General features: G+C 39.8%; 1 protein-coding gene across 1 annotated transcript; it reads right to left on the bottom strand.

The window, feature by feature from the left end:
• Nucleotides 1-31,450: 31,450 nt before the first annotated feature.
• TSPAN8 (tetraspanin 8) lies at nt 31,451-66,493 on the bottom strand. The gene is made up of 8 exons (XM_040233888.1): nt 66,434-66,493; nt 57,079-57,141; nt 49,670-49,807; nt 45,213-45,287; nt 45,006-45,113; nt 38,195-38,329; nt 34,777-34,860; nt 31,451-31,699 (listed from the first exon to the last, which is right to left on the bottom strand). Exons 1-8 carry the CDS (start codon nt 66,491-66,493, stop codon nt 31,646-31,648), a joined length of 717 nt encoding a protein of 238 aa, XP_040089822.1. The 3' UTR covers nt 31,451-31,645.
• Nucleotides 66,494-72,089: the final 5,596 nt, after the last annotated feature.

Genomic DNA, 72,089 nt, shown 5'->3' with positions numbered 1-72,089 from the left:
GGAAAAACTAATGTTGAATTTATAAAGCTTATCCACAGGCTCAAGAGCAGAAAATATTTAGAAGTTACTGAGCACATTTCAAGGTGACATTTAGAAGTTACTGAGCACATTTCAAGGCGACATTTAGGAGTTACTAGGCATATTGTAGGTGCATGCAGGTGCTCTGGTGGGAATGTGCTTGACAAAATTTTTGAAATTCAACAACACACAGAAAAGATACTGAGCAACTAACACTTTCTTTCACTTTCCTTCGTGGTCCAGTGGTTAAGAATTCACCTTCCAATGCAGGGGACACAGTTTGCTCTCTGGTCAGGGAACTAAGATCTCCACAGGCCACGGAGCAACTGAGCCCACCTTCTAGAGCCTGCAGTCCACGACCCAAAAAGCCCCTGTCCTTCACTGAAGAGCCCTTGTGCCTCAACTAAGACCTGATGCAGCTAATATATAAATAAATAAAATTTTTTTAAAAGAGAGTACTAGGAGCAGAAACTGGTTCTCACTGAATTCCCCTAAGGACATGGTTCTCAAATGCACTGCACATCAATTAATTCAAAATCTCGAGGGATCGGAGCCAGGCATTGGTACTGAGATATCAACTTGGAATAAAGCATGCAAAGTGCCTAGCCTTGAACCTGACAAACAGCTGGTGTCTACTAGACAGGCGAGGGTGCCTGTCCCAGTTTCCACCTCTGCACGGTGTGGTCTTTCCTTTTCCTAGGATGATTGGATAAGTTTCCCAAAGAATTTTAATTATTTTACCAACATTTTCTTCACAACAGGTAATTCCACACTTCAGTTTAATCCAACCATCTCAGAAAAGCTTATTTGAATAACTATTTTTCTTTGGAGACTTAGCAGTCTTGTAATCCCAGCACCATTCTTTCTTTTTCCCCTTTCTCAGTTGTTTAACCAGGACACACATTACTACCATTTAACCATAAAGATATAGGATAATTATATATAAGAGTAATCTGAGCATAAGGAAATAGCATGTCTGCTTTATGTGTCTTGAATATTTCTATTTCCAAGATATTCTTAGACTTTATATGGCTGGATGCTGCCCAGGAAAGTTGGTTATTCCATCAGAAATTTGCTCTTTCTATCTAAGTATTTTTAGATCTTTAGATCTTTGGAAACTACTTTCCAAAATCCAGAGTTTTAACCACTGGGGGATAATTAATGAGGATAAAAATGGTATTGGGATTTTAGCCAACATCACACAAAGCCAGGCCCACAGCCTGACAGCTCCAGCTTCCAGACCCATGAGACTGTGCTTTTCCCAGGTCACCTAGTCTTCACATCTTAATGCTCTTTACACACATTTGACACTCATTTTAAGTCTTAGTACTTATTGGGCTTAGTTTTCTTTGACTTGCCTGTCTGTAGATAAGGCTTTCTCTTTCGGTTATGAAAAAAAATATGTTCAATTGCCAATTATTATAGCTTCCAGGTATGAACTTATTAATGATTTCTTGCATGTTTATGACATTCCTGACCATTTGCATTTGCTATGACCCTAACCTGTTTTCCAAAATTGCAGTTGCTTCGGAGAACAACATGTTTTGTTGGACTCACTTGAAATAATGTCACAAATACTCTTGGAGGTATCCTGAGCCAGGTGCAATGTCACGTTCGCCTCAGTTTGTTATTGCTCTTGGCTTTGCCACAACTGAGGCTCAGATTGTATTAAACAGACACAACTTATTCAGGTCTCACCTTACTGGCAAAGCTAACTGATGTTTCTCTCCATTTGATGCATGCTGTTTAACATCATGATGAGCTCTGAATTACATCCCTTTTCATTTACTATCTGTCATTCCATGCAGCTTGATTCCTGGCCTATTATTCCTTCCTTGTTTTCTTGGTTTTGTAACTTAACATGGTCACTGGATAGCAGTCTTGGAAAAGATTTTGAGCAAACTTATCATTCTGTGGAGGAGCTGGTGTCACAATCCATTTCAAAAATTCAGATCTTTGAAGATGAATTCCATGATGGCTCCAAACTTTCTTTGAAGTGTAAAGAAGCTTCATAATCAAAACCAAAACTTGGTAGTGAGTATTTAATGATAATGCTAGGTCTACTTATTCTTATAATGATGATATTATAGCTACTAACACTTATTGAGTAGTAACTGTAGAATACGTTCTAAATATTTTGTATGCATTGATTGCCTCATTTAATCTCACAATAGCCATCTCCTTGGTTTTCAGATGAGGCACAGAGAAAGTAAGTAACATGTTCAAAATAACACAATGACTAGACATTGAAGCCATGATTGGAACTTGGACATACCTGATTCCAGATGCTATAGTTCTTAATCACCACCCATTGTTATAAGAAAGAGGAGATCAAAGTGATCAAATAAACAAACTCTTCTCAGGAAAGAGGACAAGATATTTTAATCTCCAGGTATCTTTTGGAATCAAGTTCAGTTCAGTTCCGTTCAGTCACTCAGTCGTGTCCGACTCTTTGCAACCCCATGAATTGCAGCACGCCAGGCCTCCCTGTCCATCACCAGCTCCTGGAGTTCACTCAAATTCACGTCCATTGAGTTGGCGATACCATCCAGCCATCTTACCCTCTGTCGTCCCCTTTTCCTCCTACCCCCAATCCCTCCCAGCATCAGAGTCTTTTCCAATGAGTCAACTCTCGCATGAGGTGGCCAAAGTACTGGAGTTTCAGCTTTAGCATCATTCCCTCCAAAGAAATCCCAGGGCTGATCTCCTTCAGAATGGACTGGCTGGATCTCCTTGCAGTCCAAGGGACTCTCAAGAGTCTTCTCCAACTCCACAGTTCAAAAGCATCAATTCTTTGGCACTCAGCTTTCTTCACAGTCCAACTCTCACATCCATACATGACCACAGGAAAAACCATAGCCTTGACTAGACGGACCTTTGTTGGCAAAGCAATGTCTCTGCTTTTCAATATGCTATTTAGGTGGGTCATAACCTTTCTTCCAAGGAGTAAGTGTCTTTTAATTTCATGGCTGCAGTCACCATCTGCAGTGATTTGGGAGCCCCCCAAAATAAAGTCTGACACTGTTTCCACTGTTTCCCCGTCTATTTCCAATGAAGTGATGGGACCAGATGCCATGATCTTCATTTTCTGAAAAAAATGTTGAGCTTTAAGTCAACTTTTTCATTCTCCTCTTTCACTTCCATCAAGAGTTAATTGGTTATAAGTCATAGGATCTGTCAACTTTCATTTATGTATGTGGCAACTTTAATGTTTTTAAAAATGCAAACACTGTATCTTCTTCTTTCATTTAATAAAGATTAGTTGGGTAAGCTTCTGTCAGGAGGTACCATGCTATGTGTGGGTAAGGCATAAAGTTAAAAGACACGTTCATTGCCTCAGTTTCTCCCTATAAAATAAAAGTAGCAGGCATGGAAACAAAACCTTGAAATACAAAGTGATAAATGTTATGATGGAGGTGTTCACAAAGCATAAGGCTGAAGGAAAAGAGACCACCCCATTTGGGTTTATGGTAATATGTCAACATACTCTGATGTTTGGTTGTTACCCTCAACAATGTAAATATTCTGGAAAGAATCTAAAACTCTGTTTCTTAAATAAATCAGTTTTCCACGAGATATACTATAGTGTTGTAATTTAATAATGTACATTGTGGAGCCACGGTAGCTGGATTTGAATCCTGGTTCCATTAATTTTAAGCAACTTACTAAACCTCCCTGTGGTTCAGTTTCCTTATCTATAACATAAGGATAACAATTTTAATAATGGAATTGTTGTAAGAAATGAATGAGTTTTTAATAATATATGTGAATTCTTTAGAGCAGCAGACCCCAATCTTTCTGGCACAAGGGACTGGTTTCATGGGAGACACTTTCTCTAGGGACCAGGTTGGGGGTTCCAGGGATCGTGGTTTCAGGATGATTCAAGTGCATTACATTTATTGTGCACTTTATTTCTATTATTATTATTACATTAGCTCCACCTCAGGTGATCAAGCATTAGATCCCAGAGACTGGGGACACTTGCCTTAGAGCATTACCTAACATATAATAAGCACTATATTATTAACTATTTTTATTAGAATTATAAATAAAATTGATAAATATAAAAATCTTTATAAAGTAAAAATGGATAATTTTCTTCAAATGGATAGGTGCTATTAGTGACAATATATACTTCAGTTGAGTTCAGCTCAGTCATGTCCGACTCTTTGCAACCTCATGGACTGTAGCACACCAGGCCTCCCTGTCCATCACCAACTCCCGGAGTTTACTCAAACTCATGTCCATTGAGTCAATGATGCCATCCAACCATCTCATCTTCTGTCATCCCCATCTCCTCTTACCTTCAATCTTTCCCAGCATCAGGGTCTTTTCAAATGATTCAGTTCTTTGCATCAGGTGGCCAAAGTATTGGAGTTTCAGCTTCAACATCAGTCCTTCCAATGAATATTCAGGACTGATTTCCTTTAGGATGGACTGGTAGGATCTCCTTGCAGTCCAAGGGACTCTCAAGAGTCTTCTCCAACACCACAGTCCAAAAGCATCAATTCCTTGGCACTCAGCTTTTTTATAGTCCAACTCTCACATCCATACATGACTACTGGAAAACCATAGCTTTGACTAGACAAAACTTTGATGGTAAAATAATGTCTCTGCTTTTTAATATTGAGCCTCTAATATATTCTAGGTACTTTGCCAGGGTCAGGGGGACAAATTCAACTCTGTAACTTGGGAGTACTCAATAAGCTTATAATAAAAAGAAAGCAAAAAAACTAGGTAAGTGATATATAAATATAATGTGCAATCGGAAAATGCAGATGAATGGAAAAATTAAGTCAGTCCTGATAGATCCAGAAATGCTTTGCTGACATTTGAGCCAGAACTTGGAAGGAATCCGTGGGCTTCCCTGATAGCTCAGTGGTAAAGAATCTGCCTGCAATACAGAAGACCCCTGTCCAATTCCTGGGTCAGGAAGATGTGCTCGAGAAGGGAAAGGCTACCCACTCCAGCATTCTTGGACTTCCCTTGTGGCTCAGCTGGTAGAGAATCTGCCTGCAATGTGGGAGACCTGGGTTCAATCCATGGGTTGTGACAATCCCCTAGAGAAGGGACAGGCTACCCACTCCAGTATTCTGACTTGGAGAATTCCATGGACTGTGTAGTCCATGGGGTTGCAAAGAGTTGGACATGACTGAGCCACTTTCACTTCACTTCACTTTGGAAGGAATCCAACCAAAAAGTACTGAGGTCATTCCAGGATTAGGGAGCAGCGTGGCAAAGAAATGAAAGGGTAACAGGAGAACAAAGTTGAAGGCTTATGGCTTGCTAATGAAGCAGTGTCCGGACATGAGCAGGGAAAAGGGGAATTCGTTTTTAACCAAAAGACTTGCAGTCATGTCCAAACTAGGAATAGCACAATGAAACATGATAACATCTGCATTTTAGAAATATTATTCCTGTGGTACAATGGGGAATGTATTTGAAGACAGTAAAAGGTAGATAAAGTCAGCAAGAGATTACTGCAATGATCTTAGTGAGAAATGATGATGACTTTAACCAGGTCCATGACTAAGGAAAGAGGAAGAGAGAAGATAGAATAAAAGTATCAACAAGGCAGAGGGACCGATTAGACATGGTAGATAAAGAGATGCACTGTAGGATGTCTAGAAGCATTCCTGTCTTCTGCCCACTTCAGTTCAGTTCAGTTCAGTCGCTCAGTCATGTCCGACTCTTTGTGACCCCATGAATCACAGCACACCAGGCCTCCCTGTCCATCACCAACTCCCGGAGTTCACTCAGACTCATGTCTATCGAGCCCGTGATTCCATCCAGCCACCTCATCCTAGGTTATCTCTTTTCCTCCTGCCCTCAATCCCTCCCAGCATCAGAGTCTTTTCCAATGAGTCAACTCTTCGCATGAGGTGGCAAAAGTACTGGAGTTTCAGCTTTAGCATCAGTACTTCCAAAGAAATCCTAGGGTTGATCTCCTTCAGAATGGCCTGGTTGGATCTCCTTGCAGTCCAAGGGACTCTCAAGAGTCTTCTCCAACACCACAGTTCAAAAGCAACAATTCCTCGGCACTCAGCCTTCTTCACAGTCCAACTCTCACATCCATACATGACCACAGGAAAAAACGTAGCATTGACTAGATGGACCTTTGTTGGCAAAGTAATGTCTCTGCTTTTGAATATGCTATCTAGGTTGGTCATAATTTTTCTTCCAAGGAGTAAGTGTCTTTTAATTTCATGGCTGCAGTCACCATCTGCAGTGATTTTGGAGCCCCCCAAAATAAATTCTGACACTGTTTCCACTGTTTACCCATCTCTTTCCCATGAAGTAATGAGACCGGATGCCATGATCTTCGTTTTCTGAATGTTGAGCTTTAAGCCAACTTTTCCGCTCCCCTCTTTCACTTTCATCAAGAGGTTTTTTAGTTCCTCTTCACTTTCTGCCATAAGGGTGGTGTCATCTGCATATCTGAAGTTATTGATATTTCTCCCGGCAATCTTGATTCCAGCTTGTGTTTCTTCCAGTCCAGCGTTTCTCATGATGTACTCTGCATAGAAGTTAAATAAGCAGGGTGACAATATACAGCCTTGATGTACTCCTTTTCCTATTTGGAACCACTCTGTTGTTCCATGTCCAGTTCTAACTGTTGCTTCCTGACCTGCATACAGATTTCTCAAGAGGCAGGTTAGGTGGTCTGCTATTCCCATCTCTTGAAGAATTTTCCACAGTTTATTGTGATCCATACAGTCAAAGGCTTTGGCATAGTCAATAAAGCAGAAATAGATGTTTTTCTGGCACTCTCTTGCTTTTTCCATGATCCAGTGGATGTTGGCAATTTGATCTCTGGTTCCTCTGCCTTTTCTAAAACCAGCTTGAACATCAGGGAGTTCGCGGTTCATGTATTGCTGAAGCCTGGGCTTGGAGAATTTTGAGCATTACTTTACTAGCATGTGAGATGATTGCAATTTTGCAGTAGTTTGACCATTCTTCGGCATTTCCTTTCTTTGGGATTGGAATGAAAACTGACCTTTTCCAGTCCTGAAGCCACTGCTGAGTTTTCCAAATTTGCTGGCATATTGAATTTAACACTTTCACAGCATCATTCCTCAGGACTTGAAACAGCTCAACTGGAATTCCATCACCTCCACTAGCTTTGTTCGTACTGATGCTTTCTAAGGCCCACTTCACTTCACATTCCAAGATGTCTGGCTCTAGATTTTAGTGATCACATCATCATGATTATCCAGGTCGTGAAGATCTTTTCTGTATAGTTCTTTTGTGTATTCTTGCCACCTCTTCTTAATATCTTCTGCTTCTGTTAGGTCCATACAATTTCTGTCCTTGATCGAGCCCATCTTTGCATGAAATGTTCCCTTGGTATCTCTGATTTTCTTGAAGAGATCTCTAGTCTTTCCCATTCTGTTGTTTTCCTCTATTTCTTTGCATTGATCGCTGAAGAAGGCTTTCTTATCTCTTCTTGCTATTCTTTGGAACTCTGCATTCAGATGCTTATATCTTTCCTTTTCTCCTTTGCTTTTTGCCTCTCTCCTTTTCACAGCTATTTGTAAGGCCTCCCCAGACAGCCATTTTGCTTTTTTGCATTTCTTTTCTATGGGGATGGTCTTGATCCCTGTCTCCTGTACAATGTCACAAACCTCATTCCATAGTTCATCAGGCACTCTATCAGATCTAGGTTCTTAAATCTATTTCTCACTTCCACTGTATAATCATAAGGGATTTGATTTAGGTCATAGCTGAATGGTCTAGCGATTTTCCCTACTTTCTTCAATTTGAGTCTGAATTTGGTAATAAGGAGTTCATGATCTGAGCCACAGTCAGCTCCTGGTCTTGTTTTTGTTGATTGTATACAGCTTCTCCATCTTTGGCTGCAAAGAATATAGTCAATCTGATTTCGGTGTTGACCATCTGGTGATGTCCACATGTAGAGTCTTCTCTTGTGTTGTTGGAAGAGGGTGTTTGCTATGACCAGTGCATTTTCTTGGCAAAACTCTATTAGTCTTTGCCCTGCTTCATTCTGCATTCCAAGGCCAAATTTGCCTGTTACTCCAGGTGTTTCTTGACTTCCTATTTTTGCATTCCAGTCCCCTATAATGCAAAGGACATCTTTTTTGGGTGTTAGTTCTAAAAGGTCTTGTAGGTCTTCATAAAACCGTTCAACTTCAGCTTCTTCAGCATTACTGGTTGGGGCATAGCCTTGGATTACTGTGATATTGAATGGTTTGCCTTGGAGATGAACAGAGATCATTCTGTCGTTTTTGAGATTGCATCCAAGTACTGCATTTCAGACTCTTTTGTTGACCATGATGGCTACCCATTTCTTCTGAGGGATTCCTGCCTGCAGTAGTAGATATAATGGTCACCTGAGTTAAATTCACCCATTCCAGTCCATTTTAGTTCGCTGATTCCTAGGATGTCAACGTTCACCCTTGCCATCTCTTGTTTGACCACTTCCAATTTGCCTTGATTCATGGACCTGACATTCCAGGTTCCTATGCAATATTGCTCTTTACAGCATCGGATCTTGCTTCTATAACCAGTCACATGCACAACTGGGTATTGTTTTTGTTTTGGCTCCATCCCTTCATTCTTTCTGGAGTTACTTCTCCACTGATCTCCAGTAGCATATTGGGCACCTAATGACCTGGGGAGTTCCTCTTTTGGTATCCTATCATTTTGCCTTTTCATACTGTTCATGGGGTTCTCAAGGCAAGAATACTGAAGTGCCCACTAGATGCCAGCAACACTCCCCTTCCACTCCAGTTGGGACAGCCAAAAAGTGTCTTCAGGCATTTATGCCCTGAGGGGCACATGGCCTCCAGTTAAGAACAACTGCTAGTTAAGAACAACTGCTTTAAAGTCTTCTCTGTCTCTAAAACACAATGAATATTTATCAAAAGAGAAAGAAACCAGGAAACTTTGTGTAATTTCACATGAAAATTTTAAATCTTACTTATACTTTCCCCAATTCTCATACCCTTTATCAAAAAGTTCAGCACCCATGTGCTTGCTTTTTAAATCTCCTATTGCTATGGCAGTCTTCTCAATCCAATCCTTGCCTTGCAAAGACTAGGTTTGTATCAGCAGAAACTACAATCCCCAAGCTCCCTTGCTTTCTGGCTTCACAGTAAGGTCAGCCAATGGAAGGCACTGGCAGAAGGCTAGAGAGAGGAAGAGGAAAGAAACCAGGGCACTTCCCTCTTTCTGTGTTCTGACAGCAGCTGCTGAGTCACCTTCATGTTTCCTACCAGACAGTTTTTTTCTATGTCCCTGCCATGGTTCCATCTTCCACCAGGTGGCCCAAGATTCTGGCTTCTGGTTACAATTTCTCCATCCCTCTAGGTCTACAAGTGGTAGCAATATCCTACTGTTCTGAATCTCTGGTTTGCCTTACCATCCCATTTGACTTCTTACTTCTTCTATAGCCCAGTTGTACAAGCAGTTGCTATGCACTAAATTGGATGTCCCTCCAACCCCAAATTCATATGTTTGTACCCTCACCCTCAGTGTGGCTCTATTTGTAACAACAAAGTAATTAAGGTTAAATCAGGGATTCCCAGGTGGCACTCGTGGTAAAGAACCTGCCTGCCAATGCAGGAGATATAAGAAACAGTTCCAAACCCTGGATTGGGAAGACCCCTTGGAGTAGGAAAGGGCAACCCATTCCAGAATGCTTTCTGGAGAATCCCATGGACAGAGGAGCCTTGCAAGATACAGCCCATGGGGTTGCCAAGAGTCGGACGTGACTGGAGCACCTTAGCATGCATGCACAATGTTAAATGAGATCATAAGGGTGAAGCCCAAATCTGATAGGATTAGTGCCCTTTGGCATCTGGTCCCATCACTTCATGGGAAATAGACGGGGAAACAGTGGAAAAAGTGTCAGACTTTATTTTGGGGGGCTCCAAAATCACTGCAGATAGTGACTGCAGCCATGAAATTAAAAGAGGCTTACTCCTTGGAAGAAAAGTTATGACCAACCTAGATAGCATATTCAAAAGCAGGGACATTACTTTGCCGACTAAGGTCCGTCTAGTCAAGGCTATGGTTTTTCCAGTGGTCATGTATGGATGTGAGAGTTGGACTGTGAGGAAGGCTGAGTGCCAAAGAATTGATGCTTTTGAACTGTGGTGTTGGAGAAGACTCTTAAGAGTCCCTTGGACTGCAAGGAGATTGAACCAGTCCATTCTGAAGGAGATCAACCCTGGGATTTCTTTGGAGGGAATGATGCTAAAGCTGAAACTCCAGTACTTTGGCCACCTCATGCGAAGAGTTGACTCATTGGAAAAGACTCTGATGCTGGGAGGGATTGGGGGCAGTAGGAGAAGGGGACAACCGAGGATGGGATGGCTGGATGGCATCACAGACTCGATGGACATGAGTCTGAGTGAACTCCGGGAGCTGGTGATGGACAGGGAGGCCTGGCGTGCTGCAATTCATGGGGTCGCAAAGAGTGGGACACGACTGAATGACTGAACTGAACTGAACTGAACTGAAACTGATGATGAAACACTAGAGAGCTCATTCTCTCTTGCTGTCATGTGAGAAAAAGTAATCAGGTGGCCAACTGCAAGGTAGAAAAGAGCTCTCACCAGGAACAGCATCTGCCAAGAATTTGATCTTGAGCTTCCAGAATCGTGAGACTATTAATTTCTGCTGTTTAAGTCACTCAGTCTATGGTATTTTGTTGTGGCAGCCTGAGTTAACTAAAACAGCAGTCCCATATTATGTGACTATTTCCATTCTTTGAAATAGCTGTGCCTACCCTGACTTATTATACAGCAGAAGAGAGAAATAGATTTAAGGAACTAGATCTGATAGAGTGCCTGATGAACTATGGACAGAGGTTCGTGACATTGTACAGGAGACAGGGATCAATACCAGCTCACAAAAAAAGAAATGCAAAAAGGCAAAATGGCTATCTGTGGCTGTCTGTGAAATATTTCTATTTCAAAAATAGCTGTGAAAAGAAGGGATGCAAAAAGCAAAGGAGAAAAGGAAAGATATACCCATTTGGACGCAGAGTTCCAAAGAATAGCAAGGAGAGATAAGAAAGCCTTCCTCAGCGATCAGTGCAAAGAAATCGAGGAAAACAATAGAATGGGAAAGACTAGAGATCTCTTCAAGAAAATTAGAGACACCAAGGGAACATTTCATGCAAAGATGGGCTCAATAAAGGACAGAAATGGTATGGACCTAACAGAAGCAGAAGATATTAAGAAGAGGTGGCAAGAATACACAGAAGAACTATATAAAAAAGATCTTCACTACCCAGATAATCACAATGGTGTGATCACTCATCTAGAGCCAGACATCCTGGAATGTGAAGTGAAGTGGGCCTTAGGAAGTATCACTATGAACAAAGCTAGTGGAGATGATGGAATTTCAGCTGAGCTATTTCAAATCCTAAAAGATGATGCTGTGAAAGTGCTACACTCAATATGCCAGCGAATTTGGAAAACTCAGCAGTGGCCACAGGACTAGAAAAGGTCAGTTTTCATTCCAATCCCAAAGAAAGGCAATGCCAGAGAATGCTCAAACTACCGCACAATTGCACTCATCTCACATGCTAGTAAAGTAATGCTCAAAATTCTCCAAGCCAGGCTTCAGCAATACGTGAACTGTGAACTTCCAGATGTTCAAGCTGGATTTAGAAAAGACAAAGGAACCAGAAATCAAATTGCCAACATCTGCTGGATCATGGGAAAAGCAAGAGAGTTCCAGAAAAAAATCTATTTCTGCTTTATCAACTATGTCAAAGCCTTTGACTGTGTGGATCACAATGAACTGTGGAAAATTCTGAAAGAGATGGGAATACCAGACCACCTGACCTGCCTCTTGAGAAATCTGTATGCGGGTGAGGAAGTAACAGTTAGAACTGGATATGGAACAACAGACTAGTCCAAATAGGAAAAGGAGTATGTCAAGGCTGTATATTGTCACCCTGCTTATTTAACTCATATGCAGAGTACATCATGAGAGATGCTGGGCTGGAGCACAAGCTAGAATCAAGATTGCCAGGAGAAATATCAATAACCTCAGATATGCAGATGACACCACCATTATGGCAGAAAGTGAAGAAGAACTAAAGAGCCTCTTGATGAAAGTGAAAGAGGAGATTGAAAAAGTTGGCTTAAAGTTCAACATTCAGAAAACTAAGATCATGGCATCTGGTCCCATCACTTCATGGCACATAGATGGAGAAACAGTGGAAACAGTGGCTGACTTTATTTTATGAGGCTCCAAAATCACTGCAGATGGTGACTGCAGCCATGAAATTAAAAGACCCTTACTCCTTGGAAGGAAAGTTATGACCAACCTAGATAGCATATTAAAAAGCAGAGACATTACTTTGTCAACAAAGGTCCATCTAGTCAAGACTATAGTTTTTCCAGTAGTCGTGTATCAATGTGAGAGTTGGACTATGAAGAAAGCTGAGTGCTGAAGAATTGATGCTTTTGAACTGTGGTGTTGGAGTAGACTCTTGAGTGTACCTTGGACTGCAAGGAGATTCAACCAGTCCATCCTAAAGGAGATCAGTGCTGGGTGTTCATTGGAAGGACTGATGCTGAAGCTGAAACTCCAATATTTTGGCCACCTGATGCGAAGAGCTGACTCATTTGAAAAGACCCTGATGTTAGGAAAGGTTGAGGGCAGGAGGAAAAGGGGACGACAGAGGATGAGAAGGTTAGATGGCAACACCGACTCAATGGACATGAGTTTGGGTAGACTTCGGGAGTTGGTGATGGCACAGTGGGGTTCATGGGTCGCAAAGAGTTGGACACGACTGAGCGACTGAACTGAACTGAACTGATCCTAACTGACACTATTCCTTGTGTTGTTGATACCATAAAATATTTACCATGAACTATCTTAATATGTGCCTAACTATGCAAAAGGTATATTCATTTCCTAATCTATTTCTTCCAAAAACATTGTGAGGTAGGGCAAAATGATACAACATGAGGAGCACAAGCTCTGAGACACTTAGACTGAATCACTGCTCCTCCATTTATCAGCTGCATGACCCAAGAAAAAGTAGTTAATCTCATTAGGCCCTGGTATCCTCCTCTGTAAAATGGATCTGATAGTAATATTGTTACTGAAAGTGGCATCTGGCTGCTCACCATTCAAGAGCCGATAAAAAGGCCAGGTTGGTAGAAAGGAAAGTTTACTTATTTTGGATGACAGCAACTGGAATAAGGGGAGGTCAGAGGTCTGTCCAAAGGCCAACTCCCTCCCACCAACTAGGAAAGGGTAAGAATTTTTATATGCAGAAGGAGGGAACTACATTCAGAAATACCACAGTCAGCTCTGACAGTCATCTTTAAGTTGGTCATCAGTGATCTGACCAGCATCATCTTGATTGTTTTAGATACAGTTAATCTTTAGTTCTAGCATCTGTTTTGTTTTTGTTTTTGTTTTTGTTTGCATTTCTTGAGACCAGTTCTTGGAATTGTGGAGGCTTATGTCATGGCTGGGGTTTCCCCAGTGGCTCAGTGGTAAAGAATTTAGGAGCCACAGGAGACACAGGTTCAATCCCTGGTTCAGGAAGATCCCCTGGAGGAGGGCATGACAACCCACTCTAATAGTCTTGCCTGGAGAATCCTATGAACAGAGGAGCCTTTAGGCAGGCTACAGTCCATAAGGTCTCAAAGAGTTGGATGCAAATGAAGTACTTAGCACAGAGCGCATGTCATGGCTATAGACTAGTCACCACGTAGTTAGCTTCTTCCACCTGGTGGCGGTTTCAGTATACAAAGACAGTTCACAGGATATGGCTTAGAATATTATCTATAGCCCTTGAAAAGGACCTAAAGTTCCTTGACTTTGCTTCATGACTACATTATTATTATTATTATTATTTGGTCTCCTTTGACTGTTTTCCTTTGTTTCACGTGATTAAACTTATTCTTTGACTAAAGTTTTCCACAGACAAATGGTAGGCAAAAGAGATGGGGGTCTTCATCCATTTCAGTACTAACCTAAGTAAGTTGTTCTCAAATTATATGTTACTCTATGCTAAGTACTTAAAATATTTTTAGGTGTATAATAAGTTCTCATTAAAGCTATGTATTATTTTTAGGGGCTTCCTAGGTGGCACTAGTGGTAAAGAACTCTCCTGCCAATGCAGGAGACATAAGACATGTGAATTTGACCCCTGGGTTGGGAAGGTTGTTTTTAGCTACAATTTATTGAGTGCCTACTATGTGCTAAGCACTGGGATAGGTACTAGGGACATAAAGACAAGTAAGAAACAATCAATGCCTTCAAGGAGCTGCAGTATATTCACAAAGGCAAACACATGAACAGGTAATCATAATAAAATCTGACACATTTTTTAGTAGAAATACAATAGGAAAGCCAAATAGGGCATGGTCTACCAACAGGGTTTGAGAGGCAATTGTCAAGGTTTGAATCCCAGTTCTGCCAGTTCCTAATGGTCTGGCTCTGGGAAAATCACCTAACGCTGGACTGGAAGAAACACAAGCTGGAATCAAGATTGCTGGGAGAAATATCAATAACCTCAGATATGCAGATGACACCACCCTTCTGGCAGAAAGTGAAGAGGAACTAAAACTCCTCTTGATGAAAGTAAAAGAGGAGAGTGAAAAAGTTGGCTTAAAGCTCAACATTTCGAAAACGAAGATCATGGCATCTATGGGAAATAGATGGGGAAACAGTGGAAATAGTGGCTGACTTTATTTGGGGGGGCTCCAAAATCACTGCAGATGGTGACTGCAGCCATGAAATTAAAAGACGCTTACTCCTTGGAAGAAAAGTTATGACCAACTTAGATAGCATATTCAAAAGCAGAGACATTACTTTGCCAACTAAGGTCCGTCTAGTCAAGGCTATGGTTTTTCCAGTAGTCATGTATGGATGTGAGAGTTGGACTGTGAAGAAGGCTGAGCGCCAAAGAATTGATGCGTTTGAACTGTGGTGTTGGAGAAGACTCTTGAGAGTCCCTTGGACTTCAAGGAGATCCAACCAGTCCATTCTGAAGGAGATCAGCCCTGGGATTTCTTTGGCAGGAATGATGCTAAAGCTGAAACTCCAGTACTTTGGCCACCTCATGTGAAGAGTTGACTCATTGGAAAAGACTCTGATGCTGGGAGGGGTTGGGGGCAGGAGGAGAAGGGGACGACAGAGGATGAGATGGCTGGATGGCATCACTGACTCGATGGGCATGAGTCTGAGTGAACTCCGGGAGTTGGTAATGGACAGGGAGGCCTGGCATGCTGCGATTCATGGGGACGCAAAGAGTCAGACACGACTGAGAGACTAAACTGAACTGATTGTAAGAATATTTTCTTACCTACAAAATAAGGATGGTAATAGTATCTACTTCATATGGATGTGGTGAGAAGAAACAGATAATAAAAGTAGTTTTTGGTATATGTATTTTTCCTGGGAAATGGCCTGCTGAGAGGAGAGTTACAATTGTCATCAATAGGGAGGCAAACAATTGGGCTGCCAAATCCAGGCCAGGGCTCTGCCAAGACTCTACACCTTGCTGGCTGCTCTGATCTACTTCATCTACTTCCTATTCCTCTTCCTCAGAAGAAGAGACTAAATCTATCATATTTTCCCACTATGAATATACATTTGCATAGCCACTTATAAAATATCTTGACAGACTCTATGAAATCTAATTACAGTATTTGTATGCAAAGCAATTCCACTCCTGCATGTCTACCTAGAAATGAATAAAGACTCTGATGCTGGGAGGGATTGGGGGCAGGAGGAGAAGGGGATGACCGAGGATGAGATGGCTGGATGGCATCACGGACTCAATGGACGTGAGTCTGAGTGAACTCTGGGAGATGGTGATGGACAGGGAGGCTTGGCGTGCTGTGATTCATGGGGTCAAAAGAGTCGGACACAACTAAGTGACTGAACTGAACTGAACTGAACTGAACTGATGTACCAAAAGATGTAAAAGAATGTTTATGCTGTGCTTAGTCACTCAGTTGTGTTTGACTCTTTGAAACCTCATGGACTGTAGCCCGCCAGGCTCCCTCTGTCTATGGGGATTCTCTAGGCAAGAATACTGGAGTGGGTCACCATGCCCTCTTCCAGGGGATCTTCCCAACCCAGGGATCAAACCCAGGTCTGCATTGCAGACAGATTCTTTATGGTCTGAGTCACCAGGGAAGCCTAAGAATACTGGTGTGGGTATCCTATCCCTTCTCCAAGGGAACTTCCCAACCCAGGGATTGAACTGGGGTCTCCTGCATCACAGGTGGTTTCTTTACCAGCTGAGCTACCAGGGAAGCCCCAAAGAAATGTTTATAGCACCTTATATGAATATATCACAGTGTATTTATCCATCCTCACGTCCACAGTGTATGGGCATCAAATTTGCTTCAGATTTGGGGAATAGGACCTTTACTCACAATAGCACCAAACTGGAAGCAAACACAATGCCCATCAACAAGAGGACAGATAAATACATTGTGATATATTCATATACCATGGGAAACTACATTGCAATGAAAAGTTGTTGCTGAACCACAAAAGACGCTGGGATTCTTGGCCTCAGGAGGAGAAGAATTCAATCAGGAGCCAGTGATGAGGCTTGATTGCTCAGAACTTTTGTGTAATAAAGTTTTATTAAAGTATAAAAGAGATAGAGAAAGCTTCTGACATCAGAAGACGGCAGAAAGAGTGCCCCCTGCTAGTCTTTAGCCAGATGTTATATAGATACTAGCAAGTTGTTAATTACAGAAAGGAGATGTCTCAAAACTCAGAGTGGCACCAAGCCCCTCACCCACAACATGAATTCTGCGATAACATTGGTGTCTGGTGAGTCATCCTGGTCCATTAAACAATTGACATGAATCTTGAAGAAAGGCAGGTTTCCAAGTAAATATAGTTTCATTAACATAGATTAGGAGAACAATGTATGAGTAAAACATACTGGTTTGTTAAGTAGTCTTAGGAGGAACCGACTTGAAGACAGGGTTTAGGGTAAATACATAGTTCATTAACATAAGTGAAGTCACTCAGTCATGCCCGACTCTTTGGGGCCCCATGGATAGTAGCCTGCACCAAGCTCCTCCATCCATGGGATTTTCAAGGCAAGAGTACTGGAGTGGGTTGCAATTTCCTTCTCCAGGGAAACTTCCCAACCCAGGGATCGAACCCAGGTCTCTCACATTGTAGACAGACGCTTTACCATCTGAGCCACCAGGGAAGTCCTCATTAATATAGCTTATTAAGACAAACATTTCAATAAGAAAAACTGTTAGCTCAAGGTTTGAGAAAAGTTAAGTTCAGGTGGAGCCAGCTGTCGTCATGGCAACAGATTTTAAGAGAACCCTCTTTTTGAATTTGTATAGAGAAGGGGAAAAATTCTTAACACTTGTCATTTGTTTCCCCCTGCCACTTAGTTCAGTTCAGTGCACTGCAGTCGCTCAGTCGTGTCCAATTCTTTGCAACCTCATGAATCGCAGCATGCCAGGCCTCCCTGTCCATCACCAACTCCCAGAGTTCACTTAAACTCATGCCCATCGAGTCGGTGATGCCATCCAGCCATCTCATCCTCTTTCCCTCCGGCCCCCAATCCCTCCCAGCATCAGAGTCTTTTCCAATGAGTCAATTCTTCACATGAGGTGGCCAAAGTACTGGGTTTCACCTTTAGCATCAGTCCTTCCAATGAACACCCAGAACTGATCTCCTTTAAAATGGACTGGTTGGATCTCTTTTCAGTCCAAGGGACTCGCAAGAGTCTTCTCCAACACCACAGTTCAAAAGCATCAATTCTTCGGTGCTCAGCTTTCTTCACAGTCCAACTCTCACATCCATACATGACCACTGGAAAAACCATAGCCTTGACTAGATGGACCTTTGTTGACAAAGCACTGTCTCTGCTTTTTAATATGCTATCTAGGTTGGTCATAACTTTCCTTCCAAGGAGTAAGCGTCTTTTAATTTCGTGGCTGCAATCACCATCTGCAGTGATTTTGGAGCCCCCCAAAAATAAAGTCTGACACTGTTTCCACTGTTTCTCCATCTATTTCCCATGAAGTGATGGGACCAGATGCCATGATCTTCATTTTCTGGATGTTGAGCTTTAAGCCAACTTTTTCACTCTCCTCTTTCACTCTCATCAAGAGGCTCTTTAGTTCTTCTTCAATTTCTGCCATAAGGGTGGTGTCATCTGCATATCTGAGGTTATTGAGATTTCCCCCAGCAATCCTGATTTCAGCCTGTGCTTCACCTAGGGCCAGACATCATTGAATGTGAAGTGAAGTGGGCCTTAAAAAGCATCACTATGAACAAAACTAGTGGAGGTGATGGAATTCCAGTTGAGCTATTTCAAACCCTAAAAGATGATGCTGTGAAAGTGCTAAACTCAATATGCCAGCAAATTTGGAAACTCAGCAGTGGCCACAGGACTGGAAAGTCAGTTTTCTTTCCAATCCCAAAGAAAGGCAATGCCAAAGACTACCCAAACTACCTCACAATTGCACTCATCTCACGCACTAGTAAAGTAATGCTCAAAATTCTCCAAGCCAGGCTTCAGCAATACATGAAACATGAACTTCCAGATGTTCAAGCTGGTTTTAGAAAAGGCAGAGGAACCAGAGATCAAATTGCCAACATCCGCTGGATCATGGAAAAAGCAAGAGAGTTCCAGAAAAAAAAGTATCTATTTCTGCTTTATTGACTATGCCAAAGCCTTTGACTGTGTGGATCATAAGAAACTGAAAAATTCTGAAAGAGATGAGAATACAAGACCACCTGACCTGCCTCTTGAGAAATCTATATGCAGGTCAGGAAGTAATAGTTAACCGGGCATGGAACAACAGACTGGTTCCAAATAGGAAAAGGAGTGCATCAAGGCTGTATATTGTCACCCTGCTTATTTAAATTATATGCAGAGTACATCATGAAAAACACTGGGCTAGAGGAAGCACAAGCTGGAATCAAGATTGCCGGAAGAACTATCAATAAGCTCAGATATGCAGATGACACCTGCAACTTATGAAAGAGATAAAAAATGCCTGACACTCATAGCCTGTTTCCTCTGGAGACCCCTGGCCTTCCTGCCTGTTACCCTCTCAGCAATGAGAATAAACTAAAGTGACATGAAACAATACACATGAATCTCACAAAATGTTGAGCAAAAGAAGCTAGAATACAGATTTTACTTTCTATTTGTAGAAAGTTCAAGAAGGAGCAAAATAAATCAATGGTCATAGAAATTAGAAGAATGGTTACCTTTAGGGAGGTATTTGCTGAAGGGTAGTGGTGTATTGATAAATGTTTAACAACCAGTTCTCCAAAAGAATGCCCTGATCTTACAGAATTTCTGTGATGTAAATACTTAAATACTCCCACAACAGTGGATTTCAAGGTGCTAATGTCTTGTCACTGAGCACGAAGATGGGAAGAGATGTATATGTACATGTATAGATTTTGCTCTGACAAGTGAGTTGTCAACTACAAACTGGCACATACCAAGAGCATTGCCAATGACTGAACAACAAAGGCCTTTGCCATCTGCCTCTATGGAGATTGAACCCCGTGCTGCTATAGCTGTTGACTTTCAACAACCCCTGAGCGAGTTCAGGGTGGAGTGAAGCACTCTGTGCTCCAGGGAATCTGGTGGGACAGCTCTTTAGATGGTTGGATGTTTTTAGGGACAGATTTTACGATCTCAATCCTTGCATCTCCTCATATCTAGAGAAGCACTAAATCCCTTCCTGGCGATACAAAAAGCCTTTAGTAAAATGAATGCTTCATGGTATTGAACTCTCCCTTCACCAAAACCTTATATATTGTCTTTCCCCCACTGCCGACTTGGAGCAGTCTCTCAGAGCTACCTGAGATGCTGCCTCGCAGGCTGCAGTCCTCATTTTGCCCCTAATAAAACTTAACTCACAACTCTCAAGTTGTACATCTTTTTTTAGCCGACAGTTATGGTGACCACAAAGGGACCCAGAGTGGACTTCCTTCTATCAGCTGGACTCGACGAGGAACCAGAGCTTTGGTACCAACAGCAGCACCTTGCGCCCATCCGCCTCCATGGGGAGTGAAGACGAATTTGGGTAAGTCTCTCCTGGTTCTTGAATCTCCCGTACCGGTTGAGATTCTGAGTTTTATTTGGCAGTGGAGCAGGTTACCTGCCCCCTCCTAGTAGGAAAGATAGTGGGGAGGGGGTGCAGGTGAAACATCCAGGGCATACCCACTCATGGTCCAGACACTGAGTGGGGTTCGATTGGAAGATACCAAGGAATTCCCACCTAGTCCAAAGAGACTGCGTGAGGGGCTGCCTGAAAGATGCCAGGAGAATTGCCCACCCAGTGGAAAGGTACTGAGTAGTGGGGCTTGACTGAGAAAAAATCGAGGAATACCTGGGGCTCTGCTGAAAGATGCCGAGGTCGCTCTGTTGTAGGGGACTGAATGGTCTTGGCTGAGTGGTTAAGTAAGAGGCTGATCTGACACTTTTCCTCAATTTGACTGCCTTTATAGAATCTTTCAGGATAAAAGTGAGGAAAATACATGAGAGCTTTGCTCTGAAGAAAAGGGACAAGACTCCTGGCTGGTTTCGGTTTTCTCAGGTGACTGAGAAATTTACTGGAGTGGTGGAGGCCTAGTCCTCATACCATGCAGTGGGAAAACCATTCATTAATTAAAATACTTGCTCGTCCAGGGGTCACACATAAGAACTGGCCATTCAGCAACCTGAGCAGCCACAGTGGTCTTAGATTGCCAGAGGCAGAATCTGAGACACGTAAGACAAGCTGAAACGACTCTGGCATGACTCCTGGAGGAGTTATGCTCACAAGAGGCACATGGGCCCACTACACAAGTTCACTAGTGATTTGCATCCCTGACAAATTCAGCTTAAAATAGGAAACAGAATCTCTCAACAGAAACAAAGGGGTGTCAGAAAGCCAGTCTCTGATTAACACTCTAGCCAGATTCATGTACAATACATACAGAGCTCATACCTGCAAGTACCTAATTAATTGGAGAAACTATACTAAAAGAGATCTCAACCTAAAATGGCCAGATTGGGGTTCTTTTGATATTCTAAAATTGATAGTTTTGCATGCACAATTAGAAAAGGCCGGCCGTGCTTTGACTGGTATCTAGAAGTTTGTTTCTAAAACAGGAAACTTCTTCACAGAAAATCAACAAGAAATTGCTTAAAACTATCAAAACTAAAGAAGGCTGCTAGCACTGACTTTGCCAGGTCACAGGTCTAGTGGAACTGAGAAGTCACATTTGGCGTTTATGTCATTTGGCTTTTGATTTCTGGGCATCACTGTACCATCTTCTGGGGGCACTCTTGCCATTTGGCTTTTGATCTCTGGGCATCACTGTACCATCTTCTGGGGGCACTCTTGCCATTTGGCTTTCGATTTCTGGGCAACTCTTTGCCTCCTGTTTCATTCGGAGTGTGACTTCTGGCTGGTGAAGTTCTGGTTTGGTTTGGATTGTTGGTTTGGTTTGAGTGCAGACATCTGGTACAAACTGTTCGAGCTAATATGTGAATTGCTCACTCTAAGGTTCCACACCCAACCTGGGAACCCCTTGGGAAAATTTTTTAAATGACTGGTCAATCTATAGCTATGATCCAATGACAAGAAAAATGGCCTAAAAATATTAGATTTTTATTGACATAGGAATGAAAAATGGACTGAAGTTCCCTTACGTCCAGGACTTCCTCTTGTAATCAACAGCCAGGGGCTCATCAAACTGAGACCCTTACTTCCCCAGAGGAACAATCCCTGCTGGGACCAATCTGCCCTTAGTATCAGGGCCAAGTTGAGCACTATCTGGTCTAAATTTCAGCTATAAAACTGTGGTCACAAAAAAAGTACAATTTTTGACAATGTGGTCACAATATTCTTTAGACTCCAGAGGAAGTTTGAAGAAAAAATTCTCTCTTTAAGAATTCTTGCCATGAGGAAATAACTCCTCTTATACCTTTAGACCAGAGCTCTCTGCATCACTTATCTAGATCATATCTAATTTCTGAAACCAAAAGGAACAAAAAAGGGGAACAAAGCCTTTTAAAATCCTACTCCAACCATTTTTTATTCATAACTAAGTTTGGGAAACAAAGCTATAGGATCTCTTGTGTCTATTTGGATGCATGTATGTCTCAGTGTGTGTCTTTGTTTATATATATATATATATAAAATATTGCTGATTGTTGAGATTAGTTTGTAAATGAGCTCTAATCTAATTGGCCTTTACAAAAAAAAAAGTAAGTGCTTACAAATAAAATAATTCTAAATACAAGAGAAATTAACCTTAATGAATTTCAGGTTCATGTGAAATAGGAAATATTCAGCACTAAATACCTGTTATTAATGTTTATTTGCTGATTTAAATAATGTAGACATGTCTAGGAGTAATTAACATTAAGCAGAATATTTTCATTGTACCTAGGTTTAATATAAGTTAAATATTATTACTGGAGAAGGGAATGGCAACCCACTACAGTATTCTTGCCTGGAGAATCCCAGGGACAGAGGAGCCTGGTGGGCTGCCGTCTATGGGGTCACACAGAGTCATTCACGACTGATGCGACTTAGTAGCAGCAGCAAATATTATTTTATCTGTTACAAGTTTGTCAACAAGGAAATTACCTCAAGTGAAGAAACTTCTAGATAGACTCTATTAACAACAATTATGCTCTTCAGGAATATGTGTCTAAAATAGTCTCTCCAGATTGGGATAACTTGAACTTCTAACGGTTGTGCTTAAATAAATGTTGGAAGTCTATTGAAAAGCTAAGTTATTGAAAGATTTACTACTAAACACTGATTATCTTACAGTGACACTAAAGAGATTTGGGATTAAAAATAAGTGATGCTTGGTGCCATCCTAAAATGTTCTAAGAAAACCAAGGTTTTAGAAATTATCACTGGTATTTATGCCCACCAATCTATAAAATGCTAATATAAAAGCCATTTCTTGGTTGCTTAAAGGAAGTAGGAAGTGTGTTCCCAGTAAAGAAGGAGACCTTGAGAAGGGAGGAATTCACTTAGATTCTTCAGTCTGAGACGTTTACAGTCTCAGCAAAGCAAAAAATCTATGATCAATTATGGTTATATAAATCATCAGGCCAAGTTTATTGAGACCAGACCTATATTACAAACAAGTTTTAATTTGGTTATATTTGGTAAAAATGATGGTGATTTTCGGGAGAAAAAGATGTTTCAATGAATGTTAAATCCCAGTTGGTTAATGGAGGATAGTTCTATGTTCTTAGGGTATATTAATGTAATTTTAATTGCACTATTAAAGGACATTCTAGAGTTGTTTCTGAAGCTTATTTTAGTAATCTGTCTTTGGATGAAGATCAGATACCTCACACATGACCTGCAATCAAGACCGGAAGACATCATTTAAGGAACTGTCTCCAACTTGGATGGATGGACCTTTCTATCAGGTACTCTTAACTAGCTCATTCCCAGTGAAATTGAAGGGAAATTGACTCTGAGGTTAACTCCCACTTCCAAAGGCCCCTAAGCTGGACTGGTCTATAGAGAGGCTTGCTGACCTCAAAAGCACCTTAAAACAATGTTCAAACAAAGGAAACTAAACTACACGAGGACGAGAAGTAGACAGCTTGCCCAAAAGGCTGGTCTGACTTTTATGATCATTTATAATGTTTTCTTGATTCGTTGGGCCTATGCCTATCAATCAAATGTTTTCTATCATGGACACGATTCTATCCTAGTACAAACTCAATCCAATTGTCTGGTCATGGCCAATTACCTATGTCTGGTACTTCTGGGATTACCTTGGTGGATTTCTGTTCTCTAGGGATACCCACTAGGAAATTTATTTTAGATGAATGTTCAGTGCTGTTCTATCTTCATGATATTACTAGATGGGATTCTCTCACCTGACCAGTTAATAATACCTGCTCTGAGGATGCTGGCCATAGATTTAACTTTTCTCTTATAGTCATTTAAACTCAGTTGGAGTGATGAGCTAAGTCTCAATAAAAAATTAACTTCTCATCTATTTAAAGGAAAACTCCCACAACTATGGGGAGAATCTACATAGTTAACACCAGGCTATGGTCATTTAGGTTTAAAGGTTCCTCTATGTTGGAAATGGTTGAAAGTGAAAGTGAAGCCACTCAGCAATGTCCGACTCTTCATGACCCCATGGACTATAGCCTACCAGGCTCCTCCGCCCATGGGATTTTCCAGGCAAGAGTACTGGAGTACGGTGCCATTGCCTTCTCCTCATTAACTTCTAGAATACATTGTGGGCAGATTCTTTACCAGCTGAGCCACAAGGGAAGCCCAAGAATACTGGAGTGGGTAGCCTATACCTTCTCCAGCAGATCTTCTCAACCCAGGGATCAAACCGGGATTTCCTGCATTGCAGGCAGATTCTTTATCAGCTGAGCTATCAGGGAAGCCTGAAATAACCTCTGCCTGAATGAGAGGGTTAAATCATACTAAAAATGGTCAACCTGGTAATTATGAGACAAGGCTGGGTGCTTTATGAACTATACCTATTATTACCCTTAGAGTGGTTGACATGGAACTCAGTGGATTTGTGGCACTAATTCATGACCTTCACATCTACAGGGATGGATATGAAATTGTGGCCTGAGAATTTATGTAGCATGAATTTAAGGTCATATGTGTTAACAAAGTCTTCCCTGGTGGCTCAGATGGTAAACCATCTGCCCGCAATGTGGGAGACCTGGGTTCGATCCCTGGGTTGGGAAGGTCTCCTGGAGAAGGAAATGGCAACCCACTCCAGTATTCTTGCCTGGAGAATCCCATGGATGGAGGGGCCTGGTAGGCTACAGTCCATGGGGTCGCATAGAGTCGGACACGACTGAGCGACTTCACTTTCATTTTGTTAACAAATTAGAGGTAACCTTAACCAATCCACCATTGGTATGATCCTAATGGGTCAGAGTCCTTTATTCTACTGGTATGACCATTTAGCAGCTTGTGTGTATGTGTGCCTTCAGTGGAGATGGAGGATGTAATTGAGCATATCTAAGTCTTAACAACTTTCATAAGATTTAAATGATAGTAACTGGGCTATTAGCCTATTGAATTCTGTCTCTGTAATGAGAAAGGCAGTGCTACACAATTGCAAGGCCCTTGACACCTTAGAGCATCTCGGGGAGATATCTGTGCTATAATTCAAACTGAGTGCTGTATTTTCATACCTGATAAATCCTTTAATGTAACACATTTGAACCACATGAAAAATCAGATTTCTGCTTTAAGTGACCCATTCCCTAGTCTTGATGATCTTTTAAAAAAACTGGTGTGGGAGGCTCATGGCTAAAATATTTATTTTTAATTCCACTAGTGTTATTAACTATGCCATTTGTATTTTGCTTGTTTCACAAGATTATTATTTCTTGTATCACCAAGTATATGACTGAGCCGCCAACAAAAATGATAACTAGACTTGAAGCAGTTGATCAAATATATAGCTCGATATATGATCAATGATTCTAACAGTGTAACTCTAGGTATGAAAAGATGCAATGAGAGGGAATACTTTCCTGGACCATAACTAGAAGACAGATGTCCAGAGATCTTTGACTATTAAGACCTAGTCCAGTAATAGCACACTGAGTGTCTTATCAATAACCACCTACTTCAGAACTGGACGAGCCTTCCCAGAAATGTGGGACAAAAATGGTCATGAAATGCCCCCCAAAGTATGGTCGGATTTATGACTACAAGGGAGCTGTGTCAACTAGAAATTGGCACTTACAAGCATTGCCAATGACTGAAAAACAAAGGCCTTTGCCATCTGCCTCTATGGAGATTGAACCCCGTGCTGCTATAGCTGTTGACCTTCAACAGCCCCTGAGGGAGTTCAGGGTAGAGTTAGGCACTCTGTGCTCCAGGGAATCTGGTGGGACAGCTCTTTAGATAGTTGGATGTTTTTAGGAACAGATTTTATGATCTCAATCTTTGCATCTCCTCATATCTAGAGAAGCACTAAATCCCTTCCTGGCGATATTAGACCTCATGACTAACAAAAAGCCTTTTGTAAAATGAGTGCTTCAAGGTATTGAACTCCCCCTTCACCAAAACCTAATATATTGTCTTTCCCCCATTGTCGATTTGGAGCAGTCTCTCAGAGCTATCTGAGATGCTGCCTCCTGGGCTGCAGTTCTCAGTTCAGTTCAGTTCAGTTCAGTTGCTCAGTCATGTCCGACTCTTTGCGACCCCATGAATCGAAGCACGCCAGGCCTCCCTGTCCATCGCCAACTCCCAGAGTTCACTCACACTAGCGTCCATCGAGTCAGTGATGCCCTCCAGCCATCTCATCCTCTGTCGTCCCCTTCTTCTCCTGCCCCCAATCCCTCCCAGCATCAAAGTCTTTTCCAATGAGTCAACTCTTAGTCTAGTCAAGGCTATGGTTTTTCCTGGGGCCATGTATGGATGTGAGAGTTGGACTGTGAAGAAGGCTGAGCACCAAAGAATTGATGCTTTTGAACTGTGGTGTTGGAAAAGACTCTTGAGAGTCCCTTGGACTGCAAGGAAATCCAACCAGTCCATTCTGAAGGAGATCAACCCTGGGATTTCTTTAAAAGTAATGATGCTAAAGCTGAAGCTCCAGTAGTTTGGCCACCTCATGCAAAGAGTTGACTCATTGGAAAAGACTTTGATGCTGGGAGGGATTGGGGGCAGGAGGAGAAGGGGACGAAAGAGGATGAGATGGCTGGATGGTATCACAGGCTCGATGGACGTGAGTCTGAATGAACTCCGGGAGATGGTGATGGACAGGGAGGCCTGGCGTGCTGCGATTCATGAGGTTGCAAAGAGTGGGACACGAACGAGCGACTGAACTGAACTGAACTCTTCTCAGGAGGTGGCCAAAGTACTGGACTTTCAGCTTTAGCATCATTCCTTCCAAAGAAATCCCAGGGTTGATCTCCTTCAGAATGGACTGGTTGGATCTCCTTGCAGTCCAAGGGACTCTCAAGAGTCTTTTCCAACACCACAGTTCAAAAGCATCAATTCTTCAGTGCTCAGCCTTCTTCACAGTCCAATTCTCACATCCATACATGACCACAGAAAAACCATAGCCTTGACTAGACGGACCTTTGTTGGTAAAGTAATGTCTCTGCTTTTCCATATACTATCTAAGTTGGTCATAACTTTTCTTCCAAGGAGTAAGCGTCTTTTAATTTCATGGCTGCAGTCACCATCTGCAGTGATTTTGGAGCCGCAAAAAATAAAGTCTGACACTGTTTCCACTGTTTCCCCACCTATTTCCCAGGAAGCGATGGGACCGGATGCCATGATCTTCATTTTCTGAATGTTGAGTTTTAAGCCAACTTTTTCACTCTCCTCTTTCACTTTCATCAAGAGGCTTTTTAGTTCCTCTTCACTTTCTGCCATAAGGGTGGTGTCATCTGCATATCTGAGGTTATTGATATTTCTCCCGGCAGTCTTGATTCCAGCTTGTGGTTCTTCCAGCCCAGCGTTTCTCATGATGTACTCTGCATAGAAGTTAAATAAGCAGGGTGACAATATACAGCCTTGACGTACTCCTTTTCCTATTTGGAACCAGTCTGTTGTTCCATGTCCAGTTCTAACTATTGTTTCCTGACCTGCATATAGGTTTCTCAAGAGTCAGGTCAGGTGGTCTGGTATTCCCATCTCTTTCAGAATTTTCCACAGTTTGTTGTGATCCACACAGTCAAAGGCTTTGGCATAGTCAATAAAGCAGAAATAGATGTTTTTTCTGGAACTCTCTTGCTTTTTCCATGATCCAGTGGATGTTGGCAATTTGATCTCTGGTTCCTCTGCCTTTTCTGAAACCAGCTTGAACGTCTGGAAGTTCATGGTTCATGTATTGCTGAAGCCTGGCTTGGACAATTTTGAGCATTACTTTACGAGCATGTGAGACGAGTGCAATTGTGCAGCAGTTTGAGCATTCTTTGGCATTGCCTTTCTTTGGGATTGGAATGAAAACTGACCTTTTCCAGTCCTGTAGCCACTGCTGAGTTTTCCAAATTTGCTGGCATATTGAGTGCAGCACTTTACCAGCATCATCTTTCAGGATTTGAAAAAGCTCAACTGGAATTCCATCACCTCCACTAGCTTTGTTTGTAGTGATGCTTTTTAAGGCCCACTTGACTTCACATTCCAGGATGTCTGGCTCTACATTAATGATCACACCGTCGTGATTATCCGGGTTGTGAAGATCTTTTTTGTACAGTTCTTCTGTGTATTCTTGCCACCTCTTCTTAATATCTTCTGCTTCTGTTAGGTCCAGACCATTTCTGTCCTTGATCGAGCCCATCTTTGCATGAAATCTTCCCTTGGTATCTCTAATTTTCTTGAAGAGATCCCTAGTCTTTCCCATTCTGTTGTTTTCCTCTATTTCTTTGCATTGATCGCTGAAGAAGGCTTCCATATCTCTTCTTGTTATTCTTTGGAACACTGCATTCAGATGCTTGTATCTTTCCTTTTCTCCTTTGCTTTTCACTTTTCTTCTTTTCACAGATATTTGTAAGGCCTCCCCAGACAGCTATTTTGCTTTTTTGCATCTTTTCCATGGGAATGGTCTTGATCCCTGTCTCCTGTACAATGTCATGAACCTCAGTCTATAGTTCATCAGGCACTCTCTCTGTCAGATCTAGGGTCTTAAATCCATTTCTCACTTTCACTGTATAATCATAAGGGATTTGATTTAGGTCATAGCTGAATGGTCTAGTGGTTTTCCCTACTTTCTTCAATTTAAGTCTGCATTTGGCAATTAGGAGTTCATTATCTGAGCCACAGTCAGCTCCTGGTCTTGTTTTTGCTGACTGTATAGAGCTTCTCCATCTTTGGCTGCAAAGAATATAATTAATCTGATTTCAGTGTTGACCATCTGGTGATGTCCATATGTAGAGTCTTCTCTTGTGTTGTTGGAAGAGGGTGTTTGCTATGACCAGTGCATTTTCTTGGCAAAACTCTATTAGTCTTTGCTCTACTTCATTCCGTATTTCAAGGCCAAATTTTCCTGTTAGTCCAGGTGTTTCTTGACTTCTTACTTTTGCATTCCAGTCCCCTATAATGAAAAGGAGATCCTTTTTGGGTGTTAGTTCTAAAAAGTCTTGGAGGTCTTCATAGAACCGTTCAACTTCAGCTTTTTCAGCATTACTGGTTGGGGCATAGACTTGGATTACTGTGATATTGATTGGGTTGCCTTGAAAACAAATGGAGATCATTCTGTCGTTTTTGAGATTGCATCCAAGTACTGCATTTCAGACTCTTTTGTTGACCATGATGGCTACTCCATTTCTTCTAATGGATTCCTGCCCGCAGTAGTAGATATAATGGTCATCTGAGTTAAATTCACCCATTCCAGTCCATTTTAGTTCACTGATTCCTAGAATGTCGATGTTCACTCTTGCCATCTCCTGTTTGACCACTTCCAATTTGCCTTGATTCATGGACCTGACATTCCAGGTTCCTATGCAATATTGCTCTTTACAGTATCGAACTTGCTTCTATCACCAATCACATCCACAACTGGGTATTGTTTTTGCTTTGGCTCCATCACTTCATTCTTTCTGGAGTTATTTCTGCACTGAATCCAGTAGCATATTGGGCACCTACTGACCTGAGGAGTTCCTCTTTCAGTGTCCTAACATTTTGCCTTTTCATACTGTTCATGGGGTTCTCAAAGCAAGAATACTGAAGTGGTTTGCCATTCCCTTCTCCAGTGGACCACATTGTGTCAGACCTCTCCACCATACCCACCCGTCTTGGGTGGCCCCACAGGGCATGGGTTAGTTTCATTGACTTAGACAAGTCTGTGGTCCTAGTGTGATTAAATTGACTAGTTTTCTGTGATTGTGGTTTCAGTGTGTCTGCCCTCTTGCAACACATACCGTCTTACTTGGGTTTCTCTTACCTTGGACATGGGGTATCTCTTCACAGCTGCTCCAGCAAAGCCCAGCTGCTGATCCTTACCTCGGATGAGGGGTATCTCCCCACTGCCACCCCTACTGACCTTGAATGTGGAATAGCTCCTCTAGGCCCTCTGCTGCCCACGCAGCTACTGCTCCTTGGACGTGGGGTCGCTCCTCCTGGCCACCGCCTCTGGCCTCAAGCGGGGGTAGCTCCTTTTGGCTGCTCCTGCACTGTCGCAGTCTGGCACTCTCAGCCACCGTCCCTGACGTCGGACGCCACGTAGCTCCTCTAGGCTACCGCTCCTGACCTCGGATGCAAGATAACTCCTTTCAGCTACCGCCCCTGACCTCCGGTGTGGGGTAGCTCCTCCCAGCTGCCGCCTCTAACCTCCAATGTGGAGTAGCTCTAGGCCGCCGCCCCTCCGGCGTGGGGTCGTCCCGACTTCTGCCCCTGACCTCGGACGTGGGGTGGCTCCTCTCCCCAGCTCTCTGTGCATCATCGCAGCCGCCCGCGCTCTGCGCGTCATCACAGCCTCCCGCACTCGGGGTAGTTTTTGTGTAGCAGAGTTTTATTAAAGTGAAAAAGGGACAGAAAAATTCTGACATAGACATCAGAAAGGGGCTGGAAAGTGCTCCCTCTCAAGTTGTACATCTTTTTTTAGTCGACATAGTGAAAGCCAGCTTTAGCATGCCCCACAGTGGAGGGTAGTATGAAGGGTGTCTGGTGTGCTGGAGATGCTCTGTATCTTCATCTGGACAGTGTATACTATCCATATAGTGAATACTTGAGATTTGTACACTTTATTGTGTATATGCACATGTGCGTGCATGCTAGGTCACTTCAGTTGTGTCCAATTCTTTGAAACCCCATGGACTGCAGCCTGCCAGGCTCCTCTGTTCATTGGATTCTCCAGGCAAGCATACTGGAGAGGATTGCCAAGCCTCCTCAAGGAGATCTTCCTGACCCAAGGATTGAACCCACATCTCTTATGTCTCCTGTATTGGCAGGTGGGTTCTTTACTACTAGCACCACCTGAGAAGCCCTTACTGTGTGGATATTATACCTCAATATAAAGTAAAATGAAAAAATGCTCATGAGAATTAAAAAGATAAAAGCCCTTATAACCATGTTCCAGAGGAAAATCCACAGACATACCAGCAATTCACTGGCTGGAAAGGAAGCATCTTCTTGTCCTCAACAGAGAGAAAAAGAGACCCCATTAGTAAACCTTGGCAAGATTGGCAAACTAATGGCAAGACACCACTAGGAAACATAGACAAGATGTGGTGACTTTTCACTAGGCCACTCCCAATCTTCCAACATGAGGCTTAATTCAATCTTATCCCCAATGGTTGATACATCTCACGAGAGAGTATTGCTTCTAAAAAGACTAGACACACAGCCCTGACTAACTATGGCCCTGTTACTCAGAGATTATTATTCCCCTGGGTGGCTCCAGATGAATGTTTTAAGCTGTGTTCAGTACCACCTGAACACAATAATCAGACAGGATTGCACCAAAGAAAAGACTATTACTTTAATTTGGGGGGAAAATACACAGTCATATAATTTCCTGTGTCTCTGAAATTTTAAATATGTTCAATATGACAGGAAGATCTCTGTGATCCAGCTAAATGACACATTTTAATAGGAAAGCTGCTCTCACCATGGCACTCATATATTTAAAGTAACAACTCCAAAGTAAAACTTTAAAGGGGTTTGACTGATGATGTCTTGACACATCCACAGTTTTATTTCTTCCTCATCTGGCAGTACAGGACAATAGAAAATATCAGACCAAGTACCTAGAAAATAGAGTGACAGGAGGAACATGGAATTTAAGGGATACACTAGAGATATTATAAATAAAAAGAACATTATTTATGAAAAAATTCTGGCTATTGACAATTCTAATATTATTAACCTAAGTCATCTTTCTTACTGGGAGTCTAACATTGAGAAAGCTTCTGAGTATTTTTTGTCTTAACCAGGGTTTTCAGCTGGCAGTCTGCCTCTATCTGGCCCTAGCACTGCCACTGGAGCAACCCAACCTTCTGAAACACACACACCCTCTGTAGGTCATGGCCCTGGAACTCCAGGGAACTCAGGCCTCCGGGGCTAAAGACACAGACTGCTTCTATCATCTGGTTTAGATCATCCACGTAAAAATCAAGGAGTCTAGAATTTCTCTTTCCGTATTTTTAGGCATCTCCAAGAAGAATGGGGAAAAAATAACTTTTTTTCTTAAAAAGCTTCTAAATCTAAGGGGAATAGCAACATCCAGGAATTTCCTTTAAAGTGAGAATGCACAGCTGAAAATCTGGGGCATAATTTCCATCTCATTAAGTGGCTCCCCAAAAAATAAAGGACCTCAAAACAGTGCCTAATTGTCTCTGAAACTGGTGAGTGGCATACTGTGACTTTGATGCAGAAATGACATAAAGGACCTGTGTGTACTGTGGATGGAAAGTTTTGGCTCCACCAGCCTCCTCTGAGAAGAGGCAGAGAGAGGGTGAGACACCATTTATGCTGAGTCATCTCCAGTGCTCCCACTGTACCAAGGTATCCTGCTCACTATTCCTTTCCTGAAAATGCCCTCCAAATGAGAACTTATGTGCAATAATTTTTTTCCTACCAAAAAAAAAAAAAATATATATATATATATATATATATATCAACATCAATTCTCTGGGAGGATAACAACTTTCATTCAGAAAGTTCTAAAAGTCGTTCTTTTAGAATGACTTGAGAAAATATTACAACTTAGTCTTTTTCTTTGGTCCCAAGACTTAAATCTAGGAGACCAGTATCAGCAAAGAAGAAAAAAAAATGTCCAAAACAGTGGGATGAGGCAGCTATTGCTTTTTGCTGTTGCAAACTTGAAATAGAAGCCCACCATGCATCAGCAAACTAGACAGTTAATATCACACTTTCCTGCATTTCACTGCCTCTGAAAAGAAAACGTATCATTGTTCAAAAAAATAGGCAATAATTAGGAGATTCATCCTACAGTAATGTACACTAAGACTCAGGATAATCTTGCTAAGTATTATGCACAAGCTCCCATATTCTGAAGCCATCTAAAAAATGTAAAATTACTTTTTTCTCTTATTTAACTGCTCCATTCCTGGAACTTTCTGTTAGTATAACTTTTAGCCTACAAGTGGTGACTATCAGTGTCAATGGATTTTTTCTTTTCTTTTTTCTTTTCTTAATTAAAGTGAAGAGAGAAAGTACTGATCTTTTTTGTGTGTGCTTATAAGTTGCTATAGTCAAGTAAGGAGAGATATCATAGTTTGGCTGTTTAACTCAATGATGAGAATTTCAATGTCTATAGATAAAAAATAAATCATTTTGGGGACTTCCCTGGTGGTCCAGTGGCTAAGCCTTGGGGCTCCCAAAGTAGGGGGCCCAGGTTCAATCCCTGCTCAGGAAACTAGATCACACATGCAGCAACTAAGACCTGCTAAAGCTGAAGAAATTAATTTAAAAAAATACAAAGAAGAGAAACAAAGGAACTTTTGTAATGGGCAGAATAGAGAGAAATAGACTTATTGCCCAGCATCATTTGATTTTGGTCATATAGTGGATGTAAAGAAAGACAGCTACATCTACCAACCAAGAATGCTTCATATCTGGACCTATTCATCTGGGCTAGAGGGAAGTCTGGAGGAGAGTATGGCAACCCACTCCAGTATCTTGCCTGGAGAATCCCACGGACAGAGGAGCCTGATGGGACACAGTCCATAGAGTCACAAAGAGTCTTACACAACTGAAGTGACTTAGCATGCACAAGGAGGTCAGGCTTAACAGCCCAATTTGCTGCTCATAGTTCAACCCTGTCTCTTATAATTTGGCTGGGAAAGTCCACCAGTAACCTAAATGACAATCTAGGATACTAAATTGCTTCAAACTCTGCTAAAATTCCTCTCAGACAGTGGTGTGGCACAAGAGAGGTAAAAGTTACCAGAAAACCCAAGGAGAACATTGGGCAGCGTTTGTGAGAGTGAAGCAGAAGTTACTTCACTGAGCAAACCAGCCTACGGAGGTGTTAACTAGGGAGACGCCTTACACCAGTAGGATTCTTGCCAAGGCCCTGATGTGGGTTGTGAGTGAATTTGACTCACTTGATATCTAAATCAGCAAGATCCAATTATTGATTCCAAAACACTTCCCTGAAACAGTTTTATTTCATCTTTTTGCAAAGAATTTCAGATCACATTAAAAAAAAAAATTCCTTCAGTTTCTGCAAAAGTCCTACTAGGAGGGCCCATCAAGATAAAAACCTATACAGAATTCTTTTTTTCAAAGTCAATAATCAAATTGATGAGAGCAAATGCAGACATTTCAAGCAAAGCTTCCTCAAAAACTTCTCCAAGTGAGTTCATAGTTCTTACAGTGAGAAAATCAAAGTCAACTGTCTAATTTTTAGAACTTGTTAGATTTCTCTATAAGAGAATAGCAGGAAAATAGCTCTCCACCTTCTGAGCTCAGTTATTTTCTGTTTCAAAATCAGGAAGAGAGATTAAAAAAATTGCAAAGTTTGTATTTTCATTTTGTTTGCTTCAAATTTAACTCTGTGCTAGTTTTCAATGGGAAAAGAATAGCTGGGACTAAACACTGTGTGGAAACTAATTCCATTTTCTCCCTCAGGAGAGAAATCATTCAGAAATAATAGCTTCAGCCCTGCTGAATTCCTAAGACTATAATCCCCTCCCCAGACCCAAGGACGATAGATGCAGCTGCAGGGCCATAGGCACTTGGTACCCAGTGCTTTTCTGGAGCACCTGGTTTGCATTTGGCTCTTCATACATTTGTTAGAAAAATTAATGAGCAAACAAGGGAATAAACAAAGAATGAACAATGCAAGATAATACTGTACCTCAATAGTCGCCAGTCCAAATGCTAGTACAATAACTATGAAAAGGCGTTTTGAAAACATGTGGCTTATCGAGGCAAAGCATGACTGTTAAAAACAAAATATAAAAAATTACTTTTTGCCAAATTTTGACCTTGTTTTACTATGTACAGATTTTTATTCATTGGGTTGACTTTTTTATGTGACTATCAAGGAATATACTGAACAAAAAGGAATTGGATTATTCCTATTATTCCAGCTCCTACCCCGTGCCCCTAAAAGGTTGTAACTGTTGTGGTTGGTTCATACATTAGAAAGCATTTGAGGAACAAAGTTTTTGCTTCAACTTCCTAATTGCTGAATCTAGGAATATTTGGCTATAAATATTCATTTTACCCTAACTTCTGATTGTTCATTTTAGAGCTGTTATCACCTTGACTGTGTATCTCTTAGGTTTGTAACCTGCAGCAGAGAGTTCCCTAGTTGAGGTTTCAGCTAATTATAGTATAGATTTTCATTTTTAAAACAAGTTCTTTTTCAAAAAATCCCTTAATATGTCTCAGGGTTATTTTTACCTTAAAAAAGAAAAAAAATCATTATATCTACTGTTATATTCTTACCTTAGACAAAAAAACAAAATTTAGAAAATTGCCTCTCTACCACATTTTTAAACATTTATTCAAAGCAGCATGAAATATCAAGCTCAAATTATTTTAGTATACTTTGAAGTCAGGTTGATTCCTCTAACTCCACTCTTCTTTTTCAAGATTGCTTTGGCTACTCAGGGTCTTTTGTATTTCCATACAAACTGTGAACTTTATGTTCTAGATCTGTGAAAAATACCATTGGTAGTTTGATACGGATTGCATTGTAAAGCAATTATCCTACAATTAAAAATAAATTCATTAAAAATATTTTAGGCCAGACCTAAAAATTTCAGCAATTTTAAATTATGTGGATAATTTTTAAAATAGAAAAATAATATGCAATATAATAGTGGTATTGCCCTATTGCCAGAAAATATATTATTCCTATGATAGTCTTATAAGTGCAAAGGGTTAACAAAATATTGCTGTTTGTTAAATAAAAGTTCTCCATGTGGTTGAGTAAAAGTTTTTTTCCCTGCATTCCTGAGTGTAATAGCTTTCTCCATTCTCATCTGATTCAAAATGGTAAACTTTACAGGAAATTATTATATCATTCAAGATAAACTATGAGATTAATGATATCTACTGAGTCACATTCATTATATTTTAAGTGTTTTCTCCCTCCTTTCCCTCTAGATAATCAGGTTATCCTGGCAAAAGGGAAGGGGAAAAATGTGAATTATGGACATTCCAGATTTCTTATTTTTCCAGACTTCTTTCAAATGACACAAGGCAGACAAAAGTATTTATGACTTTATGATCTTCCTTTTGGGAAACTGGTGCAACCATAAGCCTATCTTCAGCTGAATTATGTGTGAATTTGGAGGGAATATCTATTATCTTTCAGGATAATACTAGGGCTTTTCAAAATCTATTCTCAGGAAAGATATCTCTGAGTTGAACCTTTAACAGGACACAGATAGCAATTTACAATTTAATTTACTAATTCCCTCAATAACCTAAGAGGAATCTGCATTTGTTAACATCATATTTATTCCCTCTTTTCCTTGTGGAGATTGTGTCACTAAAATTATGTAGAGAGAAGGAGAACAGAGAGGAGTATAAAAATTAACAATAAAGCATTTTAGTCAGATCACTTTGGTAGCTCTGTAATCTGATGGATAATTTCTCCCCCAATATGTTACTTAAATACTTGAAACAGCAATTTCTCTTCAGAACAGTCTCCTTAACTTTGGTAAAATTATTGGGTTGGCCAAAAAGTTCATTTGGGTTTTTTCATAACATCTTGCAGATGTTACAGAAGAACTTGAATGAACATTTTGGCCAACCCAATAGTAAAAGGGCTGTGATAGTCAACAGGTGAGATGTTTCCCCTGAGATACTTTTTATTTCCTAATATATAATTAACCTCAGTAGCCAGTACTCAACCAATGCTAGATTGAAAATAAATCTTTAGGTATTATAGAAATTAACCCATTGAAATATAATATGTTTCCTGTATCTCTTTCCCAACTAGACTATAGTCTCCTAGAGGGTCCAAAAGCATGTCTAAGTCTAGCAAAGGTCTATCTGACGCATGGTGGTGGTGATTTAGTCACTAAGTCCTGTCCGACTCTTGCAACCCCACAGACCATAGCCTGCCAGGCTCCTCTGTCCATGGGATTTTCTAGGCAAGAATACTGGAGTGGGTTGTCATTCCCTTCTCCAGGGGATCTTCCCAACCCAGGAACTGAACCTGGGTATCCTGCACTGCAGGCAGATTCTTTACCAACCTAGCTATGAGGGAAGCTCTACATAACACATAGTAGGCACCAAATAATAACAAATAAGTGAGACATTAATATCAGCTGTCATTTTTGTACACATCCATCCAAAGTTTCTTCCAGGAAGAAGGAATAAATTATGTAAAACTCTATGGTAAGGGGTAGATATCATGTCCTCCAGAAAGCTGTATCTTGAACCCCAAAGACTGAGTTAGATGGGGTTAGATATCTTGTACCTCTCCCTATCCAAGAAATACCAGTAGTTCATTGAGTTAAAGTTGCCTAATTATTTTTCTCTCTTCCCTATGAGACCATTCACTTCATGAGTGCAGACACTGCAGCATATTCAGGAATGGATATCCAGCAGCTGATAAAAGGCTAACACATAGGAAGTGGTCAGTAAATATTTGATGAATTAAGCAATAATAAGGAATATGACATCCACGTATTAATACCTGCAAGTAACATAAATATGTAGGCTATAATACATGAAAGACAAACCCAAGTTTTCATTGACTTTAAAGGTGTGAAGCAACTTCTCAACTGGAACAATAATTAGACAAACTGGTAGGTACATTTAACATTCAGAGCTGAAATCTCTAAAGTCCAAGTTATTTTTGTACATTCAATACAATTACTTGAGAAAGGCAAACTTTGATTAGAAAAAGAAAGCTTTACTTTGAAAATTAAAGTAAAAATATACTTTTCTAAAAGCATATGTTAAAATAGAAAAAAAAAATAGTAGAGAAAAGATGATTAAAGTCACCAAAGAAAGGACAAAATAAATTTTATCTGTTAGTTTGTACTTTGCCTCCACTTGCAGCAGAATGATTCTTTGATCTAGTAAGGTTGAGTTTAAATGATGCCAAACTCGTAGAAGAAATTAAATACTTTTATTCTTTTATATCTGCTTTTATCTTTAAAAAAGGATTTATTTTTTATGTACCAGGGAAATTCCTGGGACTTTTATATCAAGATTCCCATTGTAATTGCTGAAATTTAATATTTTGTAGAGACATTGTGAATAAAACAACAGAACCACTTACTGTGCCAAATTTTATTTGTTCTTACCTGTTTGTAAATAGTTTTTCCACTATACTTTGTACAAGAAGAATCTGATTCCCTTGGACATTCACATGTCTTGTAGTAGTGCTGAAAATTACTTCCCCAATCAGAAGCTCCATTGACCAAACCACAACATTTTAACTGTTTGATGAAAAGTAGATGTGAAAAACAGTCACTAGAGAGGATAAAAACACTGTCAATACATTGAATCACATTCTTTTGAAATTACTATAAAGATGCTTCTTATACCAGAATATTATGTGAGTAACCTCACCTACCTCCTTGAATGTAGAAACAAGAATGAAAAAATATTCCATTTTGGACTTCATATCAATGGAGGAAAAATAAAGTTTCAGGCATAAAAGTCTGAAGAATTTGGAAAAAAATATTAAGCACTCACCTATTTTTTAATAACAAAAGAGAGGCAGAATCATATTTATGTTTCTTATATTTTAGGAAATAAGCTTCTAGAGAGCTCATGAGAAAGTCAAAGTTTCTTTAAAGTACTTTTACTTTAAAAAATATGAGAGGTTTATAAGGTGAAATTTCCGTCTCATGACCTTTGGTCACTTTTGGAGGAAAGGGGGAGAAGAGTGAGAGGCATCTCAAAACCCAAAGAAGATGCTCAGTTGGCCTTCCATGAGATTGAATTTTACTTAGACATCTGTAAAACAGCAAAGGGGGGAAATGAAGAATGAAATTCTTAGAATAATGTCAGGAAGGTTAAGGCTTAAAATAAACCAAACATTTGGTTGTTGTTCAGTCGCTCAGTCATGTTCAACTCTTTGCGACGCCATGGGCTACAGCACGACAGGCTTCCCTATTCTTCACCAACTCCTGGAGCTTGCCATTTAGTCAGTGATGCCATCCAACCATCTCATCCTGTCGTCCTCTTCTCCTCCTGCCTTCAAACTTTCCAAGAATCAGGGTCTTTTCCAATGAGATAGCCACCTTCATATCAGGTGGCTAAAGTATTGGAGCTTCAGCTTCAGCATCAGTCCTTCCAGTGAATATTCAGTGTTGATTTCCTTTAGGACCGACTGGTTTGATCTCCTTGCAGTCCAACGGACTTTCAAGAGTCTTCTCCAACACCACAGTTCAAAAGCATCAATTCTTCTGCACTCAGCGATTTTTATAGTCCAACTCTCACATCCGTACATGAACACTGGAAAAACCATGGCCTTGACTAGACAGACATTTGTTGTCAAAGTAATGTCTCTGCTTTTTAATATGCTGTCTGGTTTGGTCATGACTTTCCTTCCAAGGAGTGCGCGTCTTTTAATCTCATGGCTGCAGTCACCATCTGCAGTGATTTTGGGGCCCCCAAAAATAATGTTTCCCACCGTTTCCATTGTTTCCCCATCTATTTGCCATGAAGTGATGGGAACAGATGCCATCTTCATTTTTTGAATGTTCTGTTTTAAAACAGCTTTTTCACTCTCCTCTTTCACTTTCATCAAGAGGCTCTTTAGTTCCTGTTCACTTCCTGCCATAAGGGTGGTGTCATCTGCATATCTGAGGTTATTGATACTTTTTCTGGCAATCTTGATTCCAGCTTATGCTTCATCCAACCCAGCATTTAGCATGATGTATTCTGCATGGAAGTTAAATAAGCAGGATGGCAATATACAGCCTTGATGTACTCCTTTCCCAATTTTGAAACAGTCTGTTGTTCCATGTCCAGTTCTAACTATTGCTTCTTGACCATACAGGTTTTCTTGGAGACAGGAAAGGTGGTCTGGTACTCCTGGCTCTTGAAGAATTTTCCACAGTCTGTTGTGATCCACAGTCAAAGGTTTTAGCATAGTCAATGAAGCAGAATAAGATGTTTTTCTGGGATTCTCTTGCTTTTTCTATGATCCAACAGATGTTGGCAATTTGATCTCTGGTTCCTCTTCCTTTTCTAAATTCAGCTTGAACATCTGGAAGTTCTTGGTTCATGTACTGTTGAAGCCTAGCTTAGAGAATTTTGAGCGTTACTTTGCTAGCATGTGAAATGAATATAATTGTATGGTAGTTTGAACATTCTTTGGCACTGCCTTTCTTTGGGATTGGAATGAAAACTGACCTTTTCCAGTCCTGTGGCCACTGCTGAGTTTTCCAAATTTGCTGGCATATTGAGTGCAGCACTTTACCAGCATCATCTTTTAGGATTTGAAATACCTCAGCTGGAATTCCATCACTTCCACTAGCTTTGTTTGAAGTGTTGCTTTCTATGGCAACTAAACATGGGCAAACACTAAGTGAAGTTGTGGTCATGTTTGGGAAAGGAAAACAAGAAAGCAATAAGCCCAATGACTCAGAGTAATGGGTCATAGTATTATTAGATGAAAGTGAGAGGTAATTCTCTCTCATCTTGTCATATTTGCTCAAAATAGAGACAAAACTTTTCATGCAGAAAAGAAGAAAAAATTGCTTAAGAAAATAGAACCAACACTTGGTGGTTTTCTTAGGCTCAGATGCATTGCCATACAAGGATATTAAAAGGACTTTCACTTACTGAGTGACCTGTTACTCACGTTCCTTAAACCTCTCTATGCCACAATTTCTTCATCTGTAAAATACAGATAATGATAGTTTTTAATGATAGTATCGTTCCTTCATAGATTTGTTGTAAAGATAAATCAGAATATCCATGTGAAGATATGAAGTGTTTAGCCCAATGCCTGGACTAGAAAGTACTCAATATATGTTGTCATCATTGTTGATTCTATTTTGTGGTGGTTATTGTTATTGTTGTTGTTATTGCTCTCATGTGGACAGGATCTGTTCAACACTAATATGAATATTTTAGATAACATTATGGAAAATGCCTTTTCAACTCTATAGTTGATATAGAGCTGGGAATGATGATTAATACACTTGACTACAAATTGGAGGTCCAAAGGTATTTCACACAATGGCCTTCAGCAGGTCCAACTGTGGCAGATATAAAGCCTTGTGATTTGGCTCAAAGGTTCACTTGCACAAATATATGACTGATTAGATATTTACATGACAAAGAGTTGGAGATTTCAGATGGTTTCAAGGTCAATCAATATTAGCAAAGAGAGTAATCTTGAAACAACTTCTTTTCTTGCTTCCACAGTAGACAATCAATTGCTCACTCTTTCTGATTAAATAAACTTGAATGACTGATCAAAAAGAATATAAATCCCACTATATACACTCACAGATCAATCCATTTTTGGAATACAGTATCCCTTAGGACAGCATAGAGATACACAGGAGACAGAGCAGGAGGTAGAAAGGCTAAACTTGGTTTGGAATCTAGTCACCAGATCAGGTGTGGGAGCAGCTGGGGAAGAAGTTGGTTGGGATGTATTGAAAGTGTGATAGCATTGGATGAACAAGGCACTTCTCAGTGAATGATACAAATACTCATTTCCAAGAATCCAAGATGGGCACGTTCTACCAGTATATTAGCAGAGAATTTGTGTGAGAATTCCCTGAACACCAAAAAGAAAGTCACTTAGTAACTACAAATTATCTCTGTGTGATGGGACCCCAGGTCACCCAGCCAGAGTTTTCTTTTTCCAAAGAAGCATTAGTAAAAAATAGAAAAGAAAGTCCTGGTGGATGTATATTATAAAACAAACAAAAACCAGAATAGACAATTCTGTAAAAAAAAGAACCATAGTCCTGTGAACCCAGGAAGCTTCAGGCACAGAATTCATGCACAAAAATAAGTCAGAATTGTGCCCCACACAGGGAGCTCAGCTCAGTGCTCTGTGATGACCTAGAGGGCTGGGATGAGGGGTGTGAGGGAGGTGCGAGAGGAGAGGTATGCATACTAATAGCTGATTCACTTCATTGTACACTAGGAACTAATACAGCAGTGTAAAGCAATTTTCTGTTTTTGTTGTTGTTCAGTCATTAAGTCGTGTCCAGCTCTTTGCAAGTCCATGGACTGCAGCACCCCAGGCTTCCCTGTCCTTCACTATCTCCCAAACATGAGTTTGCATAATCTCATGTCCATTGAGTCAGTGATGCCATCCACCCATCTCATCCACTGTTGCCCCTTTCTCCTCCTGCCCCCAGTCTTTCCAAAGTCAGGATCATTTCCAATGAGTCAGCTCTTCACATCGGGTGGCTGAATTATTGAAGCTTCAGTATTAAAATATCTGACAGTAAGTGTATTGTCTTCAGAAGAAAAGTATACATGTACATATAATAATAATAATAATAATAATAAAAAGAATTGTGCTACAACAAACAGAACATTTAGAATCCTGTGGATGACACTAAGACCTTGGATACCAGGGACAACATGCAGCAAGTGTGACTCAGGATCCACCCAGAGACCCCGTGGTTACCTGTAGTATATTTTGTCCTAGATTAACAGGGAAAATCAAGGATGCTTGGCCCCTCCCAGTGGAGAAGCTGAGTTGCCTAAATTTTTCCTGCTTTTAAATCTGGATTAATCTGGACTCTAAAGTGGGAATAATCCAGGAGGAGAAAGGATCAAGGAATGCAGCTCTGGCTGAGCTAGAAACACAGCACAGAGGAAGTTAAACAGGGACTAATGGATATCAGGTTTCAGCTCCTGGAAATGATGCTTTAAGCAGAATTTTTACAAGCTGGAGTCTATCCAAATAGGAACTGGGCTCTGGGGGAAATGTCATCTGATAAATAGTTCAAAAAACCAGGGATGTTAAGATGTTTTGACTTGAAAATCAAAGCTCTTAGAAGTCATACAAGAAGCCAGTTTCAAAGAAAAAGTTCCAATATGTAGAAGTAGATTTTCTTTTTCCTCTGAAACTCCATAAGGAAGAACTAAAACTAAATTACACAAAGTCTAGGGGAGAAAGATTTTGTTTCAAATTGAGAAAGAACACATTAATCATCAGACTTACATGCAAAGGGAATGGGATGGGATGGGCACAATGGGCAAACTGTCGGCTCTTCATATTTAATTAGAAGGTGGATGAACATAAACATAAAATACTTCAGTTAATGATGTGTGTGCTAAGTCACTTCAGTCATGTACAACTCTTCACGTCCCTATGGCTCCTCTGTCCATGGGATTCTCCAGGCAAGAAAACTAGGGTGGGTTGCCATTCCCTTCTCCAGGGGATCTTCCTGACCCAGGGATGAAACTCACATCTCACACCTACATGCATTGACAGGCTGGTTCTTTACCACTAATACCATCTGGGAAGCTCCAATTAATGATAAGTCAGGTTAAATGTCCTGTAAAATCCTGCTCTACTCTGAGAGTCTGAGGATTTCTATGGCATACGTGAAATAAATGCTACATGTCATTAATAGGATGGAAATTCTGAGTAAATAAACTGTAGAGGGGAGAAGTTTCACAGAGCGATATTTCAGTCAAGTCTCAAAGTGCAGGTAGTATTTGTAAAGAAAGAACAGACTTTTGGACTCAGTGGAAAAGGAGAGGGTGGGATGACTTGAGAGAATAGCACTGAAACATATACATTAACATATGTAAAACAGATAGCCAGTGGGAGTTTGATGTATGACACAAGGCAGTCAAAACCAGTGCTCTATGATAGTCTGGAGGGATAGAGGGTCGAGGGGGGTTCCAAAGGGAGGGGACACATGTATGCCTATGGCCAATTCACACTGATGCATGGCAAAAACCATCACAATATTGTAATTATCCTCCAATTAAAAAATTTTTTAAAAGAAAGCAAGTCAAAAAAAAGAAAAGAAAAGTAGTAAGTAAATTCTAAGGATGAGGAATGATGCAAAGGCAGGAAGACAGAGTTATTTAACACATCCTGAGTAGACACTGGTTGGACCAGAGTGCTTTCTTCATGGAATAGTCTTTAGTAAAGTTAAAATACGAGGTAGGAGCCAGAGAGTAGAATACCTTCAACCTCTGTCCAAATCTTGACTTTACCCTGAAGACAGTGAAGTAGCCAAAGTAAATACATACATACATACATACATGCATACCTAGGGGGAGGGGGCTAGTGTACTGATTAAAAAGAATTAGTGAGTCAGACAGATCTGCATTCAAATTCCAACCCCATCACTTGTCAGCTGTCATGCCTCTCTAAGTTGTAATCCCCTCATCTGTCTATTAGAGATAATGCTGCTGCTGCTGTTGCTAAGTCGCTTCAGCCGTGTCCAACTCTGTGCGACCCCACAGACGGCAGCCCGCCAGGCTCCCCCATCCCTGGGATTCTCCAGCCAAGAACACTGGAGTGGGTTGCCATTTCCTTCTCCAATGCATGAAAGTGAAAAGTGAAAGTGAAGACGCTGAGTCATGTCTGACTCTTAGCGTCCCCATGGACTACAGCCCACCAGCCTCCTCCCTCCATGGGATTGTCCAGGCAAGAGTACTGGAGTGGGGTGCCATTGTTTTCTCTGGTTAAAGATAATGAGGTAATGATATTATCCATCTCATAGACTTGTTGTCAGAATTAAGTGAGCTATTGAATGTAAATCTGATACATACTAAGCAATAATAAACAGTAGCTATAATTATTTTTAAAAGAGAAATGGGACATGGAGGCAGAGAAAGAGAAGGGAAATTCCAAGCATTCAAAACACACTGTCCTTCTAAATGGTAAATATTAAAGCAATTATTGATTTAGCTCAATCAAGACTTAATCTATTGTAAACATATCCTCTTAATATCTGTCCTAAACTGCCTCAGAACTTCATAAGAAGCTGGGGAAAAAATTAGAAATAGTCCCGGATTCTTCTTATGGCATAGTGACCGAATAATTGGTCAAAATATGCAAAAGGGAGACATTTTTCCAATTCTTAAGGAACACAGCTGTCAAAAATTAAGTAAAAGTAGAACTATCTCCAACTCTCCAAATAACCCACAAGCTCTAATTACCTCTTCTTGAAGTTCAGAAAAGGTTTTCTGGAATACTCTTTCATTTTCATTTGTTGAACTCAAAAGACGTGCATTCATCAGGAGAGTCTTATTCAGAGCTTGTTCAGTCTGAAAATTGAAAAGTGCTATTAAATGATTCATGCCAGGAGGTAGCATGTCAATTTTACACACTTTTCCAAAACTGTCAGATATAATATGTGTACACACCTTAGATTTCCTAGTAGTTGCTAGGATACCTGCCGCCACCTGCAGGAGTAGGATCATAAGCAGTCCTATGAAAAACTGAAAAAAAAGAAAAGGAAAATATATTCAATATTATCCCCAGTACATTCCATAACCACCTGGGGACATTTTGGACATGGCGCTTCTTTCTGCAGTAGGGATCCTAATTACAGTAGTATTAACCATGCTCTTCATTTATTCTACTCTCTGCCTCAAGAATCAAAGTTGGAGCCATTACTCAGAAACATTTGCTCCAGAGACTGACTAAGGAAAATGATTAAAACTAAAATCGAATCATAGGATTGTAGGCATCAGTACGATGTTGAATGGAGGGAAGTTCAAAAACTCAAATGAAGTTGTTTGAATACCATTTTTTTCTTCATAAAATACAAACTCAAACTTCAAGATGAATTTCAGAACTGACTTCAAAACAATGTCTCTACCACTATGAGAATCACCTGGAGTCTTTTTACAAATGTAGTCCTGAAATATGCCTCAGATATACTGAATTCTAATTTCAGAGGTTCCCACAAATTTGTTTTCATAAAAACAAGCTCCTCAAGTAATTAAAGTCCCCAAATTGCAAATGAGGCCTTATTAATCAAAAACCAACCACCAGGGATAATATTAGAGTTCCACTAAAGCTCTTTCATTGAAAAAGCAAGGGAGTTCCAGAAAAACATCTACTTCTGCTTTATTGACTATACCAAAGCCTTTGACTGTGTGGATCACAACAAACTGTAGAAAATTCTTCAAGATACGGGAATACCAAACCACCTGACCTGCCTCCTGAGAAACCTATATGCGGCTCAAGAAGCAGCAGTTAGAACAGGACATGGAACAAAGACTGGTTCCAAATCAGGAAAAGAGTACACCAAGACTGTATATAGTCACCCTGTTTATTTAACTTCTATGCAGAGTACATCATGAGAAATGCCAGGCTGGAATCAAGATTGCCAGGAGAAATATCAATAACTTTAGATATGCAGGTAACACCACCCTTACAGCAGAAAGTGAAGAAGAACTAAAGAGCCTCTTGATGAAAATGAAAGAAGAGAGTGAAAAAGCTGGTTTAAAACTCAACATTCAGAAAACTAAGATCATGGCATCCAGTCCTGTCACTTGATGGCAAATAGATGGGGAACAATGGAAACAGTGAGAGACTTTATTTGGGGAGGGGGGGCGGAGGGCTCAAAAATCACTGCAGATAGTGACTGCAGCCATGAAATTAAGAGACACTTGCTTCTTGGAAGAAAAACTATGACCAACTTAGACAGCATATTAAAAAACAGAGACATTACTTTGACAACAAATGTCCATCTAGTCAAAACTATGGTTTTTCCAGTAATCATGCATAGATGTGGATAGTTGGACCATAAGGAAAACTGATCACCAAAGAATTGATGTTTTTGAACTGTGGTGTTGGAGAAGACTCTTGAGAGTTCCTTGGACTCCAAGGAGATCCAACCAGTCCATCCTAAAGGAAATCAGTCCTGAATGTTCATTGGAAGGACTGATGTTGAAGCTGAAACTATAATACTTTGGCCACCTGATGTGAAGAGCTGACTCATTTGAAAAGACCCTGATGCTGGGAAAGATTGAGGTCAGGAGAAGGGGATGACAGAAAATGAGATGGTTGGATGGCATTACCGAATCGACGGACATGAGTTTGAGCAAGCTCCAGGAGTTGGTAACAGACAAGGAGGCCTGGCATGCTGCAGTCCATGGGGTCACAAATAGTCTGATATGACTGAGTGACTGAGCTGAACTGAACTGAAAGTTCTTTTACCTTGCCTCATAATAAACCATCAGTTAAAAAATATTTGTTCAGGGACTGACACAATGCTTCTTTTATTAGAGAAGAAACAAGTTCAGATGAGCTCTGATAAACTTTTATGTCAGTTTTCTATCCAATAAATACTTAAATTAAAAAAAATTTTTCTATATGCACTTATTATTTTCTACTGCATATGTGTTCAAAGTAAATTATCTGTCCGTTATCTCAACCCAAATTATCCTTGAAGATTTCTAAAGGACAAATCTGATTATCTCATGTCCTTACAATTTTCTTAGCATGGACTGTGATTTGACACTAGTCCACACTCAGACCCACCTTCCATCATTTACTGATTATAGTCCTTACACACTCTAGCCATACCCCAAAATTTTCAGTTCCCCAAAGATGCTAGCATTGTACTTCCAGGCCCTCTCCCTGGAAAGCTCATCACACCCTTACCCATACAAACACCTTATCCACTTCTGCTTCCAGCTTGAGAGTTCCCTCCTCTATCATTGTTCTTTTCTTCTTGGACCACCTTTGCTGTAGCTAATTGTTTACTTGTTAGTCTTCCTTATGGGTTCCATGACGTGATGGGAATGATTGCCATGATCTTAGTTTTCTGAATGTTGATCTTTAAGCCAACATTTTTACTCTCCTCTCACATTCATCAAGAGGCTCTTTAGTGTTTCTTCACTTTCTGCCATAAGGGTGGTGTCATCTGCATATCTGAGGTTATTGAGATTTCTCCCAGCAATCTTGATTGCAGTTTCTGCTTCTTCCAGCCCAGCGTTTCTCATGATGTACTCTGCATAGAAGTGAAATAAGCAGGGTGACAGTGTACAGCCTTGATGTACTCCTTTCCCAATCTGGAACCAGTCTGTTGTTCCATGTCCAGTTCTAACTGTTGCTTCCTAACCTGCATACAGATTTCTCAAGAGGCAGGTCGGCTGGTCTGGTTTTCCCATCTCTTTCAGAATTTTCCGCAGTTTATGATCCATATAGTCAAAGGCTTTGGCATAGTCAATAAAGCAGAAGTAGATGTTTTTCTGGAACACTCTTGCTTTTTTGATGATCCAGTGGATGTTGGCAATTTGATCTCTGGTTCCTCTGCTTTTTCTAAAACCAGCTTGAACATCTGGAAGTTCATGGTTCACATATTGCTGAAGCCTGGCTTGGAGAATATTGAGCATTACTTTACTAGCATGTGAGATGAGTGCAATTGTGTGGTAGTTTGAACATTCTTTGGCATTGCCTTTCTTTGGGATTGGAATGAAAACTGACCTTTTCCAGTCCTGTGGCCACTGTTGAGTTTTCCAAATTTGCTGACACATTGAATATAGCACTTTCACAGCATCATCTTTTAAGCTTTGAAATAGCTCAACTGGAATTCCATCACCTCCGCTAGCTTTGGTCATAGTGATGCTTACTAAGGCCCACTTGACTTCGCATTCCAGGATGTCTGGTTCTAGGTGAATGATCACACCACTCTGATTATCTGGGTCATGAATATGTTTTTTGTACAGTTCTTCTGTGTATTCTTGCCATCTCGTCTTAGTATCTTCTGCTTCCATTAAGTCCATACCATTTCTGTCCTTTATTGAGCCCATCTTTGCATGAAATATTCCCTTAGTAGCTCTAATTTTCTTAACGAGATCTCTAGTCTTTCCCGTTAAATTGTTTTCCTCTCTATCTTTGCACTGGTCACTGAGGAAAGCTTTCTTATCTCTCCTCGCTATTCCTTGGAACTCTGCATTCAAATGGGTATATCTTTCCTTTTTTCCTTTGCTTTTCACTTCTCTTCTTTTCACAACTATTTGTAAGGCCTCCTCAGACAACCATTTTTCCTTTTTGCATTTCTTTTTCTTGGGGATGGTCTTGATCACTGCCTCCTCCTGTACAATGAAATTGAGTTCTGTCCATAGTTCATCAGGCACTCTGTCTATCAGATCTAGTCCCTTAAATCTATTTCTCACTTCCACTGTATAATCATAAAGAATTTGACTTAGGTCATGCCTGAATGGTCTAGTGGTTTTCCCTACTGTCTTCCATTTAAGTCTGAATTTGGCAATAAAAGAGTTTGTGATCTGAGCCACAGTCAGCTCCCGGTTTTTTGTTTTGTTTTGTTTTGTTGCTGACTGTATAGAGCTTCTCCATCTTTGGCTACAAAGAACATAATCAATCTGTTACCATCTGGTGATATCCATGTATAGAGACTTCTCTTGTGTTGTTGAAGAGGGTGTTTGCTGTGACCCGTGCATTCTCTTGGCAAAATTCTGTTAGCCTTTGCCTTGCTTCATTCTGTACTCCAAGGCCAAATTTGCCTGTTACTCCAGGTGTTTCCTGACTTCCTACTTTTGTATTCCAGTCCCCTATAATAAAAAAAGATGTCTTTTTTGGGTGTTAGTACTAAAAGGTCTTGTAGGTCTTCATAGAGCCATTCAACTTCAGCTTCTTCAGTGTTACTGGTTGGGGCGTAGACTTGGATTACTTCTCTCATGAGATAATATAATTTGAGATAATTATATTAGCTTCCACAACCAAATCCTCTAAATAAAGTGAGAGTTACATCAATCTTCACAAGTCCTTCTTACAGATAATGGGGATGGGAGATAATCCTCCAAAGTCTGAAAGTTGGGTATTGGGATGCACTGGGAAAACTCACCAAAATCATCATGAACTGGTTTTCTTTCATGGCACCGCAGCATCCCAGGAAACCCAGAATCATGATGACAGCACCCACAAAAATTAACATATTCACAGCAATAAAGGGGCTAAGGTTAGCATCCCCAGGAGTGAGAATCTGAAAATGAAAAAGAGATTAATGATGGAAAATTTCTTTTCTTGATGTTTGCTATTCAACAAATATCCACTGGGGAACTACTATATGCCAAACCCTGTTCTTAGACACTGAGATGCAATAGTGACGTAAACAAGCAAAAATTCCTGCCTTTAAGGAGCTTACCTTCTATTGAGGTGTTACTTGTCCAATGTTCCAATTTTATGTCTTTTGAAGATTTATATTGGATGTTGGATGGAAGAAATGCAATAGGCTTTTCAAACAAATTTTTTTTTACGTTTAGAAGGATCAGTAGTTCTATCCATGTTGTGATCTTTGATTTGCATATTTTGTGTTTTATTCCTAAGTAGCATCATAAATATGTTTTTATGGTAGTTTAGTTAAATTATAAAAAGCCTAAGTTCCTCTGAACTGAACTGAAGTTCCACAAACTACTGACTCAACAGTATGAACAAATCTCTAAAACATTATGTTGAGCTAAATGTACCGTATTCAAAAGAGTGACTGCTGTATAATTCCACTTATATAGCAATCCAGAATAGATAAATCTATGCAAAAATAAACAAATGGGATCTCATCAAACTTACTTGCCTATGCATAGCAAAGGAAACCATAAACAAAACAAAAGGACAACCTACAAAATGGAAGAAAATATTTGCAAAAATGCAACCTACAAAGGATTAATTTACAAAAGATACAAATAGCTCATGCTATCAACAGCAACAACAACAAAAACAAGGCAATCAAAAAATGGGCAGAAGAACTAAGTGGACATTTCTACAAGGACATAAAGATAGCTAACACACATGTGAAAAGGTGCTCAATATAGCATACTATTAAAGAAATGCAAATCAAAACTATAATGAGATATCATCTCATATCAATTAGAATGGCCATGATGAAGTCTACAAAAAAGTGAGGGAGAGAGTGTTGAGAAAAGGGATCCCTCCTACATGGTTGGTGGGGTATAAGCTGGTGCAGTCACTATGGGAAGCAATATGGAGGTTCCTGAAAAACTAAAAATAGAATTGCCATATTACCCAACAGTCCTAGTCCTAGGCATATATCCAGATAAAACTATAATTCAAAAAAATATGCATCCTTATGTTCAAAGCAACACTATTCACAATAGCCAAGACATGGAAACAGCCTAAATGTCCATCAATGGATGAATGGATAAAGAAGATATGCTATATATGCTATTTAAAATAGCTAGGACATAGAAGCAAGCTAGATGTCCATCAACAGATGAATGGATAAAGAAGTTGTGGTGAATATACAAAATAGAATGTTATTGAGCTATAAAAAGGAATACATTTGAGTCAGTTCCAATGAGATGGATGGACCTAGAGCTTATTATACAGAGTGAAGTAAGTCAGAAAGAGAAGGACAAATATCATTATTAATGCATATAGAGAAAGTCTAGAAAGATGGTACTGATGGTCCTATTTACAGGGCAGGAAAGGAGATGAAGACATAAAAGACAGACTGTTGGTCACAGTAGACAGGGGAGAAGGTGGGATGACTGCAGAGAGTAGTAGTGAAACATATACATTACCATACGTAAAATGTAGAGTCAGTGGGAATTCCTGTATGATGCAGGAAACCCAAAGCCAGTGCTCTGTGATAATCTAAAAGGGTGGGGTGGAGAGGGAGGTGGGAGGGAGGTTTAAGAGAGAGGGAACAGATGTATAGCTATGGCTGATTCATGTTGATGTATGGCAGAAATCATCACAATATTATAAAATAATTATTCTCCAATTAAAAATAAAAAAGGCACACGGGGATGACCCAGAGAGATGTTGTGGGGAGGGGGGTGGGGAGGGTTCATGTTTGGGAACGCATGTACACCCGTGGTGGACTCATGTCAATGTATGGCAAAACCAATACAGAATTGTAAAGTAAAATAAAAAATAAATAAAAATAAATAAATTTTTAAAAGTAAATAAATAAATAAAAATTTAAGAAGATATGCTCTGTTATTCATACAATGTCTGATATTCAAACATTGTCTGATAGTCATACAATGCTACACACACACACACACACACACACACACACACACATACTCACAATATGGAATACTACTCAGCCATTCAAAAGAAAAAAGTAATGCCATTTGCAGTAACATCAAAGAACCCAGAGATTATCACAGTAAGTAAAGTAAGTCAGAAAGAGCAAGATAAATACCATATCATAGAACTTAATATGTGGAATCTAAAATATGACACAAATGAGCTTTTATGAAACAGACTCACAGACATAGAGAACAGACTTGTGGTCCCAAGGGGGAGGTGGGGTAGGAGGGGATGGAGTGGGAATTTGAGGTTAACAGATGAAAACTGTTATATACAGAATGAGTGAACAACAAGGTCCTACTGTATAGCACAGGGAACTGTATTCAATATTCTGTGATAAACCATAATGGAAAAGAATATTTTAAATGCATGTGTATATATATATGTACAGTATAATTGAATCACTCTTCTGTACAACAGAAGTTAACATAACGTAAATCAACTATAATTTTATTAAAAAAAACTAGATGGGGAATTTAAAAAAGAGTAGGTAAATCTAAGCTATGATGATAGAAATCAGAGCAGTGATGGACTTTGAGCAGAGTATCAAGTAAAAAGGGAACAGACTGCAATGGGATATGAGGGGACTTTCATGAGTTAATAAAAATTCTTCTCATTTTGATTGTAATAGTGATTACAGAGGTCTATACATTTGCCAAAACAAACCAACCATATTTTAAACTAAGAAAATAAGTCTAGTTCCTGATATTCCACATCAAGTCTATCTCGTTCCCAGGAGGTATAGTCTATAGAGTCTTCCAGAAACTCTTTATTTTGCCTGACTATGTAGAAACGGGATACTGGGGAAAACATCTTAGGCCTCTTTATGATGGGCTGGACTACCAATCCTGCATAATTTGGTTCTTCTCTTCCCCACATACATAACCTTCATCACTATAACACCTAGCCTCAATCGATATCTTGCTCTACAGATATGACCAGAAGCAAATCACAATGAAACCATGAAACCTTGTGCCCGTGTGATATATGAGTGCTGTGCACAGCCCATTCATCTCTCAGGAGCTTCATCTACTGGGTTATTTCCAGGCAGACCACTAGTTCTTACACTAGCCAGGAGGCTGCCTTCTGGGCTCTGCGGCACAGCATGGAGATGCGCGCCTTTAACAGGAAATACCAAAAAACAAACGAACACCACTACTCCTGATCTGTACATTTTTAAAGACTTTTAAAATCAATCCATAGCCTAGACAAAGCCTTTGCTTGACAATCAGAAGGAAGGAATGTGCCGAAGATGTAAGCGCACTAAAAACACAATCTATATTCTAGTCAGAGTCTTTATAAATTAGTTTCTAACCATGAAAGTCAACTAACTTTACGGGGCTCCAGTTTCCCATGTATGAAAGGAATTAAGTCAGCCTCTGTGAATACCCAAGGCTTCTTTTGTCTTTAAGAGTTGATGCTTACAGATAATGTTTCAGTTTGCATATTTAGAAAGCTTGGTTAAGTCCTAAAGATTTTTTTGCCTCTTTTTCAGGCTTTTCTGGTTTCTTTCTTTCTTTCTTTTTAATTGGTTTGCTTGTTAAGATTGGAGCTAAGAAATCAGTTTTGTTAGTAACCAGGCATGGCATCTGAGTGAAGACAGATAACAACCCAGAAAAGCAGCATCAGGAAACCCACTCACCATCAAAGGTTGTTTCATGACATCATAGCCAGTCAGAAAAACCCTAACATATCCAAGACAATTGAAGCTTCACCAGCGGAGTTATCGGTACTTTGGTCAGACAACTCAGATATAGAAACAGTAGGTCAAATAGCTACCAGTGAGACGTGAACAGCGTGTTGTTGCTGTTGTTTTGTCACTCAGTTGTGTCTGACTCTTTGCGACTCCACAGACTGTAACCTTCCAGGTTCCTCTGTGCATGGGATTTTCTGGGCAGGAATACCAGAATGGGTTGCCATTTCCTTTTCCAGGGGATCTTCCCAACCCAGGGATGGAACTCATATCTCTTGAGTTTCCTGCATTGGCAGGCAGGTTCTTTACCACTGAGCCACCTGGGAGGCCCCTGGAGAGTGTGGCCAGCACTTATTTGGCAGGTAATAAAGCACTTCTATGAGACTGATCTGGGCACAGCAACCCACTACCAATGTGGCCTGAAAACGATGGGCTGGCTACCTGACGGTCACTATTTTAAGACCAGCCCAACAAGTGGTTATTCTTATTTAGAAACAAAATGAACATTTGAGTTCAGGTATTTGTGTCATGGGAGAGATGTGTGTGCATGGTGGCTCAGTCGTGTCTGACTCTTTGCAACCCCATGGACTGTAGCCCACCAGGCTCCTCTGTCCATGGGATTCTTCAGGTGAGAGTACTGGAGTGGGTTGCCTTTTCCTTCTCCAGGGGATCTTCCTGACCCAGGGATCGAACCCGTGTCTCCTGCACTGATTGGCAGGCAGATTCTCACCACTGTGCCACCTGGGAAGCCCTCAGCGGAGAGACAGCAGAGTTTTAAAAGCTGTCTTGGAAGAACAATGTCTCTGTGTGTCTTTGGGTGAGGGGGGAATTTCTATAAAAAAGGACATGACAGAACCTTTAAGAAGGCGGCTCAGGGTCCTCTTTGGATTTTAAGGAATCTCCTAGGATGGCTGCACATACACTTTGCCTCATGCAGGGCTGAGTTCATCCTGAGGGAGAACAAGGCATCTCTAGGGGACACTTTAGTACCCATGGCTTTGCTAAAAGATGTGCACAAAGACATCCTGGCATCCTTCTTTTCTGTGTTTGCTCTCAGGTCTCCCCTTCTAAAACTTCTGTTTTTCCAGTAGTAAAATTTGGTTCTCTGCACAGTCTTGATTCTTTGTCACTGACTTTGAATAAATGTAAGTCAATTTCTCATCTGTCAAGCTGGTTAAAGTTGTCCTGGAAGATACTGCCTTTTGTTTAGGGAATAGAGACAGAGTACAAGAGTCAGAATATAACTCAAGATGATGTCTAGCTCTATTAACTCATTCTTATCCCCAGATTTGGAGTAACTCTCTCGAGGACAGCTCTTTAATACATTCAATGTATGTAATTTCTGAGACTAAACACCAAGTTTGTTTACCAGAAGCCCTGGGGGGAAATACAGCATTCCCACATCTACCAGAAACACAATAAAATTTTTAAATGAAATACAGGTTGCACACACATCTTAGAAAAAGGCCAAAGTGAAGTGAAGTCGCTCAGTCGTGTCCAACTCTTTGCGACCCCATGGACTGTAGCCTACAAGGCTCCTCCCTCCGTGGGATTCTCCGGGCAAGAGTACTGGAGTGGGTTGCCATTTCCTTCTCCAGGGGACCTTCCCAACCCAGGGATCGAATCTGGGTCAGGGATCGAACCCGGTCAGAAATTGACCTGCGTCTCCCGCATTCCAGGCAGATGCTTTAACCTCTGAGCCACCAGGAAAAGCACCCTCTAAATCAATGGCTGTTAATCTCTATGCTTATTTATGAGTTCTCAAGTCAGACATCAGTTTCTCAATGATTCTATACACTTTTGAATACTGTTCTTGGCTCAAATTTCAGAATCCAAGGACATCAAGAAGTCACAGCTATATTTATCAGTATAAAACAACAAAGTCCAGATGGAGTAGAATGTTACCAACTCATTGTCACATCTGTCTCCGACTCAGTGTCCTCACCATGGCAAGGCTCAGAGTGAAGATGTGCTTAATCACCACTGTGGTTTTCTGGGTTCTCTAATGGTAGAAAGCAAATTTTAAAGGAAAGGAAAGAAAGGGAAAAGAAAGAAAGAGGGAGGAAAGAAAAGGAGGGAAAGAAAGAAGGAAAAACAAGAGAGAAACAGTGAGAGAAAGAGAGAAGGTGAGGGAAAAAAAAAAAAGAAAGAAAGGTCCAGAAAACCCACCCATTTTAGGAAAAAGAATCAAAAGAGATGTCAGCTTGCTTTTTCTTTCAGCTAGGTTATTATGTCTAATAGCATATAATTGCACCATGGTCAAATAAGTTTTAATAGATAATGCATTACCTGAATTTTTGTTTTAAGAATATCTTAATACTTATTAGATAGGAACTGATATTCCTCTTCAAGAGGAAACTTTCCCTGGGCAAACACTTTGAAATGGCCCTAGAAGTAGAATATGTGAGCCTGAACAGTGGCGAGAATGCAGATAACAGAGCACAAGGTAACTGCCCCGCAAGAGGTAAGAATCATAATCTCAAGGGTGGAACATCCCTGAGAAGAAGGGAGACAGGAGAAAGGAAGCAGGGAAGTCAGGAAGTTGTGCCAGGCACCTGTGCTGACTAAAATTGACAGAACAACCCCACACACACACACCCTCCCCGCCAACCCCACACTCTTTCCACTCTGTGACACTGTGGTACGGAACAGAAACCATGTGTACGGAAATAAAGACTAGAGCCAGAATTAACTGTATGAACTAACTTCCTCCAGACCTGCAGAAATCCTGATAAGTGCTTTGGCAGCCATGGAATGGCATGTGGTGGGAGAAATGGGATCCTGCTAATCTCATCTTGATGTCAGGAAGTTGGACATCACCAGTCAACTGCTGAGTTACAAGGCTATGACCAGCCTTTTACTGTTACAAGGGATTACCCTCAACAGCAGCTGCCCCAAATCATTACAACTACCTTTGAATTTTGCTGCCTTTAAAACAGTTAAAAAAAGAAATAAAACAGATTCAAGTAATTCTTCTCCAAGAGAACATCTTACCATTTTTCCTTTTGGAGCACCACCTCACCCTGGGAATCAGCCAAATTAATTGTCAATGTCTTGTACAAAAATTTCTCTTGGTTGGAAGAGGCAAAGCAGTCTATATCCTGCAGATAATTTCAGGCTATATTATATATATATATATATATATATATATTTTTTGGTGGAGAAAGTCTTAGAATGAACTTTTTTTTTTTTAATCAGGCTGTACTTTAACAAATAACGAAGCAGGCTAATTTCTGCTTTGGCCCTTTCTCACCTCTACTTTCAGTGCAATCTTCCTATTTGGGGAGTAACATCTCCGTTCTCCAGAAGGACTCGTTAATGCCTAACACAGTGCCAGGCACAGAGTGAGTAATCTTGATTAACTAAATTATAAAATCACTTAGCACAAATAATTATGTGAGGCAGTTAGGAAAATGCTATAAAAACATTTTATTATTACTATCATTACTTTCATCGCTATAAGAGAAATAAACTACTTTGTCAGTGGAATAACATTTATTTACCTCTTGACCAATTTTCCCTGCTCGTATTGAAATAGCTACGGAAAGGATAATGGCACCACATAGCTGCAGAAAAAAGGAAAAAAAATGTTAGAGTGTGCCTAAGATAAACTAAAACTCTAATTCCATACAACCCTAGCCATCTGGTTACAATGGTTTATCATTAATTCTACCATTATAACCTAAAAGACATAAATGAAGAATATTGGTGTATAGATAATTGCTTGAATATTCCACTGTAGTTGGAAAATTTGATAAGAATAACCTGTTTCCCATTCACACTCATTCATAGGTCTAGGACAAGAAGTCATCTTCACTATGGGGGACAGGAAAGATGGTTTTCCATATTTCAACTCTGTTTTTGCTAGATTTTAGCATGCAAAGGGCTTCCAGATGGTGCAGTGGTTAAAAATCCACCTGTCAACACAGGAGACACAAGAGACCTGGGTTCAGTCCTTGGGTCAGGAAAATCCCCTGGAGTAGGAAATGGTAACCTGCTCCAGTATTCTTGCCTGGAAAATTCCCTGGACAGAGGAGCCTGGTGGGCTAGAGTCCATGGGGTCACAGAGAGTCAGACACGACTGAGCACACACATGCACACTCACACAACATACAAAAATTATGTCATAACAATTTTAAGAAAAAATATCCTCATCAGGCCTCTGGGCTTGTCTCTCGGAAGCTGTCTTAGACCTAAAAGGAAAGGTGTATCTGATAATCACCAAACATTCCTACAAGATTCAAGTCAGATATACGGGCAATAGTAGAATATTTGACAAAATTTGCAGTTAAGCAACAACGGTTTATAACACTTTTTGTGCCCAAACAAACTCTTTAAAATAAGCTCTTTAAGGTAGTAAAGCTTACCCAGAGAAGAGGAACGATGAGGAACAGTATTTAAAGTCTTAAGTTCCTGTAATGACTGTACCAGATTATTTAATTTGGACCAAGGCCAACACATAAAATGTGAAACACATTTTACTTTAGTGTTAAAAAAAAAACTTGTTTTTTAGGTTTGGGTTTTTTGTTTTGTTTGCTTATGATGTAGATGTTATAGCCTTAAAAAAAAATCAAAGACAGAGATGTTGAGAACAAGCTTGGTAACCGACAGACACAGCAGTAGACCTTAGAGGAGTTTCCAGACTATTCTGGCCTCAGGGTGCTCTGACAGAGAAATGTCTGAGTCCTCCAAACCCCATGACCTGGTAGCATCATTGCTTTCAGGCATGCTTGGGCTGTATGCTCCAAACCCCCAAAGAGCTGTTTCACTTAATGGCTTCTCATTACATTTGGTGTGAAAGCAGACTCAGGGCTTTGTGAAAGCAATAGTAAGTGCAATGAGTGGCTAAACCTATGCTCCCTAATAGATCTCAGAAACCATCTAAATTCAAACATTTCATTTCAATAAAGAAACTGGAATCTCCCAAGAGATAACTGTCACATGGCGAAAATCCAGCACCACTCCAAATTTAGCCCTGACCTTACTTCAACACAACAAACACAATGGGAAACCAAAGCTTTCTACCAGTGAACTCTTTGCCAAAGCACCAAATAACCTATACAATTTAATTATCTTATAAGTGTGCACACACACACACACACACACTGTAAAACACAAAACATTGAAAAAACAGCTTTAGAGTCTGAAAACCCTTCTTACTTCTTTTCCTTCTTTCTGCTAAATCCTAATTTCATTTGCAGATGGAGATCAATACTCATTTTAGCGGTTCTTGTTAATAAATAAATCTGTAAGAATTTATGTCAAATGATAATGAGACCCTCTGGGATTTTTAGTAATTTTATAACAGTTGGATTCTTATTTGTTACTTCAATTTGTTGACCGACATTTTTCTTTCTTTCTCTTTTTCTCCCTTTCACAAGTAGATTTACATTAATTGTCTTAATAGTCACTCTGACTTTCAGCTTTAACTGAAAATAACATTAATTATATGAATAGTTATTATGATTATATTTACTTGACTTTTTAATGAAATTATGCATGAGACAATTTTAAGAACTGCATAATTTATTAATTAAATTAATTAAATGTAACTTTTATATCAAGAATGATCAATCTAGAGTCATGATTGATACTAACTTGTTTTATGCCAGTTGTAACACTGACCTTCATAATAGTTCTTGGAGCCCTTTCTCCAGTTTGACTTTAAGCATTCACTCTTGATCTTTTTATAATGTCTTAAATAATTTGGAGTATGAATTAAAAAATAAGCATCCAGGTCTGTCCTCCGCTCTGTTGTTAAGATTGTAAAAGGAAATGAGGTGATATGTTGGACCCCCACAGTGGATACTAAGGAACTTACTAGGCCTTCTTCACCCACTTCACCCCCCTTTCTGGTTTCTCTTTGAAGAAAGTCATTTTTGTTGCCACTCAGCTCTCCTGAGACATCTTTCTTTTTATGAAATCAGGATGCAGTTGGTCTGAACCAGCATTCTATAAAATTAGGTAATTGACACTTGCTTAGGAGTATGCTATGCACTGAGTTATGTGCCCCCTAACTTTCTATGTTGAAACCCTAATCCCCAAGGTGACTATATTTGGGGTACATACCCAAAGTGGAGTGAGCACCTCCCTCTAGCTCCACAGATTTCTTGTCCCATGAGGTTGGAAAAGGATAAGAGTAGGGCTAAAATACTATCACATCAGATTTCAGTATTTTTAAATTAAAAAGCAATTTGGTTGTTGGAACTGGAAAAATAACATTAATTGAATTGTGTGTCAGTCCTTAGTCACAAGCTTTCATAAAGTAGATTAGTTAATCTTCACCATTGATCCTACCACATAAAATTACCATCACTGAACAAGTGCAGAGACTGAGGCAAAGAAAAGTCAAGGAACATAGGTCTTTACAACTGTTGCTCTTACACAAGATAGCTCATCTAGAGATTGTAGGTCCCACCACTATGCTGATGGGAAGAACAAGGTCTTTTCAGGGAAGTTAGAAACATCTAACTGAAATCCATAACATCAGAAAGACTTCATTATCAGGAAAACAGGCCACAAAGCAATGTAGATTCAGGATTTGCATCTCAGTCTGTTAGTTTCTTCAAAATCCACTTGCTTTCCATTCTTCTAATTTATAATAAAAGAATTTCTGACTTATCATAATTCTTGCCATCTTATTTCTTCTTCTGTTTCAAAATCCAACATTGGAATTTACTTCTCACTAAAGTAATGCTCAAAATTCTCCAAGCTAGGCTTCAGCAATACATGAACGTGGACTTCCTGATGTTCGAGCTGGTTTTCGAAAAGGCAGAGGAACCAGAGATCAAATTGTCAATATCCGCTGGATCATGGAAAAAGCAAGAGAGTTCCAGAAAAAACATCTATTTCTGCTTTATTGACTATGCCAAAGCCTTTGATTGTGTGGATCACAATAAACTGTGGAAAATTCTTTAAGAGATGGGAATAGCAGACCACCTAACCTGCCTCTTGAGAAATCTGTATGCAGGTCAGGAAGCAACAGTTAGAACTGTACATGGAACAACAGACTGGTTCCAAATAGGAAAAGGAGTACCTCAAGGCTGTATATTGTCACCCTGCTTATTTAACTTCTATGCAGAGTACATCATAAGAAACGCTGGACTGGAAGAAACACAAGCTGGAATCAAGATTGCCGGGAGAAATATCAATAACCTCAGATATGCAGATGACACCATCCTTATGGCAGAAAGTGAAGAGGAACTAAAAAGCCTCTTGATGAAAGTAAAAGAGGAGAGTGAAAAAGTCGGCTTAAAGCTCAACATTCAGAAAACGAAGATCGTGGCATCCGGTCCCATCACTCCATGGGAAATAGACGGAGAAACAGTGGAAACAGTGTCAGACTTTATTTTCTTGGGCTCCAAAATCACTGCAGATGGTGACTGCAGCCATGAAATTAAAAGACACCTACTCCTTGGAAGAAAAGTTATGACCAACCTAAATAGCATATTCAAAAGCAGAGACATTACTTTGCTGACTAAGGTCCGTCTAGTCAAGGCTATGGTTTTTCCTGTGGTCATGTATGGATGTGAGAGTTGGACTGTGAAGAAGGCTGAGCGCCGAAGAATTGATGCTTTTGAACAGTGGTGTTGGAGAAGACTCTTGAGAGTCCCTTGGACTGCAGGGAGATCCAACCAGTCCATTCTGAAGGAGATCAGTCCTGGGATTTCTTTGGAAGGAATGGTGCTAAAGCTGAAACTCCAGTACTTTGCCCACCTCATGTGAAGAGTTGACTCACTGGAAAAGACTTTGATGCTGGGAGGGATTGGGGGCAGGAAAAGAAGGGGACGACAGAGGATGAGATGGCTGGATGGCATCACTGACTTGATGGACGCGAGTCTGAGTGAGCTCCGGGAGTTGGTGATGGACAGGGAGGCCTGGCGTGCTGTGATTCATGGGGTCGCCAAGAGTCGGACACGACTGAGTGACTGAACTGAACTGAATGCAGAGTGGTTTCATATTGCTATCTCATAAAACTGCCTATACAATGATGGCTGAAATACCTGTTTCTTAAGCATTTATTCAGCATTATTCTGAGTTCCTTGTATGTATGAACCCATCTAAATTTCACAACAGCCCGTAAAGTTAAAACTATTGCTAGTCCCATTTTATAGATAAGGAAATGTAAAACTCAGAGAGGTTAACCAATTTCCCCAGAGTCACACAACTAGTGATGTTGATTCAACTCTTGACCTCTGGGCTCCAGGAATTTTGTCATTGTTATAGTTCCAAGCTAACTGCATAGTGGTAGGAAACCATTATATTTACAAAGTTCACACATTTTCATCACGGTCAAGTTTTAACTTGGGGGACTTCATCAATCAGAATGAAATATAATCGTGCCTTATTTTTCAGGGCTCTCACCTCATAGTTATGTCTACTCTGTTTTGCTGTTGTTTAGTTACTAGTCATGACCGACTCTTTGAGATCCCATGGCCTATAGCTCACCAGGCTCCTCTGTCTATGGGATTTCCCAGGCAAGAATACCAGAGTGTGTTACGATTTCCTTTTCCAGGGGATCTTCCCAACACAAGGGTCAAACCTGCATCTCCTGCACTGGCAGGCCGATTCTTTACCACTGAGCCACCAAAAGCCCCTACTCTGCTTTAACTGTTTTAATTGCTCTCAGCACATCCAATCTAGAGGCCCAGGGACCATATAAAATGCAACAATGACTTTGAAATGTTGTTTTCCGAACTCTCTCAATTCCTGACATCCTTCTGCTCTCTTCAAAACTTTTCATGTGTCAACTTCCTTCAGCTGCTAACACATTTGGTTTTATAACCTGGCTCCTCCTTCTCACCTTCCCCCATTTGGGTTAAGTAAAGTTACTTCACTCTGCTTTCTTTCATGAAAAACCAGCCTTTACACAATCTCTGCCTCTGGAAATGATTTCACTGTATCTGTGTGCTACAGGCCCTGTGTTCCATGCTTGTTGTCATTATCATTGTTTAGTCACTAAGTTGTGTCCAACTCTTTTGTGACCTTGTGGACTGCAACCTGCCAGGTCTCTTCTGCACCAGACCCCTAAGATACTCCAAGCATCCAAAACACCCCTAAGCTAGACCTAAGAGGACCATAAGAAAATGTGGGCAGTTTATCTGTTTCAACAGAATAGGAGAAATAAGTTTTACACCTGTCAGTTACCTATTCTCTACCATACCTCTCATTCACTCTAATTTGCATCAAACTCTAGCATGAGTGATTAAAAATTATTTTTAGTTTCACTTATTTTTCTTCAATTGCTTATTCTAACCAATAGAAATGACTGCCCACTTACGTGACATGTCTCAAGTTCTCTCACAAAAGAAAGTGGTATGTTAGCTTAAATGACCATATGCATATGTTGGAGCTATTTCCACATATGGCCCTGCTTTACAGAGGCTTAGCTTCTCGAAAGTTACACCAGAAAGAATGCATTTGAAAACACAAGGTCATGGATATCTACAAGAAAACCACATCAGTGGGACTGTAAAATATTTGCTTAAGTAAACATTAGAAATGTGACAAATTGCTAATTTCCTATGAAGGATTGTAAAATTCCAGCTGAGAACTCTGGGTTGGGAGTACAGGGGAGAATAGAATAGGGATAGTTCCCTAACCTCACAGATTCCTCCTGCTCTAACTTTTGAATGAAAATATTGATGTCATCTGTTGGCTGAGAAGTTATTATCAGCCTTTATGACTGTTGGGAAGATCCCCTGGAGAAGGAAAAGTCTACCCACTCCAGTATTCTGGCCTGAAGAATTCCATGGACAACAGTCCATGGGGTCGCAAAGAGTCGGGCATGACTGAGCAACTTTCACTTTCACTTTTCATGACTGCTGTTCTTACTTCCTAAAGATTGTAAATCCCACCACTATGCTGATGGGAAGAACAAGGCCTTTTAAGGGAAGTTAGAAACATCTAACTGAAATCCATACCATCAGAAAGACTTGATTATCAGGAAAGCAGAGATAGAGGTAAACATAAAATAATCACAGCTTTCCAGGAAAGCAGTGACAATGTTCGGGTACAGCATATACGCTCATTGTAAATTTATACTCCTGAAACTGTAACATACCCATTTCCTAGACTGTCCTTTTCATTTCAGTTTAAAATTCAGATCTCTTTCAAATTCCTGATAAGCAATTTAATGAAACACTGACCTCTTATGTATTTACACTAGTCATCAAAATTTTGCATGTTGTTTTTATACAACAGGGATATATTTTATTTTGACTATTTTATAATTTGAGGATTGTTACTAGTTTGAAGACTCTGAAACATGTTATTACAATAGAAGCATATTTATTAGCATATTTCTATTTCAGTTTGTTTAAATGGCCGATATATATTGTGTATCATAAAAAGACAATGGTTGCAGCTTTTTAAAAACAGATATCAGGACTTCTTAGAGAAATAGCCAATTCCAGGTCTGAGGCAGGAAAGAAGAAAGTGAGCCTGGAACATCTTATCCTAAATAGTGAAGAAGTTATCAGAGTTATTAGGGCCATGTAGAAAAGACTCAGGAGCCAACCTGAAGATGCTCCCATTGCCAAAAATGGAATAAATTACACATCAGTGAGGATAAGAATGGTGATAGTATTTAACTCTATCATTTTCTAAGGATATTTAAAAAACCACTTGCTTATTACTGCTGTATGATAACAGAAAATTAACTCTTCATTTTGAAATCTGTTGAGTAAAGAGTAAAAACATTTCTGCTTCTTTCTTAAAAAATAAAAACTGGGCACTAATGTTAACCAATTAGTAAATGCTAAATCTCTCCTTGTTGAAAGTATTCCAGCTAAGAAATGAAGAGAATGATAAATATAGGATATCACCACTCTGAGACGCTTAATGAACTAACAGGTTTAGGTTCTTAAGCACCAGTAGCTACTAACATCACAAAAAGAGAGATGGTCAGAGAGTATATACCTTTTGATGAAAGAACAAAATATTACTTATAAATTAGTCATCCCCTATATACCCCAAATAATAACCCGAATCTTATCAAATTGCCAAATGCAACTACTAAGTTAGAGATAATATTAAAGACAAGGGAACATGTTAAACTATACCGTGGATATGCAAACAGCAAAATCCAGATCATGGAAAATATAAGACAAACCAAACATGCAACTATATAAGGTTTCTGGGGGAAGAGTGGGGAGATGAACCTAGATGGAGAATCTAAAAATGAAAACTGACATAAAAGATATATAAACTCATCACAGTGTTTGGACTTTGTTTGTATTCAGATTCAAAGAGGAACATTTGTGAGGCAACTGGAAATTTGAATCTTGAATAGATACTTGATAAGCAATTTAAAAAGTGTTATTAATTTAGTGTGATGGTTGAATTTTTTAAAAGGAGATTCTTTATCTTTTAAAGTTATACATTAAAGTATTTACAGATAAAATGGCATATCCAGGATTTGCTTTAAAATAATATGCGGCGGGGGAAGTATATGAGGATATCGATGGGGAAAGACTGGCCAAGGTTTCATGGCTCTTGGGCTTGGCTGATGGGACTGATTACCCTTTTATATTTTGTGAATGTTTGAAATTCTCCATAATAAAAACTTAAAAGCAAAGCCAACCAAAGCACATAGGCATTTCTTTGTTTATATTCTACTCTCAATGTTTAATCAATTTTAAATATTTCAAAGGGAAGAAATTGATCAGAACAGACTTCTAAAATCTGGCATTGTATTCATGTGCCTCATTTAATATTTGCAAAAGCAGCCCATTTTTCTAAAGAAAAGAGGAAGCACAAAGAACAAAACTTCTTTATTTATCTATAGTCTCTCTTATTTACTTTAACAATAGATCACTTGTACTCATTAGGACTACTGACATTGAAAGTCATTCTGGGCAGTAAGACTGTATGCATCTACTTAAGTTTAATTAAGAATATCACTATTTTAATAGGAAATAGAAATTTACCAACATGTAGATACCAGCTGCCTATTTACCAGGTGAAAAAAAAAAAAAACAGAACTTTCTTTTGCTTATACTGTATAAGTCATTTTTCAATATAGTACACAAAATAATTTTTTTATTTAAGCATTTGGGGCTATTTCTACTGACTTACTTTTAAACAATCTTTAATGGCACCACTTATATTACAAATGACACTATCAATTTTCCAACATCCCAATCCATATCTCATTTTTCCATTTTTCAGTGTTAGATGCTGCTTATCAATCTGTTATTTCTTATGTCAGTAGACTTTCAAGAGAAATATAAGAGTTGGCTAAAACACAAACTTTATTGATTAAAAGATGAAGTGATAATACATCAAAATACTAGCTTTAAATTTCTGATTCAAAAGTAGTGGGTTAGTTTAATCTTTCCATGATTAAATAATTTTATTTTTTCTCTCTCAAGTTTAGAATGACCATTGTTTCTTCTTTGGACCTTTGAAAATGATCCTCTTCTGATGTCTTTACACTCTACCATTCATCTGTTTCTAACCCAGGTGTAAAGATTAGAATTATGGAATTGGGCTCCAGGTGGAATCAGATCAGATTTTTCACAGAGTCCTTAAACTAAGGACAACTGCGTGATATACAACTAAGAACTGTCCTCTAGTTAAGGGATATTTTTTTTCCTCTGTGACTGTTTTATAACAATATCAAAACATTTATGAAATGTTTATCCCCACAGAACCTGAGATGCACTTTTGGGGGTCATTGTCTCATTTTCAATTATTGAAATAACCAAAGAAAGAACAAACAGGTTCTAACAAGTCAATGGAATATATATTCTCCTCCTCCTCCTATTTCTCTAGTGCAGTCTGTTCTCATTTATGCTATTTGTATCAAGATCCCTTTTCTTGCATAAAATTGATAATTACAAGAAAAACACTTACCCAGAACACAAAGTTGAAGATAAACATAGAACATTTTATACAGATGTTTACACCTGCCATGTTGGAAAAGGCTCAGGAATCCTGATACTGTGAGTTTAACTGTTTCTTCTAGGATTGTTCTGTGATGTCTCTGGAGTAATTTGCCTGCAGAGATTTCTGCACTCACAGCTTCAAAGCAAAAATAAAAAGCAAAGAGGTGGAGGGGGGAGAGTGATAATCTGGTTATTAAAGTGGATAAAAAAAATTAACCCACACATTTAAATATCACAAGGACTGTCTCTAGGCAGGTGTGTTCTTTTGCTTGCCATGGCTCCTGGGGTATTGGGTCAGAATATTTATGATCCTTTCTCCAAAACTGCCTCCCCTAAAGTAACTAATAGGTTAAGGGAGAAGGGCTGGAGCAGGGAGAGAAGGACAGCCGTGATACAACGTTGCTGGATTCAGATAACACAACCTGACTTTCCCTACACTTCCCCTTCCACTACAGGGAAATAAGATTGTTTTGTCCTGAGATAAAGGGACATTGTGTGTCACCTCATTTTTGCACTGCCTTTTCTCAAGTGTTCTTGATGCAACAAAATGCGTTTAGAAATCTGCAAAGTCTTCAGGCTTAGCTACAGCAATCCTTTATCCTTAACCCCAGAAGAGTGAGAACAACCATTACCTAGACCTGCCTTCCAGAGCTTCAAAATTTAATTCAAAACAGTCCCATGAAGCTGCCTTAAATGCATTGCAGCTAAGGGAAGAGGGGAGGGAGAAGTTGCCCTGTCCATCCTAAGACTGTTCAGCTTTTTAATTTTTATTTCTTTATGAAGTAAAAGGGAAAAAGTTCTAAGAATTACTCTCTGACTGTCACTACTGCAGTCATTTTCCAACATGTAGCCATTCTGATAGCTTAGTTGGTTTTAAAGGTGGGCATTGTACTTCTCTTCCTCTGAAAAACTGTATTTAACAACACTTCTCTCCACTAACTCAGTTTCTGTATACCCTGGTCCTCTTGAACAGAAAATTGAGAATAAGAAGGTAGTCATAGTTCAGTGATCATAGATTGTACAATTTGTTTCCAGTACTAATAAAAGGCAGCTGTCACAGGTAAAGGCAAAATTGCCTGCCCTAATCAGGGAGGTGTAGACTGCTTTTGTGTAAACAGTTTGGGTCATGCTAATTTCCACATCCTGTTTCTAAAGGGGAGTTCTTTTTCCCCCCAGTCAAAGAATTCTATACTTCAAAAGATTGTTGGGAAAAATTATTCTTTTAAATCTTTGTGAAGTTCTATACACTAAACAAGCATGGACTTCTTAAAAATGTGATGAGTTAAAAGAATATTTTTCTAATTTTTCAATGACATATAAAGATGCCTTTGAAAAATCCAATTCCCTAAATATTAAATTTTTAATGTAATAGTGACAATAATATTTGGAGTTAAGGCCAAATTTAGGGTTACTTAAAAAATAATGAGGGCTTCCGAGGTGTGCCAGTAGTAAAGAATCTGCCTGCCAACGCAGGAGATGCATAAGATGTGGGTTCAGTCCCTGGGTTAGGGAGATCCCCTGGGGGAGGAAACAGCAACCCACTTCAGTATTTTTGCCTGAGAGATCCCATGGACAGAGGAGCCTGGCGGGCTACGGTATATGAGGTTGCACAGAGTAGAACACGACTGAGTGACTGAGCACACACACACAAAAATACTGGCTTAACATTTGAATAATCATGAAATTATTGGTGTCCTGAGCAGTTTCCTCCTAGAAAATAAAAATAATTTCACAAACTTCTACTGAGATACTAATGTATACAAAACTATCCATGGCTAAAAGAAGAAAGTTGCTGACTGAATGAAAAACAAATGGATTTATAGTCCTAGAAATGATTATCTATCGTTTAGAGGTGAAATCAAAAGAAATGTATAGATTAAAATGCTGTTTTGTTGACAAGAATATATTGAGAGTACCTATCAAATTTCAGTTTGAAATAGATTTTTCTGTAGATGCTGAATCTCCTTTAATATGTATATGTATATATAGTCTTTGGTTAAATTATTATTGAACCCTGAAACAAAAAGAAATTTTATGTGTGTGTTTACAGGAAAATTACTCTGTGTAATAGAATCCTCAGTCCAATACAAAATCTATATGAAATAGCTCACTGTTTCTATCTTAGTAGATTTTATGATTACCAACATTTGCCCAGGCCAAATGCTACACAGTCATTTTGAATTCCTCTTTTGTGCCTCATATCCAAGCATTTCCCATGGTCTGTTGAGCTCCTAAATTGCCTTCAAACCTCTTTCTTACTTCTCATCCTTTGCCACTGCCATTCAGCTCTTTATTGTCTCTTACTTGAGACATTTCAATAAAATCATAATTTGTTTTCCTACCAGTCTCATCCCTCTCCTATCTGTCTTAGCATGCCAGAATTTTCTCTCTTGTCTTTCCATAATCCCCTTTGTAAAATACTTATTGCCATGTACTTCCCCTGATTAAGAACCATTCTAAGGATGGCTTCCTATTACCTACAGGATAAATTTCAGACTTCACAGAATGAGACTGAAAACATCTCCCAGAACTTTCTCCTGCTCTTCTCTCCACTCTTAGACTCCATAACCTCAGAATTATTTCACAGGCCTAGAATATACCTGGGGGTTTTATGCCTCTGTGCATGTTGTTCCTTCTGCCTGGAATATTCTTTCCTACCCCCTCTACTTGGTGAGGGCTTCCCTGATGGCTCACATAGTAAAGAATCTGCCTGCAACGCAGGAGATTCAGGTTGGATCCCTGGATCAGGAAGATGCCCTGGAGGAGGCATGGCACCCACTGCAGTATTCTTGCCTGGAGAATCCCCATGGACAGAGGAGAATAGTGGGCTACAGTCCATGGGGTCACAAAAGAGTCAGACAGACTGAAGCAGCAGCATGCAACACACCCTGCTTGGTGAGTTCTTACAACACCTCTTGGTGCTCAGCTCAAATGGCGTTTCACCTGTGGAAACCTGCTCTTCTTTATCCACTGCCCCTACTCTGGGAAGACCTCCTTGCTTCTCAGTTGTTATGCCACTAAAATATGAACAAATCTTTAGTCTAAAATCACTGTCCTTTGTAGCATTGATCTTTATGCATGAAAGGCCAAGATCCTGACTTATTTATTTATCTCTATGCCCACAGCAACTAGCATGGAAAATAAAGGGATGTGTGATTATAGCCAAGGCTTCCAGAAAGTTCAACTGGGACTCCTTCATGAATTTCAAAGGAACTGCCAAGATGTTTCCTCCCCCCACAATAAAAGTCAATTACCAAGTAAATTATTTCCTTTATTTCAGGACTTGTCAGCATCTTAACTTGCTAATGTTCAAGTAGGGGATAAAGTATGTATGTGTGTGGTGGGGGTAGGTGGGTATGTGGGGGTGTGTGGGGGTGTGCTCAGTTGCTCAGTTGTGTCCCACTCTTTTCAAACCCCATCTCTGTCCATGGGATTTCCCAGGCAAGAAATTGGAGAGTGTTGCCATTCTCTTCTCCAGGGGATCTTCCCAACCCAGGGATTGAACCCTTAGTCTCCATCATCTCCTGCACTGATAGGTGGATTCTTTACCACTAAGCCACCTGGGAAGCCCCACAAAGTATATACATAGCAATTCCCAAACGAATGTGACCTCAGAACATATTTTTGAAAGACATATACATTGATCTATGTAGAATCAATGATCTAGATAAATCCTCACATGAGAAAAGGGAATCACAGAGAGACTGAGTAGCCCAAGCTCACAAAACTGGCAGAGCTCTTTCTAGAAATAAGGTCTCATGATGATCAGATCAGTATTCTGCCCACTTGCATAAACCATCTCTTGGGTTACATAGAGTGATTATGAGTCAATTAGCACCTTAGATCTGGAGAAACTGTCATATAATATAGTTAACAGTGACAAACAGCAGGTGCAGGAGCAGGGTGGAAAGTGTCACTAGTAACTCTTAGACCCAGGGAAAGGCCGGGTCTGAAAGAAACAATAAAGAGTGGGATACCCCAAGAAATGACAGCTGTAGAGCAGAAGGAAAAGTCTCAGTAAATTTAGATAAAGTTTTCGTAATGCTCTAATCATGTCAAGTATTATCTCATACAGTGACTGCAGAGTAAAGCAGGATGAGGATTGAAATCTGAATAATCATGAAGACTCTCCACAGAGCAGTTGTATTAAACTAGGTTTTCATAGCAGTATGGGAACCCTGGCACAGAATAAAGAGAGATTCCCTGTGTTCAAAGCAGAGGAAAGGGCATGAATAGAACAGTCAGATACTCTGTACAGCATTTCCTCTAAGTCATCAAGCAAATTAGGCCTACATTTGGGGTGTAAACCAGAAAACAGACATTGATAAGAGGTCCATAATTTTATCACTATGTTTCCTCTACAACATATGCCTAATAATTCATTCAACCAATGTTTTGAATGTCTTCTATGTCCCATGCATGATACTAGGAGCTGGAAGGACTGCAGCTTACTAAAAAAGATAAAAATCCCTGTCTTCATGGAAGATTATATAGATATATGTGTGTATATATAGATACACATATATACACATATGTATATAATCTAGTATTATACATAATATATATATTAGTATATATATTCATATATATACTGAGTAATTAGATATTTTGAGTAACCAGATATTTTGGTAACAATAGTTTAAAAAGAAAATTTTTTCCTCATTACTATGTGAACAAATACAGATGCTTTTTGTTATTATTTTTTTAATTAACATATTCAGATAACTTACTATTTAGTCGACTATTCTTTCAGCAAATATCTATTGAATACCCACTATATTCTGAGACCTGGGGTATGGCACTGAACAACACAAAAATGCTCCTATCTCTTGAATTTTACACCACCAGAGAGGAAGACAACTTCCTGTTTCTATTCTTGCTTCAAAAATCTAGTTAACCAATACATCTGTCAGTGGAAAGTGTGAAAGAGTTAGTTGCTCAGTCATATCTGATTCTTTAGGACTCCATGGACTGTAGCCCACCAGGCTCCTCTGTCCATGGAATTTTCCAGGCAAAAATACTGGAGCGGGTTGCCATTTCCTACTCCAGAGAATCTTTGTGACTCAGTGATCGAACCTGGGTTTCCTGCATTACTGGAAGATTCTTTACCATTTGACCCACCAGAGAAGCCCCTGTCAGTGGAGTGGGTACTGAAAAACCAAACCACATGTTTTAGAGAAAAGATAACATTTTTTTTTCATCTTATATAGCCTCCTATTATCACCATCACTATATACTAGAGGGCATATTTGACATTGTGAGTATTCAGTTCATTTTTCAAAGGCTGATAACAGTAGCAAGAAAAATGATCCTGAATTTTCTCTTCCTTATGACTGTGCTTAGGTGGGAACGTGCAAGTGCATGAGGTGATGAGTCATGCGTTCTAAAAGGAGTGAAGAGAAAATTTTGGTATTCTTTAGCACTTCGTTTGTAAAATCTTTTATCTTATTTTTGGAAAATCGAGGTTGCTCATTTATGGGTTTTACGATCCCTTTTATAAGAGCAGAAGCTTGGCTCTTGTCCTCCGATCCAATTCCAGCATTCTAGAGACCAACACTCCTCTTATGCTTTCATTTGAACACAGTGCTCTGTGCTTCCTATCCTGTGTGCTTATGGAGCCTGGC

Source organism: Oryx dammah, unplaced genomic scaffold (assembly GCF_014754425.2).
Source record: "Oryx dammah isolate SB20612 unplaced genomic scaffold, SCBI_Odam_1.1 HiC_scaffold_29, whole genome shotgun sequence".
NCBI classification, from domain to species: Eukaryota; Metazoa; Chordata; class Mammalia; order Artiodactyla; family Bovidae; genus Oryx; species Oryx dammah.
The sequence above is the reverse complement of the archived record's forward strand: the minus strand, read 5'-3'. Positions and strand labels throughout refer to the sequence as shown.

Coding starts and splice junctions, on each gene's coding strand:
- TSPAN8 (XM_040233888.1), bottom strand. CDS start 66,493: ATGGCAGGTGTAAACATCTGTATAAAATGTTCTATGTTTATCTTCAAC. Junction 57,142..66,433: donor TCTTCAACTTTGTGTTCTGG/GTAAGTGTTTTT, acceptor TTTTTTCTGCAG/CTATGTGGTGCCATTATCCT. Junction 31,700..34,776: donor TTGGACTGGCGACTATTGAG/GTACAGTATTAT, acceptor TCTATTTTCTAG/GTACTTGGTCTGATATTTTC.